Source organism: Puma concolor, chromosome B3, assembly GCF_028749965.1.
Source record: "Puma concolor isolate L17-30 chromosome B3, mPumCon1.1.hap2, whole genome shotgun sequence".
Taxonomy (NCBI): domain Eukaryota; kingdom Metazoa; phylum Chordata; class Mammalia; order Carnivora; family Felidae; genus Puma; species Puma concolor.
In genome coordinates, this window is record NC_141672.1 from 49,655,534 (window position 1) to 49,727,622 (window position 72,089).

Genomic DNA, 72,089 nt, shown 5'->3' on the forward strand with positions numbered 1-72,089 from the left:
AGATTCTGTGTCTCCTTCTCTCTCTGCCCCTCTCCCGCTTGTGCTCTGTCTCTCTGTCTCTCAACGATGAATAAACGTTAAAAAACTTAAAAAAAAAATTAGAACTACTACCCAGCAATTGCACTACTAGGTATTTATCCAAGGGATACAGGTATGCTGTTTTGAAGGGACACATGCACCCAATGCTTACGGCAGCACTATCAACAATAGCCAAAGTATGGAAAGAGCCCAAATGCCCATTGATGGATGAATGGATAAATAAGATGTGGTATATATATATACAATGGAGTATTATTTGGCAATCAGAAAGAATGAAATCTTGCCATCTGCAACTACGTGGATGGAACTAGAGGGTATTATGCTAAGTGAAATTAGTCAGAGAAAGACAAATATCATATGACTTCACTCATATGAGGACTTTAAGACACAGGACAGATGAACATAAGGGAAGGGAAACAAAAATAATATAAAAACAGGGAGGGGGACAAAACATCATAGACTCTTAAATATGGAGAACAGAGGGTTACTAGAGGAGTTGTGGGAGGAGGGATGGGCTAAATGGGTAAGGGGCATTATGGAATCTACTCCTGAAATCATTGTTGTACTATATGCTAACTAATTCAGATGTAAATTAAAAAAATAAAATTAAAAAAAAATTTCAGACTGGAACACAATCTAAATAATCTACAATAAACTATCACTATTCCAGTTAAAAAACAAAACAAAACAAAATAAAACAAAACAATGGTACATGATTTTTCAAACTATGTAATATATTTTGGAGAAAGCAGACAAGTACTCTGCTAATATTAGAAACCACAAGTTTCAGTTGAAAGGGAAAAAAGTTACCAAAATAAAATACAAGACATTAATAAAAATATTGTCAACTTATAGGTGAAAATAGTAATATATGCTCATAATTTTATTTGTACTTTTTACTACTTTCTGTACCCAGAAGTTCTAGAACCTATGAAGCCCATGTGCCACAGCCATACCTTCCATCTACATCTTGATTTCTAAAACTAGCCCAGTAAACAGAACCAGGGCCTCTTGAAGAACTGGATAATTTTAGGTGTAAGGCAGGCAATTTACAAAACAACTTTACATATCTTGTTGCTCCAGAAAGACCAATGCCAGCACATCATCTACTGAAGCAAGACGAAGGGGATGACCAGCCACCAAATGAGAATGATTTTGGCACCAAGAGGCCTAATAAATGCAAATGAATATTTTTAAAAAATCTTTGGAACCACAGTATATGAGGAGAGTAAAAGGAAGAGAGAAGGGGAGCTCATTTGTCCACGGAGGGGTTTACCATTACACTAAAACCCTGCTATGAAAATTGATAATCAAAGGTAAAGTACTAACCATGGATCCTGACACATTTGTTGTCTATACCCCAGTGGAGGCAGGAAAACTCTTTATGAAAGAATGCTATCTAAGAAATAAAAAAGAACGGAGGTATTAAAAAATCACTATGCTGTAAACCCCCCAAAAGCAAACTGTTGTAGACAAAACTGGTCAATGGATACCACAACCATTACTAGTGAGTGGCTAATGGAAAAAAAAAAAAATGCATTTGCAGTGGAGAGGTCAGTCCGTTACACCATTCAAGACTGGCATCACTAGCAATGGCTGCTCACAAGGATTACATGCCCAGTGTGGTACAACGTGAAGCACGTGGCTGGAAAGTAGCTTCCAGCTTATCATGGAGAATATAGGGGATAGAGTCACAAGTTAAATGGCACCTTGTGGAAACACACAAGACAGGACACAGGTGTTCCATAGCTTGTTTGTGACATTGGAAAGTCAGGGTCAGGGGAGGAAATAGGTAACAGTTCTAGACCAAGTGAGGTTAAAGGCATAAGGAGGCACACATCGTGATTGCATTTTTGTTGGAAAAATATACTCTCAGCAGATTGCATATTGGTTAAAGAAATCTGGTCTTTGCCTGCAAGCAGATAATCAGGAGCTCTTGTTAATTGACTCAAGGGTAATGATTGAGCCTGGTGTAACAAAGGCAATAGCTAACAAAGAAAAGTAATAATTGTGACAAGGTATATTTTACTCAGACATGTTTATATGTACAGACATGGTTATCATTTTGCCATATTTGCTGTAATAATTAAATAAAGAAAGTGTATGGCGGCTGAAAGAGGTGATTGTAGTATGTTTTTCAGTATATTGGACTATTTTAATTAAATCTTAAAATGTTTCAGAAAAAAAATACATTCGGCCCTACTGATACTAAAAACAAATTTTTACAAAGCAGCTGCCTAACAATTTATGCCAATTGTATCATTTTATATTTGGCACACTGAACTTTAGTTGCTGTCTTCTCCTGTTTTCTTTCTTTTGGTAATGTTCATGTGTTTTCTTTAAAAGATCTATTAGCCACTTTCCTTAAAAAGAAAAATTAGGAATTGTGAAACAAAATTATAGTGAACCAGTACCCAAGTTCCTTGCCAGTCTGAAAAGTCAGCTGAAAAAACAGTCAACAACCAAGCATGATGTATTTTAAGCCCAGTCTTCAAGAGATCCAGCAAGGTTTTGGGGTGCCTCAGTTAAGCATCCGACTTTGGCTCAGGTCATGATCTGATGGCTTGTGAGTTCGAGCCCCACGTTGGGCTCTGTGCTGACAGCTCAGAGCCTGGAGCCTGCTTCGGATTCTGTGTCTCCCTCTCTCTCTGTCCCACCCCTGCTTGTGCTCTGTCTTTCAAAAATGAATAAATGTCTAAAAAATTTTTTTTAAAAGACAAAAGAAATCGAGCAAGGTTTTGAAGATCTGCAAGACAGCCACTTCTCTTGGAATGAATAGCCCCTACCAGGTGTGGTAAACACATATACAAAGGATTTAGGTATAAATGAAAAAGAAATGTTAACATGAAAAATAAAGTCTGAGAGAGTTTACTCTTAATACCTCCACATTTAACATACCTGAGGAGGATGACTTTTAAGTTTTTAAATCCCAACACCATAAGATAAGTGTTGCTCAATATGTGAAATCAGGTTTCATTTATCCTTTTCAATCTCTCAAACTATGGGATACAAGCCTTTGGGAAATCTAACCACCATATACAGTTATAGAATTTGTGTACTGCACAAATGTACCTTGCCAAAGGGGATGTGAAAGCCAAGTAGGGCTGGGCCCAGGAAAAGTCACAAATCTAAATATATATATGTAAGACTGTACACAATTTAAGGAGATCTCAAACCCTATGAAGCCCAGGACACAAGTTCAGAACCTTTTCTTCTATTCATTTCTACCCAAATAAATGAGGTTTGCATTTTACCGTATTGAAACTTTGTTGTTGAGTCAATCGTACCTCAGGCATAAAACTGATTACAAATGTGCCCTTTCCAAGGTAAAAGAAAATTTATCTTTACCAAGTTCATTATTTTGTCCTTTGTTACAAAACTGATTTTTATCTAAATAAGATCTTAAGACAGTAACTCTCAAGTATTTTCTCTTGACTTCTCTTCCACTACATGAAAGGGTCACTCTCTGGCCTTTATAAATTTAATAAAAAGCTAACACTATGGAAAGCATACCTAGGAGTAAAAGTTTCAACATTTATAACTCCATGATATCTACTTTCTTTCATTTTAAAGTTTCATTCATCCATTCTGATACCCTATGTCTTTTGGTTGGCGCATTTAATCCATTTTCATTCAGTGTTATTATAGAAAGATACGGGTTTAGAGTCATTGTGATGTCTGTAAGTTTTATGCTTGTAGTGATGTCTCTGGTACTTTGTCTCACAGGATCCCCCTTAGGATCTCTTGTAGGGCTGGTTTAGTGGTGACAAATTCCTTCAGTTTTTGTTTGTTTGGGAAGATCTTTATCTCTCCTTCTATTCTAAATGACAGACTTGCTGGATAAAGGATTCTCGGCTGCATATTTTTTCTGTTTAGCACACTGAAGATCTCATGCCAATCCTTTCTGGCCTGCCAAGTTTCAAAAGAGAGATCAGTCATGAGTCTTATAGGTCTCCCTTTATATGTGAGGGCACGTTTACCCCTTGCTGCTTTCAGAATTTTCTCTTTATCCTTGTATTTTGCCAGTTTCACTATATGTCGTGCAGAAGATCGATTCAAGTTACATCTGAAGGGAGTTCTCTGTGCCTCTTGGATTTCAATGCCTTTTTCCTTCCCCAGTTCAGGGAAGTTCTCAGCTATGATTTCTTCAAGTACCCCTTCAGCACCTTTCCCTCTCTCTTCCTCTTCTGGGATACCAATTATGCATATATTATTTCTTTTTAGTGTATCACTTAGTTCTCTAATTCTCCCCTCATACTCCTGGATTTTTTTATCTCTCTTTTTCTCAGCTTCCTCTTTTTCCATAACTTTATCTTCTAGTTCACCTATTCTCTCCTCTGCCTCTTCAATCCGAGCCATCATCGTTTCGATTTTGTTTTGCATTTCATTTAAAGTGTTTTTCAGCTCCTCGTGACTGTTCCTTAGTCCCTTGATCTCTGTAGCAAGAGATTCTCAGCTGTCCTCTATACTGTTTTCAAGCCCAGCAATTAATTTTATGACTATTATTCTAAATTCACTTTCTGTTATATTATTTAAATCCTTTTTGATCAGTTCATTAGCTGTTGTTATTTCTTGGAGATTCTTCTGAGGGGAATTCTTCCGTTTGGTCATTTTGGATAGTCCCTGGAGTAGTGAGGACCTGCAGGGCACTTCCCCTGTGCTGTGGTGTATAACTGGAGTTGGTGGGCGGGGCCGCAGTCCGACCTGATGTCTGCCCCCAGCCCACCGCTGGGGCCACAGTCAGACTGGTGTGTGCCTTCTCTTCCCCTCTCCTAGGGGCGGGATTCACTGTGGGGTGGGGTGGCCCGTCTGGGCTACTTGCACACTGCCAGGCTTGTGCTGCTGGGGATCTGGCGTCTTAGCTGGGGTGGGTAGGCAAGGTGCACAGGGGCAGGAGGGGCAGGCTTAGCTCGCTTCTCCTTAGGTGATCCACTTCAGGAGGGGCCCTGTGGCAGCAGGAGGGAGTCAGATCCGCTGCCGGAGGTTTGGCTCCGCAGAAGCACAGAGTTGGGTGTTTGCGCGGAGCGAGCAAGTTCCCTGGCAGGAACTGGTTCCCTTTGGGATTTTGGCTGGGGGATGGGCGAGGGAGATGGCGCTGGGAAGCGCCTTTGTTCCCCACCAAACTGAGCTCTGTCGTCAGGGGGCTCAGCAGCTCTCCTTCCCTTTGTCCTCCAGCCTTCCCGCTTTCCAAGCAGAGCTGTTAACATATGACCTCCCAGACGCTAAGTCGCGCTTGCTGTTGGAACACACTCCGTCCGTCTGGCCCCTCCGCTTTTGCAAGCCAGACTCGGGGGCTCTGCTTGGCCGGGGAGCCGCCCCTCCACCCTGGCTCCCTCCAGCCAGTCCGTGGAGCGCGCACCGCCTCGCCGCCCTTCCTACCCTCTTCCATAGGCCTCTCGTCTGCACTTGGCTCCAGCGACACCGTTCTGCTAATCCTCTGGCGGTTTTCTGGGTTATTTAGGCAGGTGTAGGTGGAATCTAAGTGATCACCAGGACGCACGGTGAGCCCAGCGTCCTCCTATACCGCCATCTTCCCTAATTTCTCCTAAAGTTTCATTCAAATAAGCAAAATTTATCAATTGAAGCTATCAGTTATAACAGCTTAACTGAATGAAATGACACAGGCACATACTCTGAGATACATACACTCATCTGTCAAAGTCAACTGATTTAATAAAAATATTTGACAAGAAAAGGAACAAAAGCATCACACTTAATTTCAGGATGCAGCTATAAATTTAAACTCAATTCTATGTGACATCACCACCCCATTCTTCAGTACAAAGAAGTCCCCAATGTCATAGCTAAAAGATCTTCCACAATAAAAAGTTTTTGTTAATATCTGATTTTCTCAAAACACTATTAAAGTAATGGTAAAGAGATCTTTTTAAGTGTATTGTAAAAATACAAAAAAGAACAGGAGAGTACTTCTGTTTCAGGCAAAATAACTTAGTAGGCTGGATAACTTAAGAAAAACTCCTGGGACAGATGCTGAAAAGTTCTGGATAAAATGTTTGTTTTGTTTTTTTAATCTCTTTACAATCATGGTTGGGCACTATGAAGAAACACTACACAAGCAAAAATGAAGCAAGAACTTAAATTAAGTGAGATAGCTAAGGGTAAGAGATAACAGTTACCACTGATGCTTCTGCTGATCGATGTTAGTGGATTCCAGCTTTTTGGTCTTTATGCAAATAAGAACACTGGAAAAAAGAAAAGAAAACGTGGGACCTAACATGACAGGTGAGATGAGATGAGATGAAACCCAACAACTCCCTCGAAAATAAGATGAACACAGAAGCAGATAGGAAGGAAATATGTCTATTTTACCTTAGCTCTGGAAGAAGGAAAGATTCTTCTGGGAGTTTCTCCAAAAGCTGGCCCTGCATGCACAAACAAAATCTGTAGCGTCCTTGGGTGTGAAAAACTCCAAGGTGCGAATTTAATTTAAAACATTCCTGGATTCTAGAAGATGGCGGTGAAGGAGGACGGTGGTCTCACCACATCCTGCTGATCGCTTAGATTCCACCCACATCTGCCTAATTTACCCCAATAACCACCAGAAGACTAGCAGAACGGACTCTCCGGAGCCAAGCATAGACGAGAGGCCCACGGAAGAGGGTAGGAAAGGCGGAGAGGCGATGCACACTACACAGACTGGCGGGAGGGAGCCGGGGCGGAGGGGCGGCCTGCCTGCCAAGCAGAGCCCCCGAGTCTGGCTTGCAAAAGTGAAGGGGCTGGACGGAGTGTGTTCTGACAGCCAGTGGGACTTAACATCTGGATTGTTATACGTCAACAGCTCTGCTCGGAGAGCGGGAGAGAGAGTTGTTGAGCCCCAGAGGACAGAGCTCAGCTTGGCAGGGGAACAAAGGAGGTGGGAAGCGCTGGCTCCCTCGCCCATCCTCCAGCCAAAATCCCAAAGGGAGCCAGTTCCCGCCAGAGAACTTGTTTGCACCGCGCAAACACCCAACACTGTGCTTCTGTGGATCCATTCCTCCAGCGAGTCTGCCTCCCTCCTGGTGCTGCAGGGCCCCTCCCAAGGCGGACCACCGAAGGCAAAGCGAGCTGAGCCTACCCCTCCTGCCCCTGTGCACCTTTCAGATCCACCCCAGCTAATATGCCAGATCCCACTGAAGCAGCACTACAAGCCTGGCAGTGTGCAAGTAGCCCAGACAGAGGCCACACCACTCCAAAGTGAGTCCTGCCCCTGGGAGAGGGGAAGATAAGGTACACATCAGTCTGACTGTGGCCCCCAGCAGCAGGCTGGGGGCAGACATCAGATCTGACTGCGGCCTCGTGCACCAACTCAAGTTACTCCAGACAGCACAGAGGAAGAGCCTTGTAGTTCCATGCCACTCCACAGACTATCCAAAATGATGAAACGTAGGAATTCTCCTCAAAAGAAACTCCAGGAAGTAGTGACAGCTAACGAACTGATCAAAAACGATTTAAGCAATATAGAAGAAAATGAATTTAAAATAATAGTCATAAAATTAATCACTGGGCTTGAAAAAAGTACAGAGGACAGCAGAGAATCTATTACTACAGAGATCAAGGGACTAAGAAACAGTCAGGAGGAGCTAAAAAATGCTACAAATGAGCTGCAAAATAAAATGGAGGCGACCACAGCTCAGGTTGAAGAGGCAGAGGAGAGAATAGGTGAACTAGAAGATAAAATTATGGAAAAAGAAGAAGCTGAGAAAAAGAGAGATAAAAAAAATCCAGGAGTATGAGGGGAGAATTAGAGAACTAAGTGACATAATTAAGGGAAATAATGTATGCATAATTGGGATTCCAGAGGAGGAAGAGAGAGAGAAAGGGGCTGAAGGTGTACTTGAAGAAATCATAGCTGAGAACTTCCCTGAACTGGGGAAGGAAAAAGGCACTGAAATCCAAGAGGCACAGAGAACTCCCTTCAGACGTAACTTGAATCGATCTTCTGCATGACATATCATAGTAAAACTGGCAAAATACGATAAAGAGAGAATTCTGAAAGCAGCTAGGGATAAACATGCTCTAACATATAAAGGGAGACCGATAAGACTCATGACAGATCTGTCTACTGAAACTTGGCAGGCCAGAAAGGAATGGCAGGAAATCTTCAATGTGATGAACAGAAAAAATATGCAGCCTAGAATCCTTTATCCAGCAAGTCTGTCATTCAGAATAGGAGAGATAAAGGTCTTCCCAAACAAACAAAAACTGAAGGAATTCATCACCACTAAACCAGTCCTACAAGAGATCCTAAGGGGGATCCTGTAAGACAAAGTACCAGAGACATCACTGCAAGCATGAAACCTACAGACATCACAATGACTCTAAACCCATATCGTTCAATAATAACACTGAAGGTAAATGGACTAAATGTTCCAACCAAAAGACATAGGGTATCAGAATGGATAAAAAAAACAAGACCCATCTACTTGCTGTCTACAAGAGACTCATTTTAGACCTGAGGACACCTTCAGATTGAAAGTGAGGGGATGGAGAACTATCTATCATGCTACTGGAAGTCAAAAGAGCTGGAGTAGCCATACTTATATCAGACAAACTAGACTTCAAATTAAAGGCTGTAACAAGAGATGAAGAAGGACATTATATAATAATTACAGGGTCTATCCATCAGGAAGAGCTAGCAATTATAAATGTCTACCTGCCGAATACAGGAGCCCCCAAATATATAAAACAATTAATCACAAACATAAACAACCTTATTGATAAGAATGTGGTAATTGCAGGGGACTTTAATACTCCACTTACAATATTGGATAGATCCTCTAGTCACAGGATCAATAAATAAACAAGGGCCCTGAATGATACACTGGATCAGATGGACTTGATAGATATATTTAGAACTCTGCATGCCAAAGCAACAGAACATACTTTCTTCTCGAGTGCACATGGAACCTTCTCCAAGATAGATCACATACTGGGTCACAAAAGAGCCCTTCATAAGTATACAAGAATTGAGATCATACCATGCATACTTTCAGACCACAATGCGATGAAGCTTGAAATCAACCACAAGAAAAAGTCCGGAAAACCTCCAAAAGCATGGAGGTTAAAGAACACCCTACTAAAGAATTAATGAGTCAACCAGGCAATTAGAGAAGAAATTTAAAAATATATGGAAACAAATGAAAATGAAAATACAACAATCCAAACACTTTGGGTGCAGTGAAGGCAGTCCTGAGAGGAAAATACATTGCAATCCAGGCCTATCTCAAGAAACAAGAAAAATACCAAACAAAAAATCTAACAGCACACCTAAAGGAAATAGAAACAGAACAGCAAAGACACCCAAATCTGGCAGAAGAAGAGAAATAATAAAGATCAGAGCAGAAATAAACAATATAGAATCTAAAAAAACTGTAGAGCAGATCAATGAAACCAAGAGTTGGTTTTTTGAAAAAATAAACAAAATGGATAAACCTCTAGCCAGGCTTCTCAAAAAGAAAAGGGAGATGACCCAAATAGATAAAATCAGGAATGAAAATGGAATTATTACAACCAATCCCTCAGAAACACAAGAAATTATCAGGGAATACTATGCAAAATTATATGCCAACAAACTGGACAGCCTGGAAGAAATGGACAAATTCCTAAACAACCACACACTTCCAAAACTCAAACAGGAAGAAATAGAAAGCTTGAACAGACCCATAACCAGCGAAGAAATTGAATCAGTTATCAAAAATCTCCCAACAAATAAGAGTCCAGGATCAGATGGCTTCCCAGGGGAATTCTACCAGACATTTAAAGCAGAGATAATACCTATCCTTCTCAAGCTATTTGAAAAAATAGAAAGGGAAGGAAAACTTCCAGACTCATTCTATGAAGCCAGCATTACTTTGATTCCTAAACCAGAGACCCAGTAAAAAAAGAGAACTACGGCCAATATCCCTGATGAATATGGATGCAAAAATTCTCAATAAGATACTAGCAAATCGAATTTCAACAGCATATAAAAAGAATTATTCACCATGATCAAGTGGGATTCATTCCTGGGATGCAGGGCTGGTTCAACATTCACAAATCAATCAACGTGATACATCACATTAATAAAAGAAAAGATAAGAACCATATGATCCTGTCAATTGATGCAGAAAAAGCATTTGACAAAATTCAGCATCGTTTCTTAATGAAAACCCTCGAGAAAGTCGGGATAGAAGGAACACACTTAAACATCATAAAAGCCATTTATGAAAAGCCCACAGCTGATATCATCCTCAATGGGGAAAAACTGAGAGCTTTCCCCCTGAGATCGGGAACATGACAGGGATGTCCACTCTCACCGCTGTTGTTTAACATAGTGTTGAAGGTTCTAGCATCAGCAATCAGACAATAAAAGGAAATCAAAGGTAACAAAATTGGCAAAGATGAACTCAAGCTTTCACTTTTTGCAGATGACATGATACTATACATGCAAAACCTGATAGACTCTACCAGAAGTCTGCTAGAACTGATACATGAATTCAGCAAAGTCGCAGGATACAAAATCAATGTACAGAAATCAGTTGCATTCTTATACACTAATAATGAAGCAACAGAAAGACAAATAAAGAAACTGATCCCATTCACAATTGCACCAAGAATCATAAAATACCTAGGAATAAACCTGACCAAAGATGTAAAAGATCTGTATGCTGAAAACTATAGAAAGCTTATGAAGGAAATTGAAGAAGATATAAAGAAATGGAAAAACATTCTGTGCTCATGGATTGGAAGAATAAATATTGCTAAAATGTCAATACTACCCAAAGCTATGTACACATTCAATGCAATCCCAATCAAAATTGCACCAGCATTCTTCTCAAAGCTAGAACAAGCAATCCTAAAATTTGTATGGAACCACAAAAGGCCCCGAATAGCCAAAGTAATTTTGAAGAAGAAGACCAAAACAGGAGGCATCAAAATCGCAGACTTTAGCCTCTACTACAAAGCTGTAATCATCAAGACAGCATGGTACTGGCACAAAAACAGACACATAGACCAATGGAATAGAATAGAAACCCCAGAACTAGACCCACAAAAGTATGGCCAACTAATCTTTGACAAAGCGGGAAAGAATATCCAATGGAAAAAAGACAGTCTCTTTAACAAATGGTGTTGGGAGAACTGGACAGCAACATGCAGAAGGATGAAACTAGACCACTTTCTTACATTATTTACAAAAATAAACTCAAAATGGATAAAGGACCTAAATGTCAGACAGGAAACCATCAAAACCCTAGAGGAAAAAGCAGGGAAAAACCTCTCTGACCTCAGCCGCAGCAATTTCTTACTTGACACATCCCCAAAGGCAAGGGAAACAAAAGCAAAAATGAACTATTGGGACCTCATGAAGATAAAAAGCTTCTGCACAGCGAAGGAAACAATCAATAAAACTAAAAGGCAACCGACAGAATGGGAAAAGATATTTGCAAATGACATATCAGACAAAGGGCTAGTATCCAAAATTTATAAAGAGCTCACCAAACTGCACACCCAAAAAACAAATAATCCAGTGAAGAAATGGGCAGAAAACATGAATACATACTTCTCTAAAGAAGACATCCGGAGTACTCGCTTCGGCAGCACATATACTAAAATTGGAATGATACACAGATTAGCATGGACCCTGCGCAAGGATGACATGCAAAGAAGACATCCGGATGGCCAATAGGCACATTAAAAGATGCTCAACGTCGCTCCTCATCAGGGAAATACAAATCAAAACCACACTCAGGTATCACCTTATGCCAGTCAGAGTGGCTAAAATGAACAAAACAGGAGACTATAGATGCTGGAGAGGATGTGGGAAATGGGAATCCTCTTGCACTGTTGGTGGGAATGCAAACTGGTGCAGCCGCTCTGGAAAACAGTGTGGAGGTTCCCCAAAAAATTAAAAATAGACCTACCCTATGACCCAGCAGTAGCACTGCTAGGAATTTACCCAAGGGATACAGGAGTACTGATGCATAGGGGCACTTGTACCCCAATGTTTATAGCAGCACTCTCAACAATAGCTAAATTATGGAAAGAGCCTAAATGTCCATCAACTGATGAATGGATAAAGAAATTGTGGTTTATATACACAATGGAATACTACGTGGCAATGAGAAAGAATGAAATATGGCCTTTTGTAGCAACGTGGATGGAACTGGAGAGTGTTATGCTAAGTGAAATAAGTCATACAGAGAAGGACAGATACCATATGTTTTCACTCCTATGTGGATCCTGAGAAACTTAACAGAAGACCATGGGGGAGGAGAAGAAGAAAAAAATGGCTAGAGAGGGAGGGATCCAAAACATAAGAGACTCCTCAAAACGGAGAACTGAGGGTTTATGGGTGGTGGGAGGCAGGGGTGGGTGAGTGATGGGTATTGAGGGCACCTGTTGGGATGAGCACTGGGTGTTGTATGGAAACCAATTTGACAATAAATTTCATAAAAAAAAAAAAAAAAAAAAAAAAAAAAAAAACATTCCCAATGAGGCACCTGGGTGGCTCAGTTGGTTAAGCGTCCAACTTTGGCTCAGGTCATGAGTTTGAGCCCGGGCATTGGGCTCTGTGCTGACAGTTCAGAGCCTGGGGCCTACTTCAGACTGTGTGTCTCCCTCTCTCTCTGCCCCTCCCCATCTTGCTCTCTCTCTCTCTCTCTCTCTCAAAAATAAATAAACATTTAAAAAAAAAAAAAAACACTCCCAAGTGACTGGCAGAAATAAATGCAAATCCTAGTCTACCCTGAAGTCTGGCTCCCAAGAATTCACAGATAAAGCAAATATGAAATTAAGACAAAAAATCCCTTAGGTACAAGAGAAAAAAAAATCAGCGTACGTGACTAACACTCAAACAGAACACAACCATTTCAGACTCACAATGACTGGAAATAATTATATTGACTACATTTAAATATAAAAAGATAGTACTTAAAGTATGAATAGGCATATTTCATAAGTAGAGTGTCTAGAAATTTAAAACATATCATTGGATTTGGAAACTCAATGATGAGATAAAAGAGAAGATTAGACGTGGCTGAAGAAAGAATTATTATTAAAGATAATTTTGAAGAAATTACTCAGGATGAAGGAAAGAATAATAGACGAAAAATATAAAAAGAAATGTAATAGATATTGAGAACAGAGGGAGAATGTTTAACACATCTCTACTAAGACTACCAGAAGAAACAAATAAATAATATAGGAATGAGGCAATGTTCAAAAACATAATAGCTGAAAATTTTCCAACACTGATAAAAGGCACAAATTCTCAGATTCAAGGATCTCGATGAGTCCTAAAAAAGCTTAAAGAGATTCACAACTAAACATTACAGAACAATGAAGGCAAGATTTTAAATACAGCTAGAGGCAAAGATTACCCTAAAGAAATTAGTCTAACTGACTTCTAAAACTCACAAGACCTACTCCAGTAAGAAGTAAAATGGACTCCCCCCAAAAATGATTTCTGATGCAAAAATCAATGGTGACCAAAATAAGTAGAAAGTGCATAAGAAAATCTAAGCTACTATTGACTGTATAATGCAGCAACAACTGTACTGAAATGTGGGGTTAAATATAGACAAGTAAAATAAAAAATAATAGTATATAATTTGGGTGATGAGCAAAAATAGTGATTAAATTTTGAATTTGTTCAATTAAACATACTTGTTAGAATTTTTAGAACCACAAAAAATTAAAATAGGGACCATCACTTTCAATGGAGATGAAATTTAAAACAAAATTTTAAAAAATCTCTATCAATCCAAGAAAAGGGAAAAAATATGTATGTAAAAAGAATGCTTACAAAACACAAAATCAGATGGTAAAAAGAACTCCAAAAATATTAATAAACATAATAAATATTAAAGACTAAATTCTTTAGTAAAAGAAAAGGTCCATATCCAGTACCTGTTTTATAAATAAAGTATTATTGGAACATGGCTACACTCATTCATTTACAGATTACCCAAGGCTGTCTTTGTGTTGCTACAACAGCAAAGTTGAACTCTTCAATAGTGTCTCACCATGGCTTTTCCTAATTATCATAAACCTTTCTATTTGTACAAGAGGAGTTTGGGCAAGCTTTTAATGTTCTGACTCAATTTCAAGAGAATCACTAGAGGCCAAAGGCTTACTACAATCTTCTTCTTAACCTGGTAGCAAGACCTACTGACCTGGTAAGGGCGGCAGCTACAGCCGCCAACCTAGGAGAGGCTTCTGCAGACTTGGTTTTAGGGTCTCCTTTAAACTTGATGGTGTCCCATGCTGTACAATCTTTGCTGCTTACTAGTAATATACAGTTCTCACCAGGTGGGCTTATCTTCTATGAGATGCTATTTTTTTTCCCACACATTTATATTCATTATTATATTTGAAATACTGCTGCTCTACTTCTATTACCTGGAGAAGAGGACACTCACGACTGTTTAACCTCTGTACATGAATGATCTATGCTCCAAATTGATTTATTAGAGAAGCCAGACTTAAACTTCTTTGTTGATGGACTTACATAGAAAATTATCAGGAGAGATACACTATAACAGGTCTCACACTTCCCCTCTAGGATATGACCCCCTGCAAGAAGGCGAAATTTGCCTCAGTATATTCACCAGAGCCTGTTGGTTACTTAAAGAGAATTGATATATAAACTGATAGCACGTATGATTCTTGATCTCAGCAGAAAATCTAATTAAGATCAATAAGAAAATTAAAGAACTTTGAAGTACTCTAATACATCCTAAAGTACTGGTCATTATAATGGTTGGAACTTATCACAAAAGGGATAACATGACACTGAACAAAATGCCACGGCTGATCACGATGCGAGACAGGCATCCTTTACTAAAATCCTAGTGTTCATGAAATCCCAAAGACCAAATCTTTGGAGAGGTGAGGCTATTACAAGATGCCAGCAATTAGATCCAGAATGAGAAGAGAAATACTGGAAGAAATCTGGATGCAAACTGCATAGGGATAATGTCTTGACACTCTCATCATGGAATATGGTAAAAAGTTTACACGAAACTACTTACCACAGCAAGGAAAAATTGGCCACTGTACTGAACCAACATTGGTATATTAGCCAGGGCTATCCAGAGAAATGGACACAACAGAATAAACACAGACAGACAGATACACACACACACACACACACACACACACACACACACACACAGAGATATTACAGAAATTGGATCACATAGTTATGAAGACCAAGAAGTCCTGTAATCTGCTATCTTCTCTGCAAGCTGGAGAAATAGGAAAGCCAGTGATATAATTCAGTCCACTTCCAAAGGCCCCCAAACCAGGAATCCTGATGTCCATAGGGAAAAGTAAAGAAAAGTCAGCCTCCCTCAGCCTTTTGATTCTATTCGGGCCCTCAACTGACTTGATGTTGCCCATCCAAACTGATAGTGCAAATCTTTAGTTTAATGATTCAAATGCTAATCTCTTCCAGAAACAACCTCACAGACACTCCTAGAAATAATGTTTTACCAGCTACCTGTGCACCCCTTAATTCAGTCATAAATGTGACATAAATTTAAGCATCCCAGTGTGGAAACTTTACTAAGATTGCTGCTGGTGTCTCTGATTGCTGCTGGTTATGCACCAGCATAACTTTAGTAAAACTTTAAAGGTTGGCCTTGGACAAAAGCCCCAAATTCAGGTCCTCTTTGAACATCTCCAAATGGATTTCATCCAAGTATACCCTATTATGGGTTTTAAATATGCCCTGGTCATTGTTCTATCCTTATTCTCAGGATAGACTGAAATCCTTTCTTACTAGATCTTTAGCCCTATAGTATAAAAAATACTACCTAATTTCATGCTCCAACCTGAGGAATTCCAGCCTCTCTCTCTTTAGTAAACAAAGCACCAGTTTCCCTGGGACTATTTATTAAAGAGTTTTGTAAAGCCCTACCACTTACTCAGAAAGTCTGCTATGCATATTGCCCCCAATTTCTAGGAAAAGTAGGGGAAAATAAACAAATGGAGTTCTGAAACTTAGTTTAGCAAAGTTCTCAGAGACTCTCCAAGTTCTACAGTTGAAGATATTCTCATTGGCTTTAATGACTCCACTGGGGTTCAACAACTTTTGCCTTACGAGTAGTTGACTTATCTGGGCATCTAGGAATATTACATCTGATTCTAGACTCCACACGCTACTAGCAAGCAGGCATAACCAAATATGGCAAGGGACTCATGTAATACCTCCGACTTTACCATCAACAGGTATGAGCAGACTTGCCTTGGAATCCTCCTAAAGTATGCATAACCTTAAAACCCAAAGATTTGGCCTTCTGGAAGAGACAAATGACTCATGAACAAGTAGAGCATACAATCAAACTAACCATTGGAATTGTACACATTTCCCTTTGGGAGGAGCCACTTGGTTTCCCTTGGTTCCATTTCCTTGAATGAAATCTGGTAACTTCTGCATAAACTCAATCATTTTATTAGGCATTTTTTTTTTACCTTTTTTTCTTTTATTTGCATTTATTTTATGCAGGATTTGTTCCTGGGCCCTAAGTTTTTGTTTCTTCAGTTTCTTCTGCGAGATCTTTTTCTTCTGTGCAACCTCCTCTTTTGGTTTAGGAACAATCTGCTCTTTTTCGGTCAGGATCATCTTAGTGTGGCAGGGAGAGCTCATGTACCGGTTAATCCGACCATGAACTCTCTAAGTTCTGCATCGCATCTTGGGGGCTTTGTTCACCTGGATGTGCTCAATGTCCAGAGAATCTATATCTAAACGCTTAAGTTCAGCACTACACCCTGAATTTTTAAGCATGTGCAGCAAAAATTCAGCACGCTTTTTGGGCCACCGACTGTGTGTCAAGCCCCACTGTTTAGCCTGGGCACACCTACCAACTCCACCATTTTAGCGAAGGAATGGCATACATAGCTCCTGCAAAGTGACATCTTTCAGATACTTGGTGGTTTTTTGGACATGCATACCCTTGATGGCCTGGCAGTTTCACATGTGTTCTTAAAGTAAACAAGAAGATTTGAACCTCTTGATTTGCATGATTTACTTTAGTTTTCTGGATCCAGTGAATAGGGAACGATTTTCAGAGATCACTTCAGGCCACTTAGGGCAAGAGTATCAGGCAAATTTTTAGATGGCAAACAATACACAGATAGACAGCCAGAAATCTAAAATCCTCTATCATGTCATATGTAGAAAAAAAAGACTCTTGTCTCCACCAACACTATTATTTGGACCTTTTGTGGGATCAACTTTGGTACCTGAACTCTCAGATATGGAGCTTCGAAAAGAACTAGGGAACACATGGTAGATATTTGGAAGCTGTCTCACTTTATCCACTGCTACAGGTAAAACACACTATTTCTTTTACTTTAGATGTGCCTAATTAATGGTCTTGACACTAAATTTTAACACCTGGAACCAGACTACTCAAGTGGCCCCAAATCATAAAAAAAACTAATTGACAACCCCATTAGGGGTACTTTAACCAAAAACAGATGACTAAGTGGCCACCAATGACTACATATGTAACACAAAACTGACTTTGTAATACAATTAGATCTGTAACACAAAAGTCTATTGGCTTCAAACTGCAAAATGCCCAGGGGTTGTTACCATGGTAAATGGACAACCTGCCCTCAGGATAGTCTGATATTACCCACTCTGACTCATCAATTTGCCTCTCAGAAAAGGAAATTAGGTAAATTAATGAAAGGAGAAAAATTGGACCTTAGGTTAAAAACTGAGCCGTAACGATTCACAGAGAATTCTGGATTGCTGTCTATTCTCTGCTAGACTATTTCACTTTGCAAGAAGCCTTGAAATAGGGAGACAGCTTACATGCTATGGTTCAGAGAAAAGGAGAGCTAGACAAATCCACTAAGGCTATAAAGTTCCACCAAGGAAATCTTTATCCAAGAGATTCAGGAAATTGAACTGAAATAAAAGCCCATTAGATATAATATTGGTGTCTTGAGAGGAAACATGTACTGTTTTAGGGGAAAATGATGTGATTATATCACTGCAGACCTCTCTGGCATCTTTAATACTACTAAATAGATCTGGTAAGCTAACAAAAAAAAAAAAAATCACAAAATACGGTAACTTGGCTAATAATCCCCTATCTGGTACTACAGACTCTAAATGGAAATGAAATCTGTCCTTCTATTTTAATTTGGGCACTCTTGGCTCAGGGTTTAAAAGAATTCTACAAACTCTGATCATAGTCCTTCTCTTAGAATTTGTTATACAGGGGCTCAGATGGGTGATGGCAATTTTTAAATGTTGCTATGCAACTGGTGTCTCATCACAAAATTAAAGAAATGATCAAGAAAAAGAGCAGAAAAAACTAACACTGTGCATGCTGAAACAGTCATCTGGGAACCGTGATACATGATCATGATGCCACAAATAGCAGTGACCATCTGCAGTAAAGACTGGGATCACATCCCTTGTTATGAATCTTTCAGCTCAGGCCAAAGAATGGCAATACTGAGAACCGAAACTATTTGCACTTACACAGCTTACTGTCAACATTAACAACTTTTACTATTTGACTGTCTTCATTCAATGGCATTAATATTCTAGGACACTTGCCCAGAAAGCTAAAGCTACAAAGAACTTTATTGTTCATTTTAAGAACTTCCTTTAAGTCATTTATCTGTACACTAAACTATTCAACGTCCCCCCTCAGCAAAGTATATACTCTTTTCTCAGAACAGGTAGCATTTAGTGACTATTTACTTTTCAAGATTTACTTTAAAATCCTAGTACCAAATTTGTCCAGCCACAAACAAGACCTCAAATCAAGAAACCCACCTTAAATCAGACCGCAAAAAGAACTCACATAACTTGATTTTGCTCTCCCTTATTTCAAAACCCTAATAAGACTGTCAATGAAGTGATTGTCCTTACCACAGTAAAGAATAAACTCAGCTTTGCTTAAATCAGTAGGATTATTTTGGTATATTTTCAGAAAGCTAGCATTCGACAATTGAGTAGGAAGCTTAGATTATGAGGTGCCATAAAAAAAAAGCCCCATATAAAATGAGGGTAGCATGGTATAGAAGTTACTACACTGGGGCTCCTGGGTGATTTAGTCGATTAAGCGTCTGTCTTTGGCCTAGGTCATGATCTCACTGTTCCCAGGTTCGAGCCCTGAGTCAGGCTCTGTGCTGACAGCTCAGAGCCTGGAAACTGTTTTGGACTATGTGTCTCCCTCTCTCTCCCTGCCCCTCCCACACTCACACTGTCTTTCTCTCTCAAAAATAAACATTAAGGAAGGAAGGAAGGAAGGAAGGAAGGAAGGAAGGAAGGAAGGAAGGAAGGAAGAAAGAAAGAAAGAAAGAAAGAAATCACTATACTAACATTCCCCCAAAGTACCCAAAGTATACTTGAAGGAATACTAATGTCTTGGGATATTTAAAGAATGTTAATTTAAAAAGAGGTTCTATGTTCAAATACAGTAAAACCTTGGATTGCGAGTAACTTGTTCTGTGAATGTTCTGAAAGATGAGCAAACATTTCTAATAAATTTTAACTTGATAAACAGGCGATATCTTGCAATACTAGTACCTGATGCCAGATGTCACATGATCGTAACTGAGCCATGGTTCCTCTCTGTCTGTCTCTCTGTCTCTCTCTCTCACTGTGGGATTGTGGGTGATCGTCTCTCCCATGCTCAGATGCTCAGTCTCAGGCCAAGGTGTTTGGCAGAAATGAGTGATTTTTCAGAACGCTGGAAAGTGCCCACAACTAGCACTAGTGTGTTTTTGTCACTTCAAAGCACCTATGGACGGTCCTTTGCTTTTCCATACAAGAGTAAGCTCAGGAATGCTTGGCTTCATTCTAGGTCAGGCTGCCTTTAGATACAGACCTTTTCCTTTTCTGCCTTATTGCCAGCTATACTAAATACAGTATATGACAAGAGTTTATTAATACTGTACTACAGTCAACATCTGAGCAAACATATACAATGGCCCCCATGCAGAAAAGATTCCATTGAGCCAATAGATAGCAGTGATTCCATTAGTGATAGTGAAAGTTGTCCTATATAATAACCTTCCCCTCTGTCTCCCTTACACTAGCCATGAAGGTTTTCAAAGGTAAGTGCAGATTAATTTATTTTTCTTTATATTTTGTATTTTATTATTTTGTACTGCATTACAATATTGTAATCGTTTTTATATGAATATTTTGGGGTTGTGGAATGAAGCACCCGAGTTTCCATGATTTCTCACAGGGAAATTCGCTTTGATACACAAGTGCTTTGGATTACAAGCATATTTCTGGAACAAATTATCCTCGCAAACAAAGGTTTTATTATAAAGGGAAATATCACAATGAACAAAGGTAAACTGGTCTTGTTGGTACAGGGACTTAGTCTGTGCTACGAGCATCCATAGGAACAGCATATACAAACCCATTTTACCACGAGACTCCATGAAACCTCTTGTGGGACTAGTGATCTAAAGAGAATCTAGAAACACTGAACTCTACTAAAGTAAGTCAACCTAGGTTCAAGCCTTAAATCCACTACTTAATGGTTGTGCAAACCTGAATCAGATCTATTGGCTGGACTTTCCATTTCTTTATTGTTAAAATAATAATAATACTTGCCCTACCTACTTCTTAAGGTGGTTGTGAGTCAAATGAGACATTTGTGAAAGCCCTTTGGAAGCTCTACCGCAGGACACATGTGACTAAAATGTTCTTCACAATACCTCTCAGGAGAGATAAGGTAAATCCATGGGAATCAGGGGACAATGTATTAGTGAAATAAAACAGAAAACATTCTAATAAAAATTATTCTGCACAAAGTTGGATAACTTGCACCACCAGAGTTTTCTTTGATTGTCTACTGCAGGTCAAGGGTAAACAGCTAAATAAATACACTGAGCAAACATTTAGTGAGCTACTGTAGTGCCAAGACATGAATACAACTGACATGAACTTAACCTCAATACTTCTCCTTGATACTATATTTTATAATGATGCTTCAACAAGAAAAAAACAAGTTGTCAAAACCTCAGTGTACCCAACTGGTCTTTCTATTCCTTAGCACCAGTATAGATTTAATCTTATGCATCTATATTAACAAGTGGAAATGTTATTGATAAAGCTAAAATTCAGAGACAATTATTCTCCTCCATGATTCCAATTTAAAAGAGACACAGAAAAATGAGACTGCTGCAGGCATAAGTTGCACAGTAATATAAACTGTCACCTGACAGATCTATGAGCCAACAGCCCTGTTTGATCAGACTTGGATTCTTTCTTTCTTTCTTTCTTCTTCTTTTTTTTTTTTTTTCTTAACACAGGAGGCTAAATTCATTTTGAGAGACTAAGAGTGAGTGTGCATGTGCACACAGGGGAGGGGCAGAGAGAGAGAGAGAGAGAGAGAGAGAATTCCAAGCAGGCTCCATGCTATCAGCACAGAGCCCAACATGGGCCTCAAACTCACAAACCATGAGATCATAACATGAACAAAAATCAAGAATCAGATACTTAACTGACTGAGCCACCTAGGTGCCCAGGTCAGACCTGGGTTCAATGTAACAATATGAACAGAACATTTAAGCTTACACTTGTATAACATGGCATGGCTTCCAATAACCCCACTCAGGGAAAAATTTGTGAAGAAAGAAGAAATCACTTGTGAGGAGACCTGAATTTTTATTTTCTATTTGCCTTTCATGAGCCGTCTAGGGAAGAAACTTCAGTTTACTCATCTTGGACAAGATAAGTGGTTCCCAGACTTCAAAACTTTATGGTCCAGTAAAACTCTCCAAATTTGGGATACTCACAAGAGACTGTCAACTCTTAACTTTAGTAAGGTAAGGCCATTTTTTAAAATCTAGCACTTTTAATTTTAAAACATTAAGAAGGAGGATATAACCTCAGAATAAAAAATAGCTCTTTAAAAAACTCATCATATTATCCTGTCTCTGTATACTATAATTTCTCTGTAAGCTCATATCCAAAGGTAAGAGTAAGTAACATCACTTTATGAAATTTACATATCTCCAGATTAAAAACCAGCCTGAAGGCTGGAGCCATTTAATAACTTGAACTCACACATAAACACTGAACACAACTAAAAATGTTTACATGCAGCATGCATATAACTCAAAGTTAGCAAGGCATCTGGTTCCTTCAACAATGAGGTACTTCAAAGCATGCATTGACAGCTCAAACATCAAAAAAAGTAATTGCATTCTCGACGGTTTTGCGAAATAAACACTTCAAGCTACAATGCAAGTTATAGTCTCGTAAGCAGTAGGGTTATTTGACTGGAATCCCCTTTCATAAACATGAAGAAATATCCCATATCAAGCTGTTTGCATGTGCTAGGTTATGACTGGCATTTGCACATACATTGTCATTTAATCTTGACAAAACACAAACAAGAAACTTAGAAAAGAGAGAAACATTCCAGAAGACATAAACAAACGTTACCCTTTACTCACCCATCCTTTTCTTCCTCCTCTTCAAAGGGGACAGAATGGCAAAATGATTCCTTCTTACCATCTTCAAACTTATATTATTCCCATTCTCAGTAGAAAATTCAAGTTACTATCAAAAATGATACATAGGAATTTGCTCACTAAACAAAATCCAAAGAGGATCTTACAAGCTAAACAAGGCTATTTTAGGCTCAAAGCCTGAGTTAACACAAAATGGTTAGCTATACTTACACTCAACACACACACTATTTTTAGCTTCTAGGATTTCATCTCTAATGCTTACAAGATTCTAATATTAATGTAATAAAATATGAGGAATAAAAAAATAGCCCCCCAAAACAGAAAACTATACTCACTTAACTTCTCACTACCAAGCCTGTTTGGAGTACATGTCTGACTTAACGCATCAATTGCTTTCAACCACATATATGAAGATTAACTCTTTTTCCTGAACTTGGGCTGTCACAGTGAGAAAAGTAAACCACGGCTTGAGGTTAGCAATCTGATGATGACATGGAATTGAGCTAAGTTAACCCAAATCAAGACACCATTGTTCACAGAGTCCAGAAAGGTGACAGCCATGTTGATACTTTAGTTATAAGTAACTGAAAACGGCTAGGGAATAAGGAAAATTATCTCAAATAACAAGATGTTCAGAGATAGGGAGTGTTCTGTCAAAGCTCAAGCTTTGCTTTTCTGATTCTCTTGGCTCTGTCCTCCTTTTTGCTCACTTCATCCTCAGGATGTGAGATGGTCACAACATTCTAGGCATCACATCCAGAAAATGGCAAACTCCAGAAAAAAGAGACATGCCTTTGAGTCCTCATTTTTAAGGAAAGAGACCTTACGGGAAGCCCCCACATCCTCACTGGCTCAAGTTGGACATGTTCATTGACCACGTCAATCACTGGTTTGGATTATCATGTGTCTTAAGAACCAAAACTCACCCCTAGTAAGTGAGAAGAGTCTCAGCTTGTCCTGAAGCACATGGCTGTCAAGAAAAAGAAGGAGAACATAAAATCTGGGTTCTGCTGTGAAGGGTGTGAATGTCAGAAAGTAGAATAGACATTAGTGTGTACTAGGATAGCAAAGGCAGAACAGCCTTTTCCTTTTCCTGCTTCTCCATCTCGGCAGATTGAGGACCCAAGCTGGTGCCTAATGACACCCACGATTTACTGTCAACATGACTAACTTCACAATTGTCTCCATTCACATGGCATTTATGATCTAGAAAACCTGCCCAAGAAGCTAAAGTTACAAATAACTTCATTGTTCACTTCAAGAACTTCCTCAAAGTAACTTATCTAACAACTAGACTACTCAACTTGCACTCATTTCGCAAAAACGAAAATCAATGTACAGACAGGCAGTAGTCACATTCTGAGTCATGGGCAGAGACAAGACTTGAAGCCAGGTCTCTCGACTTCTGTCAAATCTCGCCGAAACAGCATGCTTTGTCTCTAACAAGTATTTTCAGGCCTCAAAGTGATGACAATCAGGTTTTAGAGACAACTTATGAATGCAGTGACTATCTTCTTCAAGGTAGAGAACCCCAGAAATCACTTAACTCATAACTTGAGACCAAAGGATGTATTATGATTTGCTCAGTGCCAGTTAACTGGTATAATAAATGCAAGAGAAGAAATATAACAAGACAGAATGTGATTTAACTGCCAGGGAATGGTGAAAATCCACATTTTAGGTTTTTTGGAAAAAAACAAAACAAAAGATTGTGGGCCAGAAAGGACTTAAGGGATTTGAGCTGACTCTTAAACCAACAGATGGAACGTGAGACATGTTGACAGACAAGAGGATTTGTTAAAATAGTTTCAGGAATATTAGTTGGGTTGGGTGGGGGAGATGAAGTTAATAGCATTTAACATTCTTAACCAAGTGTATACTTGATTCTGTGGAAGCAGAGACATCTAAACTTTAGAGAGCTTCTGTGGAATGCCCAGGTAGCAGTAAGTTGAATCTTAAATACTTGAGTTGATATATGCTAACCTACTAATAACCTTATTTCTGTAACATGTTTTATTAAAAACACTGAAAACTAAGGATGTTTTTTAAAAATACTTAATTACTTAAGTTATTCTTCAAAGTATATGTACACTCAGTTTAAAATGGATTTAATAGGGGCACCTGAGTGGCTCAGTCGGTTAAGTGTCCGACTTGGGCTCAGGTCATGATCTCAGTTTGTGAGTTTGAGCCCTGCATCGGGCTCTGCACTGACAGCTCAGAGCCTAGAGCCAGCTTCAGATTCTGTCTCTCTCTCTCTCTCTGCCCCTCCCCCGCTCGTGCTCTGTCTCTCAAAAATAAAAATTTTTTAAAATAATAAATAAAATAAAAGACTTACTTCTATTTAGATTTAAAAGAAATTTCAGATGGGCACCTGGATGGCTCAGGTGGTTGAGCATCTGATTTTGTGCTGACAGCACAGAGCCTGGAGCCTGCTTTGGATTCTGTGTCTCCCTCTGTCTCTGCTCCCCACTCCCTGCCACCCTGCTCGTGCTCTGTCTCTTAAAAATAAATAAATGTTAAAAAAAAAAAAAAAAGAAATTTCAGAGAAGCACACCTCTATTTGGTCAATTACTTGTTATATTTTCATTTTTCATGTTTTCATTTTCAGGATACAACCAGTCTGAGTTGTGATAACAACAAAAATAGGCTTAAAAATGTTACACACAGCCAAATGGATAGAAAGGAGACAGTTGATTTCATTAATGGCCACAATACTGATATTATCATAATCATCTGTAATTAATGAGTCAAAAGAAACAATCATTAAAGGAAAGGATATATTGGGGTGCCTGGGTGGCTCAGTCAATTAAGTGTCTGACTCTTGATTTTGGTTCAGGTCATGATCCCATGGTTCATGAAATTAAGCCCCTGGGTTGGGCTGTGCACTGATTGCAGCATGCCCACTTGAAATTCCCTCTCTCTCTCTCTCTCTCTCTGCCCCTCCCTGGCTCATGCTCTTTCTCTCAAAATAAACATTTTTGCTAAAAAGGATATATTTTAGGGGCACCTGGGTGGCTCAGTAGTTTAAGGGTCTGAGCTCAGCTCAGGTCATGATCTTGCAGTCCATGAGTTCAAGCCCCACATCAGGCTCTGTGCTGACAGCTCAGAGCCTGTAGCCTGCTTCAGTTCTGTGACCGTCTCTGCCCCTCCCATGCTTGTGCTCTCTCTCTCAAAATAAATAAATAAACATTAAAAAAATATTTTTTAGTAAATAAAATTTAAAAGGATATATTTTAGATCTGTTCACATAATGACTTTACTACTTATATATTATCAAACTTCAAATTTAAATTTGTTGTTCTAGCTTTAATGGTTTTAGAACAAATGCAGAAGTTGCTAGATATGCAATATATACCCAAATCTGTAAGTGATATATTTAAAATTTTACTTTTAGGGGCGCCTGGGTGGCTCAGTCAGTTGAGCGACCAACCAACTTTGGCTCAGGTCATGATCTCACGGTTTTTGAGTTTGAGCCCCATGTCAGGCTCTGTGCTGACAGCTCAGAGCCTGGAGCCTGCTTCTGATTCTGTGTCTCCCTCTCTCTCTGCCCCTCCCCCACTCATGCTCTGTCTCTCTTTGTCTCTGAAATAAATAAACATTAAAATTTTTAATTTTACTTTTAGAATTATACAATTATTCAGTAGGACCACTCACTTAAATTCCATCTCAAATTAATTATCTTATTAATAAAAGATCCCTATCAAAAGTAATTTGTTTTGGCAATCATACCTCAGTAAAACTGGAAAGAAATAATTTATTGAAAGAATTATACCTTAAACTAGTGTTATGCATCATAATATCCTAGGTAATCCTAAAATGAGTTAAAATGTTTATTCAAAAATGTTAATCTCATAATATAATTAAGTCCAGACCTATGCCTTTGATGCACTGGGTTGAATAAGGACACAACTGACTTGACAGAAAATTGCTTTCAAAAGCATCATTTACAAATGAAACTGGACCACTTCTCACACTATACACAAAAATAAACTCAAAATGGATTAAAGATCTAAATGTGAGACCTGAAACCATAAAACTTCTAGAAGAAAACATAGGCAATAATTTCTCTGACTTCAGCCTTAGTAACATTGTCTAGGTATGTCTCCTTAGGCAAGGGAAATACAAGTAAAAATAAACCATTGGGACCACATCAAAAGAAGCTTTTGCACAGCGAAGGAAACTATCCAAAAGATAAAAAGGCAACCTACTGGGGCGCCTGGGTGGCGCAGTCAGTTAAGCGTCCGACTTCAGCCAGGTCACGATCTCGCGGTCCGTGAGTTCGAGCCCCACGTCAGGCTCTGGGCTGATGGCTCAGAGCCTGGAGCCTGTTTCCGATTCTGTGTCTCCCTCTCTCTCTGCCCCTCCCCCATTCATGCTCTGTCTCTCTCTGTCCCAAAAAAATAAATAAATGTTGAAAAAAAAATTAAAAAAAAAAAAAGGCAACCTACTGAATGAGAGAAGATAGATTTGTAAACGATCTATTCAATAAGGGGCTAATATCCAAAATATATGAGAATTTGTACAAGGCAACACCAAAAACACCCAAGTAATCCTATTAAAAATGGTCAGAGGACCTGACTACACAATTTCCCAGACACACAGATGGCCAACAGACACATGAAAAGAGGCCCAACATCACTAATCCTCAGGGAAATGCAAATCAAAACCACAATGAGGTATCACTTTACACCTGTCAGAATGGCTAACTCAAAAAGACAAGAGATAACAAATGTTGGCAAGAATGTGGAGAAAAAAAGAACCGTCGTGAATGGAAGCTAATTATATACACAGGAATCTTCATTACAACTTCTGTCATTCTTGCTGACCTAGGCAGTATGTGGTAGACCTGCATTTGTTTTTAAGGGTTTATTTATTTTTGAGAGTGCACCAGCGGGGGAGGGACAGTGAGAGGGAGTGTGGCTGATCTGAAGTGGGCTCTGTGCTAACAGCAGCAAGCCTGATACAGGGCTTGAACTCACGAATCACAAGATTATAACCTGAAGTCAGATGCTCAACAAACTGAGCCCCCCAGGCGTCCCTAGAACTGCCTTTTCTATTGGAGTGATCAGTTTTACACTTCCACGTTAGCACTGAATAATTATTGCGGGGTGGGGGGCAGAGTTCTCCAGGATGCTGATATTGCACCTTAATCTCTCCTAAGATTTATAACTAACTGCTATGTTGAGCCCCCTTAACCCAATAAGGGAAACAAAAGGAGTCTGTTAGAGGTAAATGATCCTGTAGTTTCTATATGCCTTTCATATGACAGAAAATTGATTATCCAGGTGTCTAGAGTGACAATCTTGAAGAAATGCAAAACCATCTGTTTTCTGAAATATCATGTCTCTACCTATTCAGGCTACTTTCAATTTTCTGTATATACAGTATTTTCTAATTAAGAACTTAAAGTCTATGTCTTGTATACTAGAATACTAGAAAGTGGAACACCTGATTAATGAGTACTATTTTCCTCTATCATCTCAAATAACAAAAAAAATGTGTAGAACTCTAGCCTTTTGATTATACAAATCAAGAACAGAGTGACACAACTATTCATCTGAACATTGTTAAATACAAAGTAATGAAGTACTTCTAAAGATGCAACTAGAAATCACACTTGTCTCCAGCCTTTAGTGAAGTGCTTAGAAAAGTTTATTCTGTGCTTAGTCTATTTTTCTAAAGCATCACAAAATTACTATACATCCAAAACTCTTCAATGGTAGAATATTTAATATTCTAAAGGCAAGGTCTTTGAAGAAAACTGTTGTACATTACGATACTGTATAAGTCTAATGGATTCACACAGCAGAATCTAGACAAAACAGGACATTACAGAAATTGTCTATTAAATAATGGGCAAGTGATTCATTCTGAGTTATGGCTTTTCCCCTTCTTGTAGATAATACAGTTCTTACTGCCACCCAACACCCCCCACCTTTTGCTGTAAAGTGAAAGCTCTGTACTCTTTGAGGTGTAAAATTATATTAAATGTCCCATCCTGCTGATGCCCACCTGTGAAACACTACACAATAAAAAGTACAGCAGAATACAGACTTTGTGTTCAAAAACATAAGAATGCTATGATTTTTAAACATCAAGCATACACAGACTTTGTAAAATCAATTAAGAATTTTCTGTGTGATGATGAATATACAGTGAAAACATACACTATAAGATGCTTTTTCCTGAGTAGAATGGTAACTTTATTTTATATCAAATTAAGCTTCTATGAATTTTCAAAATGTAAAATATCAAGGCTTTTCTACAAGATCAAATAAAAATCAGGAATGTTCACCTTCATGTGCAAAACAAACAAACAAACAAAAACCTCAGAAGTTCAACAGAATGACATAAAATCTGAAATGAGTGGCCAAAATTTTAAATGATCAGTAAATAGCTTTTCAATTTTAAGGAATCCTCAGTAAGCTTCAGTTGAAACAAAAAGGGCTATTTATTAAAGCATGAAAAATGTTTCCAGAAAATTATCCAATTTAGAAAAAGAAAAATGTAACCCATGGTAAGAAAAACATAAACCATACAGTGAACAGAGGGGAACAAAAAAAGGCAACCGACCTTTACATGAATCAAGACACCACCATGGACTTATATAAAAACTTCCTAAATCAGGAGAATATCCTATATTACCATGTGTAGAAAACTAATTAAAGCAAGGTAGTCTTTATTAGTTGCATAATCTAAAAATATGAAGAAATTTTGGACTATATTTGTGAAATGACCAGAGTTGTCACTGAACCACACATTTCTCGAGTCAATGGGCAAAGTTCCCATTTATGGGAAATATGTTCTTTTTTTCACACAGTGAAACTGAGAAAAATTATATCAAATGAGAAATCTTCTCCAAAGTAATCTCCAAAAATACCTCAATAATGCAATACTCGGGAAATGTAATTTTTCAACTCAGAAGATCTGAAACATTATTAAATAAAAATACTCAAACCTTATTGCTTGGCACCAGATTTTTCAAAACCTAAAGAATTGTTTAAACCATCATACTGTTGTTTTTAAATCCTATTTCAAACTTTTTTATGTAGTGCTACTTTTATTTTCTGATGATAGTCTGTCCAATCTAATGACAATCTAGACTGAACCCTGCAATGTACAAGCATGTCACAGTTTACTTCAAACCAGAATGATCCATCTTCTGTTTCTGCCAAAATCATATTATGATATCTATAAAAATCAACTAGGATTGATCTGTGGCCAATGAAGGACCCACAGAACGTTGCCTAATGGTGTTCCGTGGAAAGTCTTTGTTTGTTCCTTCTTTACTTCCTGCTTCCTCTTCTGAAACATCTTCTTCATCAGCCTCTTGTTCCTCCTCCACTTTTTTCAAAGGTTGAGAAGATTCTGGTAATAATTTTTCTTAAAGATAAAGACCAGAGGGGATTAAGAGGTACACACTTCCAGTTATAAAATAAGTTACAAAGATGAAAAGTACAGCATAGGGAATATAGTCAGTAATACTATAATCACATTGTATGCACACAGACAACATTCATGGTGGGCATTACAACAGAAAAAGATAAAGACCCAGAAATGGTTTTTTTCATTGATGTATTAGAGTTCCACTACAGTAAAATCAAGACACGATTCATAGGCCCATAAACTGCTTCGGATTTTATTTATCAATCGTAAGTTTAGATTTCTAAAAGGAAAAAGTTATCTTTAAAAATAAGTGACACCATAAAAATGAAAATTGGTTTGAAAGATCCATGTTATTTACCAAATTCACTGTAATCACCTGCCTGTTTATAAACTGAACCGAAATTAATAAACCAGAATTAATGCTGTGCGTGCATGTGGATGTTGTAAGAAAATATACTACATTAAATAGAACCATATTTATTTGCTCTTAAATCTTCTAGTTAATAAGTGCAATGAAACAAACTTCAACACTACCCGTTTCAGTTTCTAGGTGAGCAGCAATCAGACATTTACAACGTTATATTCCTATCCATTGTGTTTTTCTTCTCCAAGGAGTTTCACAAGTGTGCTTCCTCTTCCTCACATATATAATTTTGTTAAGGCATAATTACAAACAATAAAATGTATAAAGCTTAAGCGCACAGCTCAATGAATTTTTAACTATGTATGTGTACATACACACACACACACACACACACACACACACACACACCTTTTCCATTTTTTTTTACAGGACCTGTTGCTAGTTAACCTAAACTTCGAACACACCATGTTACTGAGATACAGAACACAGAACTGGGCCAAGAGGCTTTAGTCTATTCCGCGATCCTAGACTGCCTTAATCTTAGGCAATCCTGAGCAGAGTAGGGAGGCCTGAGAGCATAAGGCAGAAAAAAACATGAGAAGAAATGACCACATGGTGGGCACTCTGTGGTTTGGTCTGACATTGCTCTTTCAGCTGGGTTAATGGCCCCTTCCCAGTACCACACCCCATGTAGCTGTGGTAGGCACTATAGCCTACAACAATGGTTCTCCACGGGGGGTGGTCTTGCTCCCCGGACCCCACCACTGCCAAGGAACACTAAGCACTGTCTGGAGATATTTCTGGTTGTCACCACTAAGAGGAGCGGTGCTGCTGCCAACGTGTGGGATGATGCTGAACACCCAACAATATACAAATGACAGTCTGTCACAATTAAGAATTATCCTTCTCAAAAGGTAAAAAGTGTCCATGTTGAGAAACCCTGGTTTACACGGACTGTTCCAAAAAGTGAGCTCTTTACACAAGTAGAGTGCACCAAAATTTTTCCAAAAGATAGCTGGGTGTAGGGAAAAAGCATACTTCCTACTCTGGATTGTGAGCCACTGCTTTCTTACTCATTTTATGCTAAGGACTGGAAAGAGCAAAAATGAAGCAGGCAAAGACATGGAAAACAAAGCGGTTCAGAAACACAACATCTTTAACATTTGAGCCCAAGGATCCAGCCAACTCTGCCCTCAGACTTCTTTGCTACATGAAGCAGTAAATCCCTATTTTGCTTAAAGCTAGACTGAGTTGGGTCTCTCCCTGGCAACTCAACATCAAAGCTAAACACAGACATTGAAAAACAACTCAAATCACGTGGCCTGCTATATATAGAAGGGGTGGTATCATATTAAAGTCCAGGTTAAAATCTATCAGTTGTGCCACAGATTACTTGAAACTAATTTGCTGTTAGATTTAAGGTTTTTCAATGATGTAAGTATTAAATGTACACCCACCAACTTTTAAATTGTCTTTTAAGTAATCTGTGTTCACATTTCTTTCCCTACAGGTCAGTGGCTATTGCTGGATAGAATGAATTCTTCCCCTGTACGTGTCCTTTTCAGTATTGATGCAACCATCTAAGAAATGAAAAGATAACCTGTCAGCTATCCAACGAACAAGGTAGACTGTAAATGCAATCTTGACTGATTTCACTTCAGGAGTTCTGACCTCGATAATTCCTAAAGTCACAAAAAGTGGCACAATGAAAATGTCATGCCCCCAGTCTACTTTAGGCTCTACTCTCTACTCTGTCACTTCTTTGTGACCCTAGAAAAATAGTTCACCTCTCTGAGCCTTACTTTCCCCAACCACAAAATGAAGAGTATCACTCATACAATCTAGAGAGCTGCTGAAAAGTGAATGGGAGGGCACAAAGTGAGAGTTCTTTATAAACAGCAAACAGGAGGGCTTCCCTAACAGTGTAATTTTCAAGATTAAACCAAATGCTGAGAGCAATTATATTAAGACAGATAGCAGTGAATACTTCTATCAACTCATCTTGTAGTACAGTGTTAATGCAAATCCTCAATCAGCTACAGGAACCGCTTTCCCGAATATCCTACCAGAAAAACTTAGACTTGGCTACGATTCAAAGAAAAATCTTCAAATGTGGCCACTATAATAATGAACGACTACCAGAGTAGAACATATTCAACTCTTTCTGACTCCAGTATACTCAAATGGATCCATGAATATCATGAAATTTTCAAATAAAATGACACCAGATCAGGGTTATTAAGTATCTGCAAGTTATACGCAATGCTAAAAATCTCCACATTACAAAAGCCAAGAAAACAACTATGTTCTAAAATCCAGGCTGGAATTCTTACATGAAATCTATATCCTCTTTCCGTTTCTGACGTAAACTATTATTCCACATTTAGAAACCTAAGCTAAACAAGCAACTTGCTATATGTGTGACTGTGTTCACAGAAATGAACAGAATTATGGTGAATAAAAAATAAACGTTAAAAACATACTTACTGGAAGGGTATGGCTGTGGTCTACGCCTTTTTGAAGGAAAAAGGCAATCTGCCACAAATATCATACACTGCGAAAATAAACACAAGTAATCTGAATGTATATGATAGAGCTTCGTGTACCTACATTCAATCATCAGATTTTAAAATATTTTTCTTCCATGTACTCTGAAAATGAAGTACTTACAAGTCCCAATAATAGTCCTGAAAGCAGAGTTGCTAAAGCAAAAACTGTGTATGATCCCCAAACTGGTAATCCAAGGTCTTCAATAAAATAGTGATGGCAAGTCTAAAATCAAAAGGAAAGAATAAACTTAAAAACCCTGGTTGTTTAAAAAACTTGGGTAGTGTCAAAAATGTTTCAAATAGAAATAAAACTCTAGCCCATACCCTGATCCACATGGATAGCTGAAAGAGTGCTGACATACTACTCATCCTGAAAGAAAAAAGGATTAAAAAACTGAATAGGACACATACCTTTGAAAGACAATGTGTGCATATCTAGATCTTCTATTTTTCAGGCTATAATTTCCCTAACGTAACAGATTTTATTGCTGGTGTTAATCAAGACTAGCGGCACATCACTGATTTCAAGCTTGTATTAGGAATTCCTGTTAATAAAAATGAACAGTTCTTGAACTGCTGTCACTATGTGATGTCCTCATAAATAAAACACTTGGTAACTTTTTCCCTTTCCCTACTGCTTTGACTTTAGCCTTTCACCTTTCATCTGATGATGTCTCCAATATACTCTGCATAACGGGTTACAAGTTCTAAGGAACCAGTTGCCTAAAGTCAAGTGTACTGTAAGCAAATGACAACTCTTATTAACCCTTTAAATCCCTCCAAAGAATGAGGAGAGAAGGGAGCCTGAAGGAAGAACTGGGAATACTTGTTGAACTGATCCTTCCCACCTAAGAATTATTCCCCTTTTGTATTAAAATTAAATAATTTTAATTTGTATTAGTTTGATATCATTTAAGGATATACAAAGAAATTTCATACGAAATAAATGCTAAGACATCATATAAACATAAATAATTATTATTTTCACATAAACCCAAGTAGTTTAGACAGTTAGAAAAAAGGCAAAACTAAGAAGGGTTTGCTTCCTCTCTAGCACAAGGATTGCCACCAACATATAGATCAATTCACACCTAAGCCAAAGTTCCCGCATGCAGGATGACCTACTCCGACTGCCCACACTGGGTGGGTGAGCCTGCCGACACTACAAGTGTCTCTCACTTGGTCCACCAATAAAAAAGGCATGCACTGCTGAATCCCTGAGGATTCAACAAAGACGTACAAGGAATACCTTCTTCCACTAGAGAGGGTAAGATTCGTCTAGGAGATTTCAAATTAACAAAAATCAGGAGTAATTTCAGTTTGACACAAAAATGTGGTTCAATCATGTTGCTTCTGTCACTTAAATTGCAAATGGGCATAGGAACAGGGAACTGAAACATAAAGTAATGTGTAGCCTCACTATAATCAGCACTAATTAGATTCTATCAGGAATACTAGGGCATGGTGGTTCAGTAAGGGGAATTCTGACAGCTACAGGACCATTCAATTTAGAGATTTTCACAGGAAAACAGGTGAAAAGGAAAGGAGCTAAAGACAAAATTCGATTTCAAAATATCACTTAGGGCTGATCTTTCCTCCACTCCCAGAATCCAGAGCATTTTTATACCTTACACCGTTGGTGTAACAACTCCCCAACCTCTAAGGGCAAATGTGGTGAGGGGACAGGAAGAGATAACTTAGCCAAACCAGGATGAGTCCATGGAGACCTCAGCAAAACTCAATTATTTCCAGATGTCTCTCATATGACCTGAGAGGCCTTATACTCCAAAGGCTAGCTGAAAATACTCTTGCTATTTCCAATCCTTACTGCTCCATGTATCCAGCTATAGATTAAGCCCAGTGGTTACCCATACCATTAAGTTCATTGTTCATTCATCCTATTCAACCAAAAAATTATCAGATGGGTAGAATAATGCAATCACATTAAGAACTAAAATATAACGGTATAAAATATAACGGTAACAAGAGTAGGCACATGTTTGAGGCTTATTCAAATATTAAGCTGAAATGATAGCTTTACCAATTACACTGCTCAGGGAGATCGATTCGTTTTTCAGGATACAAATGACCATTATCTGGAGAGCTAAAATATTCCTGAAAAGGCTTTCAACTTAATTTTAGCGTATGCCTCCTTCTAGCTTACCAAAGATCAAAGTATCTGACTTAGAAGAAAAAGTCAAACTACAAATATCGCAGTAAGTATGAATGTACCTTAAGAGTCCAAGAACTAAAACTGGGTATGAATGTTTTATTTCCACAAAATATAATTATCTGGTCCAATTAATTCTGAAATAGATAAAAGAAAATCCCTCATACTTACAGAACAGAACCTGGACCAAACCACGATGAAACGGGTTCAATACTCTTCCACTCTTTCTCACTTACAAAGTTTATGAAGTCCTTCTTAGTCCTTGGGCCCTGATAGCGCCTGAATTCACCATCTTTACAACTAAAGGGGATCAGAATTAAATATTAAACAGCACCAAATAAATAAACTTAGCATTGTTTTGCTTTTTCTTTAACCTCATTTTATAATCAATCCTTATATTCAAAATCATTAGTAATGCACAAGTAACAAATTGCACAAGTAACAACACTAATTACCAACTCATAACATCTTGGTTCCAAATTTATTTAAGCAGTGGCATTATAAGAAATCATAAGCCTTACAATTATTATTACTTTTCCAAATTATAAAATTATGAAACCATAGTTCTATGTAAATTATACCTCAATAAAGGTGCAATGCACATCTTAAAAGGATGGCTACATGAAAAGTTGTTGGACAGTATCTGGCACTTACTAATTATTAGCTATTTTAAGCTACAGGTTAAAAATTGAAGGCATTTTTCTGGTATTGTCAGCCATAATCACATCATCTTAACCATGCTACTTTAAATTGCTGGAGGTATCTGGTAGTGTTTCCTTTCCTATTTCAGTGATTCTATTTTACAGTATGCTTTGCATTATTCCTGACATCTGCCTCCTCCTTCCCCTTCCCAATGTAGGGAGTTCTCATAGGCTCAAAAATGCTCTCCCTGCTCCCACAACTTCACTATTTCCAAACTACCCTAAATAATACTGCCAGTCTAGGGGCATCTGGGTGGTTCAGTCATTTAAGCGTCCAACTTCAGCTTAGGCCATGATCTCACGGGCCCAGGGTTCAAGCCCCGTGTCAGGCTCTGTGCTGACAGCTCAGAGCCTGGAGCCTGGTTCAGATTCTGTGTCTCCCTCTCTCTCTGCCCCTCCTGCACCTGTGCTATCTCTAGCTCTCAAAAATAAATAAATGTTAAAAAAAAAATGATAATACTGCCAGTCTAATCCTACATAATACTTTATCACTTAAGTACAAAAATTTTCAAGAGCTCCCTACCACCTACAGTAGGGTTAAAGAATCCTTTAGCCTTCCAGTGCCAAAGACTACAAGGAAGCTTCCACTCAAAAACACAAAGTTTTTGTAAAGGCAATGGCATTTGAGCTGTTTTTGAAAAATATGTAGGATTTCAAAAGGCAAAAATTAGGGGAATGGGCATGGTAAACAATGTGACTTAAAAAAAGGACAGGAGGGGCGTATGGGTGGCTCAGTCAGTCATCCGACTTTGGCTCAGGTCGTGATCTCGCAGTTTGTGGGTTCGAGCCCCGGAACCCCGTGTTGAGCTCTCTGCTGACAGCTCAGAGCCTGGAGCCTGCTGCCTGCTTCAGATTCTGTGTCTCGCTCACTCTCTGCCCCTCCCCCCGCTCACACTCTGTCTCTCTCTCTCTCTCTCAAAAGTAAATAAAACATTAAAATAAAATTATAAAAGAAGGACAGGAAATTCTGGAAGTTCAGGGGATCTTAAGAAGGGAGAAGGAAAATGGGAGACACTGATTAGAACCAGTAAAGGGGGAAGTGGAGAAAAGGACGGAGTAAAAAGGAACAGTAGCACTTCCAGAGAGGAAGAATATACATATGAATAGATACAAAAGGAGCAGGGGTGAATACAAAGGCACAGAGAAACAGATACACACATGAAAAAAAAGATGCCAAAGGAAAGTGAGCTAGAGACACAAAAAACTGCCAACTTGCTTTCAGAAATTTAAATGAGGAAAGTACCTCCTGCCACACAAGCCACCAGCTGAATGAACTTTATGTCTAAAACATTATGCATATCTTCATCTAAAAATACTTTCTTGCTAAAAAATGCTAAACATCATCTGAGCTTTCACAAGCTATAATCACTTATTACAGACCACCAGAAGACATAATAATGAAAAAGTCTGAAATATTTCAAGAATTACCAAAATGGGACACAGAGACACAAAGTGAGCAAATGCTATTGGAAAAATGGTGCAGACAGACCCACTTGATCCAACGTTGCTACAAACCTTCAATTTGTGAAAATCCAACATCTGTGAAGCACAGTAAAACAAGGTACGCCTGTACAGATTTGAGATTTCCTATCCCCAGTTTAGAAGATAAATTCAAACTAAAAGACCTGACACAGAAAACTACATAATCTTGTTCATTCGGACTTAACACTCAACCATTTCACAGATTACCGTCTGAAGACTGAGCTACAGCCCTTTCCTAGCTAATTTTTGAACACACCGTGTTCCTATTTATAACTGTTGGTGAGAGTATCCAAAGGATGGAATGCTTACTTCTACACTCTTTTGAAAATTCTACCTGAGGTTGCGTTTATATTCCCATGTTCTCCAGGAACCACCCTGCCCAGTGATTTTTTTTTCCTTACCAAACTTTCTACAGGACTTAACACAAACCTGGGCTCATAATCTTTACTATGCTACATGGTATCACACCATGTCATGTGAACCTCTGAGTTCAGAAGGTTACAAAATAGCTACAAACCTCTGTGACCAGAAGTATTTCATACGTCATCCATCTATCTAACGCACCTACAATAGCATGAAGGACAAACTGAGCATTACTGAATATAATGCTTTTTAAACATGATTCAGGCCAGAGGTCTTTTATTCTGATTATACTATGCTGCATCCTTCTCCGTAACGATAGAATCTTCAAATACTTACTGATAAATAGTAGGAAGAGCAGTTATAATAAATCGTCCACTCAGTCCTAAAAATGATAAGGAAACATTAGAAACAAATACAAGAAACAACAGGTTTTATATGAGCCAACAATCACTTACTACTTAAAAGTTGATTCTGAATTATTTAAATACTAATAGGGAATGAATATGAAATTATACCTAAAAAGAGTTGAGCTTTGTAACAATGAAAAAAATCCCAATTATGTACTAGAAGCAACTTTAAAATCAACACTACTGGACATTATCTCAATTAAAAGTATGTAAGGCTTGGGGCGCCTGGGTGGCGCAGTCGGTTAAGCGTCCGACTTCAGCCAGGTCACGATCTCGCGCTCCGTGAGTTCGAGCCCCGCGTCAGGCTCTGGGCTGATGGCTCAGAGCCTGGAGCCTGTTTCCGATTCTGTGTCTCCCTCTCTCTCTGCCCCTCCCCCGTTCATGCTCTGTCTCTCTCTGTCCCAAAAATAAATAAACGTTGAAAAAAAATATTAAAAAATAAAATACAATAAAATAAAAGTATGTAAGGCTTGAATACTGAAGATGTCTGTGAATATATATATTAACATTTGATCAACTATACCACTATGTGATAAGACTACCAGCAATGAGTCACAGGGTGGCACAATATAACAGTAGTCTTAGAAAGATCTAAAATCAAATGAAATACCACTTGCCATTCAAAAAACCAAAGAGTTTAAGATGTTAAAAACGAAAAATATTTTCAATCTTTCCTAAGATGAGCAGTAACAATAACATTATTAACCATGTGTTAAGCTCTAATATAACTGAGAGTTCATCTCTCTATGCCTCAGTTTTCTCATATTACCTAACTCACAAGGTTGTATAAGGATTATATAACAAATGCAAAACACTTGGAGCAATACTTGTACTAAGTGCTCAATAAATATTAGCTCTTATTACCATCTGGGGTGGGAACAGAATCAACAACCCAGGTTTACTGTGACCAAGATCAGGTAAGATGACGTTGGTCTAAGAAAGGAGCATCCTTAAGCAGGGCCTGCCACTTGTTCAGGGGGCCAAGTCGGGAGTGTATTTGACCCCACAGACATGAGAGCTTTGTATTAAGAGCATGCCCTCAAACCACAGGTTATTAAATTTGAAACCCAATTAAGCGATTGGGTTCACTTGTCAGAGAATGTACCCTTGGCTCTACAAAAAACCTCAACCACATGCTCTTTATTCTGAAGCTTGGTATATGGATGCAAATGATGGCTTGGACAATGTCCACTTAAACCACAGTATTCTAGGACTTCTCAAAGGCATCTTACATGCTAGTCTGGGGTCTGGGATACAAAGGAAAAAAAGATCAAAGGCAGTTACATGGGCCAGAACAGGGAGAGGGCACGGCCCCCAACGTCCCTTACAGCAACACCTAAAAGGAATGAGCTGCATATACAACCACAGAATCTGCTTTTTGTAGCCACAAGGATCCCTCACCAGGGAGGCGGGTGAGTCAGCGTAAGTACTGCAGACAGTTATGCAGTTATGTTTTTTTTTTTTTTTTTTTTTTAATGTTTACTTATTTTTTGACAGAGAGAGAAACAGAGAGAGAGACTGCGAGCAGGGGAGGGGCAGAGACAGTGGGAGAGACAGAATCCGAAGCAGGCTCCAGGCTCCCACAGAGCCTGACGTGGGGCTCGAATCTACAAACTGAACCTTGAGATCATGACCTGAGCTGGAGTTGGACGCTCTACGGACTGAGCCACCCAGGCGCCCCCAGACAGTTATGTTTTCAAAACCTAATGAAAGGCAGTTAAGACCAAGTGATATGGCAAACAGGATGAACATATCAACCGAATTTGCAGACTAACCACAGACTTACAGTACCTGGCTGCTCTGTGACATCTACTTTTGCAACATTAACCTCAAGATCTTCTCCCCATTCAGCAAAACTTTCCCATTCTGGTTGAAGATTCTGACAAGCAGGACACCATGGAGCATAACTATAAAATACAGTTTAAAAAAAAAAGTTAAGCATTCTAATATGACCATATAGATATAACAATTCTAAACGTATAATTTGTGAAGACTGTTTTATACTAAAAACAAGATAGCAAAGTGATTAATTCTGTGAAGATGAAAGAGTTTTAACTGTGGAGCTAACATTCTGAAAATCAAAACTGTAACTGATGATGCTCATTACGTAAAATTCTGAGAATAAGTTCTTCAGACACAAAAATAAGTTCATAAGTTTACATGCCAAACAGTCTTTGTTTTTTAATCAGTTTATATATTTTGAGTCAGAGAGCACGCACCCATTTGAGCAGGGAAGAGGCAGAGAGACAGAGAGGGAGAGCCCCACGCTCAGCTTGGAGCCGGAAACTGGGCTTGATTTCACGTCTGTGAGATCATGAACTGAGCCAAAATCAAGAGTCAGATGCTCAACCGAAGATCAACAGACTGAGCCACCCAGGAGCCCCCCAAAACAGCTCTTTGAAAACCTTTGAATCTATGAATACGTGGCCACCAGAAAACTCAAAACCGAATTTGGAGTTCACCCGTTTGAATAATTTGCACTACAGGAGTCACAAAGGCAAAGGGCTAGTAAGGAGAAAAATAGGAAGTGCCCAGGGCTGTGGCGAAAAAGGAAATGCATGCTCCTTATGAGGGGAACCTCCACTCAGCATGATTGCCACAAGGGGATTTCTGGCTAGGTAGCAGGCTCTATCTTATTTAAAAGAAGCTGAAAATCTGCATATTTATGTAAAAATGTTACCTCAAAACTTAACCTGGACACAAACACTGGACAGACCATACAAAATTCCTTTGGCCAGTCCTTGGTTAGCCAGTTTCTAAAACCTCAGGTTTACAAATCTATGGCCAAGCTTATTAGCATTTTAATTACTCCTCTGGTATTCAGCATCTTTCAAGGCCCTGATTTTTCTCCAGGATTTTATTCTTCACTTTATTGTGTATTATCTTTCAATTTGACTCAGTTTTTTTTTTTTTAATGGAAGAATAAAGCCTGTACTTGCTGAACACAAGAGTTCAGTTTCTGCATTTCATTATATTTTAACTTATGTTATGAAAATAAAACTCCTAAAAGTAACAGACACTGGGAAACAAGACTAGTACCATACATGAAAGCAAAAGTCCTTAACAGATTGTATTTCAATAAAAATATCTCTGCAACAAAACTGATCAGGATGGGTTTAATGCAGATAACAGACTTGTAATAAGAGCAGACTATCATTCATTAGTAATACTCGATCCCCCTTACAAGTTCCTTTTGTGCTTTTTAAAGTCTTAACGTGTAAATCAGTAAGCTAAGGGGGAAAAAAATAAGAAAAAGTTCTACAGTATAGTCTAATTTCACAGAGAAGTTCTAATTCAAATCCCCAAATACTTAATTTTTGACCAATGTATTTACATAGATTGGTCAAATCAGTTAAATAAAAAAAAAAAAAAAAAAAAAACCTCAAGGGGTGCTTGAGTGGCTCAGTCTGTTGTCTGACTTTGGCTCAGGTCATGATCTCACAGTTTGTGGGTTCGAGCCCCGTGTCAGGCTCTGTGCTGTCAGCATGGAGCCTGGAGCCTGCTTCAGATTCTGTGTCTCCCTCTCTCTCTGCCCCTCCCCAACTCGTGCTCTCTCTCTCCCTCTCTCAAAAATAAGCATTAAAAAAAAATTTTTTTTTAAACCCTCAAGTATTACTTGACTATATTTTATATATAAATTCATAATCACTATTGTTTAATTACTATTTATGAAACCGTAAATGGGCACAAGCCAACTTATTCATGACAATAAAAATCAAATGTTGTCTCTGGTTATATTTCCTCTTGGCTGCAGCTTCAATGTTGCCTAAAAATTCATTTCACTAAGTTACAGATTAAATGTATAGTGCATAAACAATTTCCCCTATCTTTTACTCCATATAAATGTTCTATGCCTTTTTTGATTTTATGACTCAAGAGTTATCGATTTGGTCTTCTGCACTCTCCCTTGGGGACGTCCACCTTCATCCATTAACTGGCAACCCAAGCATACAGGAAAACACTCATCTGAACCCTGTTAAAGAAGGGGACCGTTCTAACAATTACTGCATACCTACGCTTAGGCTCTGGAAAGGAAAGCCAGTATAGCAATACCAGGACAGATTAATTAAAACCCTTAGGTATTTCTCTCACCTGTAAAATAATGCCGATCTTAAAGGATTTGTAGAAAATTAAATAGTATAATGTATATAAAGTGTTTAGCAGTGTCTGGTAACAGTTAACACTCAAAAGTGGTGTTTTTTACTAATATCACTAATACCACTAATACCACTATGATCAATAGCACTACCACCATCACCAATTTAGCAACTAAAGCAAAAGCTGACAATTTATTTTCTACAGATGCAAAGGGGACCTTAGTAGAACAGAATCACCACAGACACGTGGTTTCCTCTAAACAGTAAATGATGACCTGATGGTCCTAAGAGTTTATAATCACTCTCATACATTAACTTTATTTTTTATTGCAATAACACTTAGATCTGAGAGTAAGAATCCAAGACATTGAGCAATAAGTACTTTGCAGAAACACGAATCCAAAAGAAAAATGAGACGTGCAGAGAGAAAAAAACAAAAACAAGATAAAGCAAAAAAAAAAAAAAAAATTAACAATAATCCAAGTTGAATTTACTCAGCATTTAAAATTAAAATATACTTAGTCCATAAAATAAAATGTGAAAAGTCTCAAATTCCAACACTACGAATGGACTTTTAAAGGATAAAAGACAAAAGGAGAGGAGAAGTTCTGCTCAATCTCCTCTTTTGTAAAGTTTGGTGAAGAGTAAGTCTAGAAGTTTGCGAAGGATGATTCTAAAATAAATAACTGTATAGGAATTAGTCAAACCAACCACTTCCACCCCCAAAGTCATGAAAAGTAGAAAAAATGCGAAGTTGAACTCTTCTCTCTTAGGCGCACCACAGTACTAGAAACGAAACCATTTAGAAGAAACTTAATATTCCCTGGTTAGAAACGAGGGGGTGGGACCAAGCCAGCGGCCGATCCGAAGAGGACTTTATGGATCTGGAGGAGTCTGAGGGGCTGGGTCGTCGGCTCCGAGTGGCAGTTCTGGGTAAGCTGGGACCCGCCTGAGCTGAATGGAAGTGAAGCGGGTGTCCAGATTTAGATCCAGCAGCCGGGACCTCCCGGCCCACCGAGGGGACCCGAGACGACCGCCCCACACTCACAATTCTATCATCCACTCTCCTTCCAGCAACTCTTTCCAGTTCTCGTCTGTGATGATGCGCACGTCGCTCCGCCGCCCGTGGGTCCAGGGAGCCCCGCAAGCCAACAGCAGCAACACTGCCACAGGAACCACGGGACTCCTGGAGGCCGTCATTTCTGCAGCTCGCCCACCCCACAGCAAGCGCAGCGCCCCCCACCTTTGCGCAGCCGCTCCTCACTTCCGCCCTCAGAGAGCTAATCTGCTCATGCGCATGACCGCGCAGTTGCGCGCGCGCGCGCGCGTTCCTGGGAAACTCTCAATGCGCAGGACGATGCCCGGTCCTACTGGTTTGTAGAGAGAGAGGGAAAAGCGCCAATCCCTAGTGCGCATGACAGAAAAGCGGTTTCTTCCCTACGCCTGGCGAGCCCTAGAATTGTTCGGAAGGAAAAGAGCAAGCAGGGGGCGTGGTGTAGGGAGTGGGGCGGGGCTACGGAGCGGCCTGGCTTAAATATTGTTTCACCTTTTGGCGCCAAATGATTGGTATTCATACTTACTCAAGCCAGTTGGTAAGTTTACACTAAAGAAGTGTCCAATTAAGCGCCCTTTAGAGTTTTCATTTGTTTCTTTTGGAAATTTTTGTAGTAAAGCTAATGGATGTTTATGTAAGTCAGAATTTTGATTTTCTTCTAGGGGATTACAGGCTGGAAAGGTGCACAAGGGAATCTCCTGGGATACTTTCACATACTTTCAGATCATGTCCTTATCTTTGAACAGTTGGTTACAAGGGCGTACACATAAAAAACCATCAAGCTGTACCCGTTGAGATTAGTGCAGTTTATGCACTTTAGAATGTATGTTATACCTCAATTTGTTTTTAAATGCAGTAGTTACAGAGATGCCAAATCTGATATTCAACATGGGAACAAAACACATAGGCTTGTAACAAATATTTGAGATTTTTTTCCCCAGGCATTTGTAAATGCAAATACAAATCAAAATGTGCACTGTCTTTAGAAAGTATTAGTCAAATGATAATAGTTGCAATTACATCTCACCTCAATTTCTCTCCTAAACTCACTCTAGTTGGCTGACTCCCTCACCCTGACACTGAAGGCTTTTTCTAGGACACTAGTGATCTGCATGTTAACAAAGCCAATTGTTTCTGCTCAGTATTCATCTTACTTCACTGACAGCGGTATTCTACAGTCACCACGCCCTCCTTGAAGCTGCTTTACTATCTTGCCTTCAGTTGAGCCTCACCTGATTGCTTTTTCTCCTTCCTCACTAGCTGCTTCTTCTGAAACTTCTTGGTTGGTCCTCTCTGTGATTTCTAGGCATTGTTTTGCCCTAGAAATCCTAGTAGGATGCTGTACTGGCCCCTTTTTCTCTCTGTATCTGCACACGCCTCCAGATAAACCTCAATCTGGACGTAAAAGAACTCAGTCTTACCTGTCATTGCCACTCTGGGAACTTTGGACATATGTATTCAACTCTTTGCAGGACATCTCTTGGATATAGAATAGGCAGCCTCAAACATTATGTGGCCAAAAAATAAAATTCTTGATTCTCCCTCTCTTAGTCTTCCATCTCAGTAAAAAGCCCCAAGGTCCATCAGGTTGCTCAAGACAAAAATTTCCATTCTAATTCTTTATTGTTTCTCTCTTCACCCCTTCCTCATGTACTCCATCAACAAGTCCCATAAACTCAACCTCCAAAACATATCCTGCATTTGATCACTAATTTCCATCTGCATAGCAACACCCTAGTCCAAGGTTCTATCATCTCTTGCCTCTACTAAGATAAAAGATTCCCAACTGATCTCCCTGTGTCCTCTCTTTGCTTCCTTAAATAAGATCAAGCTGTTTCTCTTGAAAACCCTCCAAGTGCTTCCCACTTTACTTAAATCCAAACTTCTTAAACTCATTACTAGCACTTAAAAAGTCCTACTTGATCTTCTACCTACCTAACTGCTCCCTCACTTAGTATTTGCTCTCTTCCTCCTTAGCCTGCTACCCTCCAGTGGTTCCCTGAATGTGTCACATGCATTCTCACACTAGAGAATTGGCATTGTCTGTTCCCTTTACATACTACTTATCCACCAGTCTTCATATGACTCCATTTTGTCATTGATCTCAGCTTGAATGTTACCTCTTAAAAGTCATATTAGAGCCATCATATTAGTCCACTCTAAATATTAGTCCACTCTAAATATTATACTGATGTCCTTGTTTATTAACTGATATCTTTCCTCACTCAGTAAGTATGTAAGTTTCACGACAGTGGAAAACTTCTTTATTTTGTTCACTACTATAATCCCTAAGGTATAGTGCCTAGCCACTATTAGAAACTAATATATAATAAATGCTCAATAAATATTTGTTGAATGAATGAATGAGGAAAATGATAATTATAGATATGCCATGCTTTTATTATAATGTATGGGCTGTACATAAAAAGAATATGGGCACCTGGGTGGCTCAGTCAGTTAAGCCTCTGACTTCATGTCAGGTCATGATCTTGCATTTCGTGAGTTCAAGCCCCACGTCAGGCTCTGTGCCGACAGCTCAGAGCCCAGAGCCTGCTTCAAGTTCTGTCTCCCACTCTCTCTGCCCCTCCCCTGCTCACACTCTGTCTCTCAAAAATGAATACACATTAAAAAAAATTTTTTTAAAGAATATAAACATATTCTTATGTAATATGGAAATAAGAGCTGCATTTATTTTTTTATTTTTTTAATACTGCCTTTTATACTCACAGGGTTGATAAAAAGATAAAATGAGCTTATATTCATAAATAATTCTTTTTAACAGTACATCATTCATGATAATTTATTAAAATTTCATTTTAAGTGCATTTTTACACTACAAAAAAATGCAGTCTTATGACTTATATGTGCAAGTATCGAAGGCTATAAAGTGAATAGAGATACCCTCTAAAATCTTTTTCCATCTTCGGTGACAATTTGCACCCCATAGGCAATGGCTAATAACATTTTCTTTTGTATGCTTTCAGAATTTTTCTATGTACATAAACTGTTCTTAAAAAAAATACACAAATGAGCTCATACCTCAATTACTACTCAGTTTTTTTTCACTTAACAATACATACATATCAACTTAAAAGAATTCTAATATGATCTCTGAAATATTTGTCTAAAAGTATAAGTATCAGGAAATATGTGAAAATATCTATATAATATAGTATTGATAACTTAATATATTAATAATTAACCATCAATTTAAACTTCATGTAATGTTATTATAAATTAAATAATATCAGATAGTATTCTTTATATAATATTGAATAAGTTATTGATATTATTAATATCATTTTTCTCATAGTGTGAATGCTACGCTATCCTCTCAGTTAAAGCTTGTATGCAGAATAGGCCATATACACTCTTGACCACTGAGTTCTGTGTGGCACATCCTACTTTTCTGTATCAACCAAAATACATTTTACTCTGTATCATGAGTGTGTTCTGAGATTAGTGCCACCCCACGAAAGATGGAAAGGTAGCTTAGTGTAGTGATTAAGTGAATGGAGTCAAGCCAGGCTGTATTCAAATTTTGCCTTTACCACTTAAGTTCTTCAGGATATTTGGCGAGTTGCTTAACCTCTTGTTATCTTGGTTTTTGTGTTTGTAAAAAGGGGTAATGGTTATCCTACCTCACTGTTGTTCTGTCAGAGCTGTTATGAGGATTAAATGAACTAACATTTATAAAGTGCTTAAAACAGAGTGAGTCAGTTTAAATCTTCCAAGAAACAGATGCTAAAATGGGATTAGACACAGAAGGGATTTATTAGGGAGAAGTTCTGGGAGGAACGAGGGGAAGAGGAGCAGGAGTAGGCAGGGAGCTTGCAGACTGCAGTATTTTTCTGACACCTGTAAAAGGACAAAGGGAAGGCTGGGCAGAGCCTCAGAACACAGTACCGTTCTAAGAAAGGCTCAGCCGGATCCATGGAGAGGCCTGAACCAAAGCTCGCTGGTAGAGGAATATATCAGGCAGGAAAAGCTGGCACAAGTATATCTGCCACTCAGTCATCAGCTGGCAGCGGTGGTTAGTTGGGCGGGAAAGGGAACATGGCCTCAGCATTCAGTGGCAGCAGCTGGGGACCATCAATCAGTAATGCTCCCCACAGCAGGCTCTCTTGTAGGCAGGCATCTGAATAGTGCTTCTCTATGATTGCCACACAGAGCGTGGCAAACAGTAAATACTAATAAGTGTTTGATAAATAATGATTTAATACATAAGAGTATAGAGCAATGTTCTCCAATAAAAATAGAATGAGAATCACATATATAATTATAAATTTTCTCATAGCCAAATTTATAATGAAAAATTAAAATTAGGGGTGCCTGGGTGGCTCAGTCAGTTAAGCATCCGATTTGGCTCAGGTCATGATCTCACAGTTCCTGAGTTCAAGCTCCATATCGGGCTCCGTGCTGACAGCTCAGAGCCTGGAGCCTGCTTCAGATTCTGTGTCTCCCTCTCTCTGCCCCTCCCCTGTTCATGCTCTCTGTCTCTGTCTCTCTCTCTCTCAAAAATAAATAAATGTTAAAATAAATAAAATAAATAAATAAAAATAAGTTTCTAAAAAAATTAAAGTTAGCACTCATTTTCATATTTCTTGAATATGATTACATAATTCATTATGTAATTAAATAATATCAATTTAATAACCCTGTATCAAACCCTAAATTTTGGTAACAGAGAATATTTTTTTTTCATTTACTCAGAGACCTTTTACTAAAATTAACTTACATAAGGCCATAGAGAAAAGCTCAAAAAATTCTAGAAAGTAGGATAGTGTAGCAGTTAGCCTATCTCGGGGTAAACCCTACCTCCACCCTTGGCTATTAACCATGGGCAGTTTTCTCTTGAGCATCCTCAGTTAGATATCACCAATTAGGAAAAGTATGGACCATAATGCTTCAGCAATGTCCTGGTGGCCCCCCTGTGCAGGAGAAACTAAAGATTAATATTTTAGTTGCTGAAGATCTCAAGAGGGAGGGTGGAAGGCAGGGGGAGCAGCCAAGATGACTCTAGTAGCTGGAAGCTGTGTAGAGGCAGGAGTCTTGGGGGAGGTAGGTGGCTCCAGGTAGCAGCTAGCTGCCAACCATCATGGAAGTATTTCAATATTTTAACAAGTGGCACAGCTTTACTGTCACAGTGTGACTCACTAATTCTCCCAGGCTAAGGCTGTTCCTCTTCCTCTGAGAGCTAGTTTTTCATTGTTTTGGTTTATTTCATTAGGCTTAGGGGGAGGAGCCACTGATGATCTAGCTTCACTGCTAGATCTTACCACCAAAGATCTGAAGGAGACACTATTTGACTTATTAAAACCAGATTAGCCCTCCTAACTAATCAACCAAATCACCAAGTTCTGTTGCTTTTAACTCCTAAACTCATCTGAAATCTCTTTTCATCCCACTGTCACAGCCCTGATATATGCCGTGGTCCTTTTTCCTCTGGAGTCTTGAAGGTTTTCCTTCTTTTTTTTTTTTTAAAAAAAACAATAAACATTACTGATATATCATTATTGATATATAATACATTGATATATAAATCATGTACCATACACTATAGCCATTTAAAACGTACAATTTAATGGTTGTTAGTATATTTACAGAGTTGTGCAACCATCACCACAATCAAATTTAAAACATATTTATCACCCCAGACAGAAGCCCTGTATTCTTTAGCAGTCATTCCCCATTTCCACCCAACTACCCCTTTCCCCAGCTCTAAGCAAACACCAATCTACTTTCTGCCACTATGGTTTTTTTTTGTACTCTAGATATTTCACAGAAATTGAATAATATAATATGTGGTCATTTGTGACTACCTTCTTTCATTTAGCATAATGCATTCAAAGTTCATCCATGTTGTAGCATGTATCAGTACTTCATTTATTGCTGAATCACACTCCATTGTATGAACAGAACATATTTGATTATCCATTCATCACTTGATACTCTTTGGCTATTGTTAATAATGCTGTTATGAACATTCATGTACAAGTTTTTGTGTGAACATAATGTTTCCATTTCTCATGGACATGTACCTTGAAATGAAAGTGTTTATGATACAGTATCTAAAAAAACGATTGCCTAATTCAGGGGTACCTATGTTTTCATATGAGATTTTTATAGTTTTGGCTCATACAGATATTTGGTAGATATTTGGTTCATTTTGAGTTAATTTTTATATATGGTGTGGGATAAGAGGTCCAACTTCATTCTGTAGCATGTGGATATCCAGTTGTTCCAACACCTTTGTTGAAAAGACTATTCTTTCAACATTGAATGGTCGTGGCAACTTTATCAGAAATCAGTTGATCATATATGTATGAGATTTTGTTTTTCCCTGAATTTCCAGTTCTGTTTTATTGATCTATATGTCTCCCTTGATGCTATTACCATATGTCTTCCTTACTATAGTTTTGAAATGAGGAAATGTGAGTCTTCCAACTATGTTCTTTTTTAAAATTGTTTTAGCTATTCTGGGATCCTTAAATTTCCATATAAAATTTTAAATCAGCTTATTGATTTTTATAAAAAAGCAAGCTAGAATTTCAAGAAACTACATGGAATCTGTAGATCAGTTTGGGGAGTTGCCCTTTTTTTTTTAATTTTTTTTTTTAACGTTTATTTATTTTTTTGAGACAGAGAGAGACAGCGCGTGAACAGGGGAGGGGCAGAAAGAGAGGGAGACACAGGATCTGAAACAGGCTCCAGGCTCTGAGCTGTCAGCACAGAGCCCGACGTGGGGCTCGAACTCACAGACCATGAGATCATGACCTGAGCCGAAGTCTGACGCCCAACCAACCGAGCCACCCAGGCGCCCCCCCCTTTTTTTTTTTTAAAGGAGTTGCCCTTTTAACAATATTAAGCCTTCCAGTCTGTGAACAGGGATGTCTTTCCATTGATTCATGTCTTCTTCATTTTTTTCAGCAATATCTTGTAGTTTTCAGATTACAAATTTTGCAATTCTATTAAATTTATTAAGTATTCTTTTTGATGCTTATATGAATGCAGTTGTTTTTGTTGTTAAGTTCATTTATCTATATTTATAGAGACAGAGCTCCCACATGAGCAGGGAAGGGGCAGAGTGGGAATCCCAAGCCGTCTCTGAGCTATCAGCATGGAGCCCAACTAAGCGGGGCTCAATCTCAATCTCACAAACTATGAGATCATGACCTGAGCCAAAATCAAAAGTCAGATGCTTAACCTACTGAGCCACCCAGTACCCCCCACCTTTTTTTTTTTTTTTTTTTTTTTAAGGTAATGCAGTTGTTTGCTTAATTTCATTTTTGGTTTGTTCATTGCTGCTATACAGAAATGCAATAGAATTTGTATTGTATATTTACCTTGTATCCTGCAATTTTGCTGAATGTGTTTATTAGTTCTAATACTTTTTAGTGGATTTCTTACATTTTTTGTATGTAATAATAAGTGATCTAAAAGTAGAGATAGTTTTACTTCTTTTTATTTGCTAATATAGATGCCTTTTATTTAATTATTTAATTTTCCTACCTGGTTTCCCTGACTAGACCTCCAGTACAATGCTGAATAGAAGTGGCAAGAGTAGAGAACCATCTCTTGTTCCTGTTCTTGGAAGGAAACCATTCCGTTTCATCATTAAGTATAATGTGAGTTTGGATTTTTCACAGATGCCCTTTATTAGCTTGAAGAGGTTTCCTTCTCTTCCTAGGTGGTTGTATATTTTTATTATGAAGGAATGTTGAATTTTATTACATGGTTTTTCTACATTTTTCGAGATGATCATGTGGTTTCTCTTTTATTCAATTGATATAGTGGATTGTATTAATTGATTTAAATCAACCTTACATTCCTGATATAAATCCCACTTGGTTATGGTGTTTAGTTCTTTTTATATATTGATAAATTCCACTTGCTAGTATTTTATTGAGGATTTTTACACCTATATCCATAAGAGATATTGGTTTCTTTTCTTGTGATGTCTTTGTCTGGTTTTGATATCCAGATAATACTAGCCTGATAGAATGAGGTGAGAATTGTTCCCTCCTTTTCTATTTTTTGAAAGTGTTTGTGAAGAATTCTATTAATTCTTTATTTTAAACATTTTTTAAAATGTCTATTTATTTTCAATAGTGGGGAGCAGGGAGGGGTAGAGAGAGAGGAAGACAGAGGATCTGAAAAGGGCTCTGCGCTGAGAGTGGAGAGCCTGATGTAGGGCTCGAACTCACAACCATTAGACCATGACCTGAGCCAAAGTCAGACCCTTAACTGAATGAGCCACCCAGGTGCCCCAACAATTATATTAATTCTTTAAATTTTTGGTAGAAGTCAATAGTGAAATCTGGGCCTGGGCTTTGTGGGTAGTCTTTAAATTACTAATCCAATCTTTCACTATATATCTATTCAGATTTTCTACTTTTTCTTGTGTCAGTTTTGGTAGTTTGTGTCTTTCTAGTAATATGTCTTTTTCATCTAAGTTATCTAATTTGTTGGCCCATAGTAGTTCATAGTATATCCCTTTATAATTCTTTTTATATCTGTAAGGTCAATGTTAAGTCTCTTCTTTCATTCTTAATTTTACTAATTAGTAATTTAGTAATGTGAGTCTTCTTGTTTTTCTTGGTTGGTTTAGCTAAAGGTTTGTCAATTTTATTGATCTTTTCGAAGAACCAGTGTTTAGTTTCAGTGGTTTTCTCTATTTTTTAAAAATGCTCTCTTTCATTATCTCCTTCCTTTTGCATCTTTGGTTTTAGTTTTCTTCCCCACTCCTTTCAAAGTATTTTAAAGTGGATATTTCTTCTTTTTCTAATTTTGGCATTGAACCCCTAAGTTACCTTCTAAACACTGCTTTAGCTGCATCCCATAACGTTTGTCAGGTTGTGTCATCATTTCATTGTTGTCAAGGTATTTACTAATTTTCCTTTTGATATCCTCTTTGTCCATTGGTTACTTAGAAGTGTGTTATTTATTTCCACAAAGTTCTGAATTTCCCCAATTTCTTTCTGTTATTAATTTCAACTTCACTCTCTTGGAATCAAAGAGCATGCTTTGTGTGATTTCAGTTCTTTCTAATTTATTGGGATTTGGTTTATGGCCTAGCATATAGTCTAATCCAGGGAATGTTCCATTCCTTGAGAAAAATCTGCATTCTTCTGTTAGGTTAAGTGCTCTATAGATGTCCATTAAGCCTAGATGATGTGTAGCGTTGTTCAAGTCTTTTAATTCCTTGTTGATCTTCTGCCTAAATATTCTATCCATTATTGTAAATAGGGTATTGAAGTCTACGACTGTTACTGATGAACTGTCTATTTCTCTCTTCAATTCTGACGGTTTTTGTTTCAGGTATTTTAGGGCATACTTGTATATATCTTTATAATTGTTATATATTTCTGATGTATTGGCTCTTTTACTATTATAAAATTTCCCTCTATATCTAGTAACATTTCTTTTTGTTTTATATTTTCTTTTGTCTGATATTAGTATAGTCATCTCTTGTGGCTTTGTTAAATTAATACTTGTTATCAGATGGCAAGTTGCAGTTTATTAAAAGACCGTAAGAGAAATTGAAATAGAGAAATTTATTACTCACAAGTCCTGGAGGAAGTACACAGTATGCCTTGAGGGTCAGTGAGTAGAGTGCTTGGGGGTTCCCGGGCTAAGGCCAAATTTGTTGATTCAAACCAAAAAATAGCAGGGTTTGGGTAAATTTCACAGGGTTTTTATCTAAGGGATGCACAAGGTGAAGGTCCTAGGAAGAGGGTGGGGACTGTTTATCATGTCATCCATTGAGGGAGTCACAGCAGGAACTTACATTTTCCTATGACTCTATGGACTGTTACAAGGACATACACACACAGGAGGGGCTGGTGTCAGTTCAAGGCCCCTGCAGGCTGCCTCGAAACACCAATTGTATGCCAAGGCAGCACTATTATGCCTTTAGCTTAGCTAAACTCAATGACAACTACACTGTCTATGAGATAACATCCTTAGATGGTCTCACAGCTCTCTAAGCCACCATTAGGAAGATTAATTATTCTCCTTTCCCATCTAGATGCAGAAGGGCAAAAGTAAGGGCCATTCTAAATTTATGAGATTGACTTTAAAATTTAACTTTAAAGAATCTTATTAAATATTTTATAATGTTCTCATTCATGCATAAAATGTTTAAACCAAGCTAGAGAAAATTCTAAATGTTCAAAGGGGTACTATCACATGAAATCCTGTATTACAGTTAAATGAAGATTTGGCCATCTGAAGGGTAACTAATCACTGACGTAATTATTTGGCAGGTTTTAATGTGGGGAATAAGCTTAGGAATCCCCCGGGCTTACACCAGTGAGTTAACAAGGCATAAAGAAGTACAAAGCCATAGGATGCTCACACCGGAGTTTGGGTAAACAAGATTAGGCGAATAAGGATAGAGAAGGGGGACTTAGGCCCCTAGAATAGAGTAAAGGGGGTCTGGAGCCCCCATAATAGAGTAGGGAGGTGCAAAGTCACCCAGAATAGAGTAGGAGCTACAGAGACCCCAGAATAGGGAGGGAGGGGCAAAGGCCCAGAATAGGGAGGTGCAAAGACACCAAAATAGAACATAGGTATATGAAATAAACAAGATTAGGTATTCAGGTGGAAGCACCCCCTGATTTAGTACTATAGCAGAAAGCTGCTTTCACAGGAGGGAAGGACCAAGATAGGTAACAGGTAAATTGGGCTATAGACCGCTGTGCTGCAGGTGAAGCAGCCCAGAGTGGAGATGATTAACAAAAGAAAAGATGCCTTGTTAACTCTGAGGTCACACTTCCTACTGGTCTCATCCCCTAGGCTAGCTAAGACAAACAGAGGTGGTGCCTCATGTCTGCTGTAAACAACCTTCTGCCCACTACCGGGCAGGATTTTCCTTTGTATTAACCCAAACCCCTAACCCTGAATATCTGCAAGAAACCCTTTCCCTCACATCCACAAGTTAATGTTCACAGATTTATTGTCTCTCTGTACATGTCCATGCCGTGTATGTAAGCCTTCTGATCCTAATAAAAACAGGGCAAGGACCCTTATTCGGGGCTCTTGTCTTTTCCCAAACATTAGCCATCTCCCACTTTTATCCTGCATCCCACTCTCTTGCTAGACAAGAGAGAACCTTAGACCCAGAGTCTACACTAGTTTTAATATATGTTCTTGCAGTTGTCCAAAGGCAGAAGGAAAACTGAAACTTAGACACCAGAGTTAAATTTTGAAGTCTGGTCAATTTCAGAAGAAGAAAGAGTGTATTCACTTAGCATTGACATCTCTGACACAAATAGCAGTTCTTCCTACACGGATGGCCCAAGGCAGAGGAAGGATCATAAATGATACAGAGTCAGGACAGCAAAAAGTGCTTGAACTGGACCTGGACAGAAATGCTTATCTGAGCATACCATGGATATCACAGGTTCGCTACCCATGAACACTGGCAGTTAATACAGAGCAACGTTGCATACTAACTCTTATTTCCTCTTTTTTTTTTTTTTTTTGTATTTTTTTAATGTTTCTTGCTGAGAGAGAGAGAGAGAGAGAGTAGGGGAGGGGCAGAGAGAGAGGGAGACAGAAGATCTGAAGCAGGTTCTGTGCTGAAGCAGGTTCTCTGACAGCAGAGAGCCTGACATGGGGCTCGCACCCACAAACCGTGAAATCATGACCTGCCCTGAAGTCAGACACTTAACCGACTGAGTCACCGAGGCGCCCTGCATACGAACTTATATTTACCTATTAGATGAATTATAGTAGGTTAAGTATCAAATTTTGTAAGGGTATTCTGATATACCATACTTATACTGAAGTATCTGTCTAAAATTCAGTCATTCTAGAAAATGGCCACTTAATTGTTGTTCTGGACTGAACGATTCTGTCTCCCCGAAATTCATATGTTGAAGCCCTAACTGCCCCCCATGCCATGGTATTAAGAGGTGGGGCCTCTGGGAGATCATTTGGTTTAGATGAGGCCATGAGAACGGACTCTCATGATGAGAAGAGTGCCCTTTATAGGAAGAGGAAGAGACACCAGAGCTGTTTTTCTCTATCATGTGGGGGTCCAGCAAGAAGGCAGACATCTGCAGATGAGGAAGAGGGCTCTTACCAAGAACCAAAACTGCCTGTACCTTGATCTTAGACTTTCCAGCCTCCAAAACTGTGGGAAGTAAATATCTATTGTTTCAGCCACCAAGGCTATGATATTTTCTTGTAGCAGCCTGAACAGGCTAAGTCCTTTTTAAAAATTAAAGCAAATCAATATGCTTGTGGTTCTGAATATTTCCATTCTAAGTAATATTTGGATCTGACAGTTTAGGGGGCGTTTGCTATCACGGAAGCCTAATGTATTAGTTATCTATTGCTTCCCCAAATTACCTCAAGATTTACTAAATTAAAACAATAGGCATGCTCTCTCACAGTTTTCTGTGTGTCAGGAATTCGGGAATGGCTTAATTCCTGGTGGTTCTGGCTCCAAGTCTTTCATGAGGTTGCTGACAAGGTGTCGATCCAAGGACATTCATCTGAAGGTTTAACTGGTGCTGGAGGATACACTTCCAAAGTGGCTTCCCTGTGGCTGGTGTGTGGGAGGTGCTGGCTGGTGGAAGGCTGTAGCACCTTTCCACGAAGGCCTCTCCATAGGCTGCTTGAGGCCTCCGTGGCTGGCTTCCTCCGGAGTGAGCCATCCAAGAAAGCAAGGCAGACGTAGTGATGTCTTTTATGACCTGGCCTCAGAGGCCACTCACTATCAGTCACTTCCACAACATTTTGTTTCTCTTAAAGGTCAGACTTGTTCATTGTGGGAGAGGAACACACAAGCATATGACACAAGCAGACAAGGATTACTGGGGGACATCTTGGAGGCTGGCTCCCACACCTAACAGCTCTCTTTTAAGGGTCATGATAGCTTAGGTCTGGTGGCTAAGAACCTGGTTCTGGAGTCAGACGGACCAGCATTCCAATTTTAATTGCAGTACCTACTTACACTTTCTAATCCTCTGTTTCCTTATCTGTTGTGTGGAAATGATAGACCCACCTCACAGGTTTGCTATAAGCATTACATGAGTTAATGCACACAGAATAATCCTTTCTGTCAGATCATGTCATAGCCCAACTCAAAATCTTCAGACTTACCAGAACCTGACCCACCTACAACTGACTTAGCTACTACCACTATTGCCACTACTACTCCTGCCACCACCACCAGCTGATCTTGTTTCTTCTCAGTATCACCTTCCCTCACTCCACTCTATCCTTCTTCTTCAGACATGCCAAGTCTTCTCCTACCTCAGGGCCTTTGCACTTGCTGTCCCTCTGCTTGCAACACTTTTCCCTAATGTTTTCATGAATCATTTGCCCACTTCATTCAGGTCTCTACCTAACTGTCACTTCCTCAGAGACCTTCCCTGACCATTCCTCTTATCTTTTAATCCTTCTTGACTTTTCTATGTATAGCATTTACCACTACTTGATATGATATATTTGTTTGTCTATTTTGATTATTGTGGCTCTCCTTCATTAGTATGTCACTTCTATGAGGACTGTGTCTCATTCACCACCTTTCTTTAGTGCTTAAATGTATGCCTACAGTAGGCGTTTCAAAAATATTTGTTTAAAAATTAAGTAATGCATATGAACTACTCAGCACATTGCTCAACCCACAGCATCATAAGAGTTCAATAAATCTTAGCTGACTTCAACTTCATCATCATCAACATCCTTCCCATTATCCCCTGACGATCCTAATATCTCACATGTATATGGTACTTTACAGTGTTCAAATTCCTTTGTTGTTTATAGAGAATATGTTATAATACTTTGAAAACAAAGCTTTAATTGTATAGCTGTAGCTGAAATGATCTGACAACTAATAAAACTGGGAAGCATAAGGGGAGGATTTGTCTCTTGTAGGCCCTGCCTGAGAATTGGTCTTTCCCCCCAAAATACGCAGGCTTTCCTTAGGACAAATGAGTCTATTATGAACAGGTCATTTTAAGTTCATTTATGATTTGACTCTTAAAAGAGTCTTTAGTGACTGAGTAGTGTCCTGGCTCTTTCTTGCCCACACTCTAAAGCAGAGGGTGATGTTTTATGACTCTTCAACCTTGGAGTTGCCCTAGAAGCTTAGTAATTTCTTCCACACCCTCGCTATCCCCCTCGTCTACCCTCACTGTCCCTAAAAATCGGATCCCCTTGCAGGGCTGCTTGCCTATATTGTGCCTTCATGTTAATTAGGAAAAGGCAACCTTTTGTCCTGGCAGAGGAAGCCCTCCAGGGGACCTGATTTGGTGTGGACGATGGCCAGGGCACATGGCTTTGCCAACGAAACAGAGGCTGAATTTGAGCCCCAGTCAGCCCTTGGCTGGAGGCCCTAGAGCACAGTGGCAGGCAGTGGACACCTCTGTTCCCTCCGTGCTGCTCACAGGCTGCATGTATCTCCATTGTCATCCTAGGAGATGAGTACCCTGCTGAATTATACCGAGTAGAGGAATCTTCGCTGAGAGGCAGTCTAGCACGGTGGGGACTGCAGACCAAAGCATGTAAGAGTGAAGGTTCTAAAGTCAGATGTCCTGGCCGTGAATCCTGCATCTCCCAACTAATAACCCGAGACCTCAGGCAAGTGATGCAGTCTCTCTTACCTCGGTCTTGGGTTCTTGTGAGGCTTACATAAGTTAATATATGTAATCCATACTCAATACACGTTATTTGTTAATACAGGGTAGCCCAGAAAATCTAGGAATGTTGTTCAAAATGCTTCCTCATGTGTTAATGAAAATGCAGCTCCACCTAAGAATGTTTCACTTCCATGCCTTCCACCCACCCTTGCTGGACTCAGCATTGAGTCATTCAGCAAGCATCTGAACGCTTACTGTGCACGGTGATAGACAAAAACATTTTTTTTTCAATATATGAAATTTATTGTCAAATTGGTTTCCATACAACACCCAGTGCTCAACCCAAAAGGTGCCCTCCTCAATACCCATCACCCACCCTCCCCTCCCTCCCACGCCCCATCAACCCTCAGTTTGTTCTCAGTTTTTAAGAGTCTCTTATGCTTTGGCTCTCTCCCACTCTAACCTCTTTTTTTTTTCCTTCCCCTCCCCCATGGGTTTCTGTTAAGTTTCTCAGGATCCACATAAGAGTGAAAACATATGGTATCTGTCTTTCTCTGTATGGCTTATTTCACTTAGCATCACACTCTCCAGTTCCATCCACGTTGCTACAAAGGGCCATATTTCGTTCTTTCTCATTGCCATGTAGTACTCCATTGTGTATATAAACCACAATTTCTTTATCCATTCATCAGTTGATGGACATTTAGGCTCTTTCCACAATTTGGCTATTGTTGAGAGTGCTGCTATAAACATTGGGGTACAAGTGCCAAAACATTTAAAGAGGCAGCCCCTAGCCCCAAAGTATGTTCCCTACTTCTCAAAAGGTCAATCAAAATAAGAGAATGCTATTATGTATTATTCTAAAACAAATGTGACCCTATCAGGAAGCATGCAATAGGCCTTCTGGCTTACTGGACTGGAATCATCCTTTAGAGATAGATCACCTTTGAATTCAACCTCCTTTACTTATTGGCTGTGTGACCTCAACTAGGTTACTTAACTTCCATGAGCCTCCAGTTTTGCAATAGGTAAAATGAGTGAGGGAAAGTTTCAAGGGTTATTTGAGATAATTTTGGAACAAAAGGGGTCTGGCACATAGGAAGTGATTATTTAGTGGTAACTTTTGTCCTTATCACTATTTTCTGTTATTATCTAATTTCTGTTGTCAAGTTCTATGATGGCCTTTAATATCCTACAGGTTAAAGTCAAGATATAGCACATTCCAGGCTTTTGGGAATCTGGCCTCGCCCACCTTTTTACCTACACCTTAAACCTTGAACCTTGTAGCCCAAACGATTTGTGGTTTCTGAAACCTGCTATTATAAGTACCCCACCTTTGCATCCAGTCTTCCCTCTGTCTAGATGATCCTTCTTGACTCTTTTTGCCCAGTGAACTACCATTTTTACATAAATTATATGTATTTGGTTAAAAGAATCGTATTTCCTTAACCCCAAGTTAAAAAGCAGAAATAGAAGGCCTCTGAGCACCCCACATTTTTTTTAAATCAACATTTGTGACATTTATGTTTTAAAAGCATGGAAGACAAAATCCTTATGTTTTGTGCCCTGAAAAAACCAAGGAACTTAAATGTGCCATAAAAGCCATAAGGGCTACTAGTCACTCTGCAGAATTGCTGTTAGCAACTGAATATTCAAATGCAATTTGACCAATGCAATATTATGGAGAAAAAAAGAATGTTTAAATATTTTAAATTTAAGCAGTTTTTTCCTACTATGTATTGCTTCTTTTGAAAATCTACAGCATGATTCCTTTGTTTAAATTAAATATGGTATGGGGGGGTTCTTTGCTTGTTGTTTTTTTTTTTTTTTTCTTTTGTTTTTTGTCATTTTTGGCATCTTTTATGTTTTTCTTGACTGGTCATAAAGTGCCACTAGGTGGCAGAGGATGCTTTTTTTGATTACAATAAGAAAACATTTTTTAAAAATTCAGTGGGAAGCAGATTTTGGAAAACAAAGTATCACACTGTAGACCTAACAGGTTAACACGTTGCCCTAGTACCCCATGGCCCTGCAGTTTCGGCTTATTGGCTATATTTTAGTAATAACAACAATAATATCAAAACCACAAAGATATACTGAATGATTACTGTATACCAAGCACCAGACTAAGAGGTGTCCACACATTATGCTGTTTGATCCTCACAGAAGCTAGAGGAGGCAAACGCTGTTAAGCTGCTTTTTGCAGAAGAAGAAGCTGAGTCTTGAAGAGAGAAGAAACAATGGGCCTAGACAGTGATGAGTAGCAGAGGTCAGATTCAAACCAGGTTTGTCGGATTTCAGAGACTGAGGGATTAACCACTTCACAGATTCTCAGAACTGGGAGAATATTTGAATTTTTTTTAACTACTCTATGATATAATTAGTTTCAGACATGTGTTGACTTCAGATATTTTCTAATAGTTTTAGATGTCACATTAATATCTGTGAGCTTAATCCTTAAAGAACTTACAAAATAACAAGTTTATTAAGGGCTTTACAAGTGGGTAGGTCCACCCCCTTATCTCTTTTTCCCATTTAGTGATCATTTGAACCCAATTCCCATTTATCATGTTTAATGTATTCCCTCAAAACCTCCTTTCTATTATACCCGTATGACAGGAAAAGGCAATTTATGAATGAAAGCCAATTTTTTCTCTAACCAAAAAATTTTAAGGTCCCTACAATAGTGTAATGGACAAGAATAATATTATAATGGTGTCAATGACCACATGTAAAAGATAAAGTGAAATCAAATGACACAGTCATTAATAGCTTTTGCAATCCTATGTGTTCATCTTCAAAAAACTACACCATATTCTAAAGCCTCTAGCTGGCATAAGGGATCAAAGAAGCATTTTATTTCCTAAATAACACTTAATAACTGTATTAAAGATATACAGAAAAGGAAGAGACTATAGACACAATATTGGTTAATGTTAAGCTTTGTGACAATATGTGACTGTTATATAAATCTGAAATGGGGCATTGATCATGTAGAAATTTCATACAGCTATGGGTGGTCCTCCTTCTGATTAGTAAAGTTTTATTTAGTGTCTTTATCCTCTTGTTTCCTTTGTATGTTTTCTTCTTTGGAAGAAGAAAAGATCAGGGGCGGGGAAGGAGTAAGGTGATATCCAATACCTTCACAGATGTTATTTTGAATGAAAGAAAGAGCATCCCCAAATCTTCATGTTCCTGGATGTGAAAGTAGGAGTGCAGGCCAAAAGAAAGAAGCTTAAATCTCACATGTCTTTATTACTTGTTAAGTTTTGACATTATCCTCAAGTCATCTAGATTGAGTGATGATATTTTACACTACACTACATTCATACAATGCTTTACAGTTTAGAAGATGCTTTCAAAAACATCAGTGTATCCTTTGAAATAGAGAAGGGAGAGAAGCAGACAGATTAGAATGGTAATTAGCAGTTCATTGGATGTTGGTGGTTTGTTGGATGTTAAATATGATACTTATTTATATTATTATTTAAACTAGATTTTAGTGTTTTTTATTTTTCACTATGAAGATCTTCAAATTGTGGTAGGCAAAATGAAAATTCAAAAATAATACTCCTTTTTTGGTTTCTTTTGAAATTATTTATTTATTTATTTATTTATTTATTTGTTTGTTTATAAATATGAAGTTTATTGTCAAATTGGTTTCCATACAACACCCAGTGCTCATCCCAACAGGTGTCCTCCTCAATACCCGTCACCTACCCTACCCTCCCTCCCACCCCCCATCAACTCTCAGTTTGTTCTCAGTTTTTAAGAGTCTCTTATGTTTTGGCTCTCTCCCTCTCTAACCTTTTTTTTTTCCTTCCCCTCCCCATGGTCTTCTGTTAAGTTTCTCAGGATCCACATAAGAGTTAAAACATATGGTACCTGTCTTTCTCTGTATGACTTATTTCACTTAGCAAACACTCTCCAGTTCCATCCACGTTGCTACAAAAGGCCATATTTCATTCTTTCTCATTGCCCCATAATATTCCATTGTGTATATAACACAATTTCTTTATCCATTCATCAGTTGATGGACATTTGGGCTCTTTCCATAATTTGGCTATTGTTGAAAGTGCTGCCATAAACATTGAGGTACAAGTGCCCCTATGCATCAGCACTCCTGTATCCCTAGGAACCTCCACACTGTTTTCCAGAGTGGCTGCCCCAGTTTGCATTCCCATTAACAGTGCAGGAGGGTTCCCATTTCTCCACATCGTCTCCAGCATCTATAGTCTCCTGATTTGTTCATTTTAGCCACTCTGACTGGCGTGAGGTGATATCTGAGTATGGTTTTGATTTGTATTTCCCTGATGAGGAGTGACGTTGAGCATCTTTTCATGTGCCTGTTGGCCATCTGGATGTCTTCTTTAGAGAAGTGTCTAGAGAAGTGTCTATTCATGTTTTCTGCCCATTTCTTCACTGGATTATTTGTTTTTCAGGTGTGGAGTTTGGTGAGCTCTTTATAGATTTTGGATACTAGCCCTTTGTCCGATACGTCATTTGCAAATATCTTTTCCCATTCCGTCGGTTGCCTTTTAGTTTTGCTAATTGTTTCCTTTGCAGTGCAGAAGCTTTTTATCTTCATGAGGTCCCAATAGTTCATTTTTGCTTTTAACTCCCTGGTCTTTGGGGATATGTCAAGTAAGAAATTGCTGCAGCTGAGGTCAGAGGTTTTTTCCTGCTTTCTCCTCTAGGGTTTTGATGGTTTCCTGTCTCACATTCAGGTCCTTTATCCATTTTGAGTTTATTTTTGTGAATGGTGTAAGAGAGTGGTCTAGTTTCATTCTTCTGCATGTTGCTGTCCAGTTCTCCCAGCACCATTTGTTAAAGAGACTGTCTTTTTTCCATTGGATATTCTTTCCCGCTTTGTCAAAGATTGGTTGGCCATACTTTTGTGGGTCTAATTCTGGGGTTTCTATTCTATTCCATTGGTCTGTGTGTCTGTTTTTGTGCCATGGTTTCTTTTGAAATATTCAGGATTTATGTTGGTCACACTTCAGTGTCTAATATGGCTGTACATTTTAAATGTGCCAGTAAGTTGTGAATGTATATAATGAAGAGCTTTTCTAAAAAACAAAACAAAATAGATAAATAAAATTTTAAGAATCCAGTATCTTAGGAATGGGGGAGGAAAAGTTGCTATCACACTGATTATAAATTTTATTGACAACTTTTTAATATTACTATTTCCTTAAGCTAAAGAAATAAACAGAAGTATGTTAGGGATTACTGTTGCTTAATTGATTTTTCATCAGCAATTTACCTGCTCCTTTTTTCCTTTTCTTTTTTTTCTTAAAGAGGCCATATTTACCTACAGCTTGTTTACCTACAGCAATTAAAAGAGATTTCTCTTCTAATTTTACAATTTAAAATACCATGCATTTAGAATGTCATTACCCTGTATAATATTATTTTAGCCTAGTTCTTTTCTCTAGCTGTTAGGTAGTATTCTACTCTATCCATTAATTGTCTAGGAAGACATTACTGCCTGCATTTTTAAGTTTTGCATGATTTGCGTATGTATGGTTTTGCAATAAATCAGTAAAAGTCAGATGTCTTATATATTCATAACTTTCTCCCTTTCTCCGGACCTCTTTGATGCCTTTTGTTTTCCTACTAAACACACCTATATTTTTAGTTACCCAATAAGCTTCAGGAGCCATCTCTCCACTGAAAATAGTAGGGTAGTTTTAACAGATAGGGGGCAGCCATGGTATAAGCATCAAGGATAAAAAGTTTCATATTGTGGAAGACTGCTTCCCTTTACCCAGTATACTAGAGTAAGGAAAGCTAGCTGCTCTGACAACCAAATCTCAAAATGTCAGTGGCTTAACACAATTGAAGTTTATTTTTTGCTCTCATGTAAAATCTAATGAGGATGTTCTGGATTGAAGGACAGCCTTCAGTGTAGCCACTCAGAGACACTGTCTCTTTCCCATGTATGGCCCCAGCACCTGCTGGCATCGCAGTCTTCTCTGCCTAGATGTCTGCATCCAGCTGGCAAATAGGTACTAAGAAGTTGTGGAGAATCACACAGAAGGTTGTATGACAGGTCTGGAAATGGTCAACATGGTTTTGCCCTTGTTCCATTGGCCATAACTCAGTCATGGGCAGGGCAGGCTGTGAGATGCTGTTTAGCCATGTGTCAGGGGCAAAGGAAAAGATTTTGTTGAACACGTGGCCGTCCTTGCCTAGTCCTTGGTAGGAGTCCTATGAAAGAAATTGCTTTCAGCAACTCTCATGTGTACCTTATACAGAAGCAATTGGAGCTTGGGACTGCAGGATTTTCAAGCCAGATCCCTGCCCTGCTACTACGCCTAATCTTTGAACCTTTAGAGTAAACTACTATGTAGTGAAATCTGTCATTGAGAGGCCTCAATGTTGTATGGCTCTGGAAGGCTTTAGAGCAGATAGCAGTTGGGTACAGGCATGAAAGAGGGAAAATAGACACTCAGGAGCTGAACAGGGGCTCACATTTCCCTGCCTCTGCTAAGAGCAGTGCCCAATGCCATAATGAAAGCTCTATTGCCATTTTTCCAGCCCTCCTCGAATCCATTTTCCAGTGCCTCTGGTGTGACCTGGCCTCCACCTCTGACTGCCAGAGAACTGATGAGCAAAGTGGCCAGTATTCACTGGTGGAATGAAACCTGGAAAACTGGACAAGAAAATTAGCACGGCTATAGGTTCATTAAGCAAATGTATTAATGCATAGTTTACTGATATTTGCGATAGGTTAAAATGTTGTGTTTAGCTTTGTGCTGTGAAGGACACTTGTGCCTAAGCACTGAATTTGGTAATTGAGTTGTTGGTTATTGAAACTTACATCCAAGTGTATTGACCACCTTTTTAATCTTTGACTGAATATAAATTTGATTTGATGGCTTACATTTGCATATGTCATAAAAGGACCTTAACCTCTTTTATGGGGATTAAGAGAAACCTCTTCTGTTAACTTGTTTTATTGTTGTTGCCATGGAGACCACAGGAGGTACATAAATGTATAAATTCATAACCCAAATGAATTAGCCTCCAAGCAATTTGTACTTTATTCGCTTCAAATAACTTTTGAAATGATTTACATTTTTGTCAAAAATGAATATGGATTTTTTATTTTTACTTGCCTGAGTTTCATAAATATGCAGCCCAGGATCATAGGTTATAAATACAAAATTAATTCACTGAATATTCATTTTATGAGCCTAAAGTTATGAATTAGTTCATCACAACATGTCATAACAAAAAAAGCAATTTAATGGTATCAATTGCTTTTATCAGTTGCAGATCATTAAAATGTGCAATTATTATGAAAAATCTTACACATAACATCAAGATTGATGTTAATATTCGGTTCTAAATTACCTAATATTCTATAGGACATACACTATTCTGTTATAAATCTCAGAATAATAATTATTATCCTTTCAAAACATATACATAAAATGAGAACCACGAAAAGACATGCCAGAAAGTAATTGTCTGTTGTCAGTGTAGTGTTAGTAATGGTTATGACCTGCAATATTTAATTCGAGTAACAAACTCTTTGCTTAGATGGTAACAGTTTCTTCCCCTAAATATTATGTCTTTCTCATTTAGAATTATGACCCACTCACACATCTCTATAAGGATTCTGGAGAAAAAAACAGATTTAGCCTAAATGACTGTTAGGATTCTATAAATTCATTCATCTTAACCAGAAATGACTTGTATAAATTTAAGAAGAAAAGTAACTTCACATTGCTGTTCTTCCCAAAGAATATTCCACAAGATTCTGCATATTGGCTTGAGTTCAGATGCAGCCCCCTGCTGGGATGCAGAGGAAGCAGTCTTTTTTAGCTTCTTGGAGTATCTTTCTAACCAGTTTTCTACCCATCTAGGCTGGAGAATCATCCACTCATCCACTCCTCCCTAAAATTATCCTCCCCACTAAAGATCTACAAAATAGTTTTTGTCACAACTAATAATTAGAATGGAAATAGAAGTGAATTCAGAGTCCCTGGGAACTGTTGTAAGTCTATACTTCCCCACCAGAGAAGCAGAAAAACTTTGGAGTCTGAATTTGCTATCCCAGCTCAGCCATTCACCAATCATGGAACCATAGGCAAATCACTAAACTTTACTGAACTTCTCTCTTCCTCACTTTCCTCTTAATGTAAAATGGGGATAATAATAGTACCTACTTCATAAGCAGTGGTGTGAGGGCCTATGTCTGTTTACAAAAGCCAGTTGTTAAATTTTTGGGAATTTTGCATGTCAGTGTTAAACATAGTCCCTGTTAAAAGTTAAATTATACAATTTAATAAGCAAGTCATATTAAATCAAAGGCAATACTCAAAGTCATCACTTCCTAATTATTTTACTATATTTTACCATTATCTATGTTTTCCAAGTTACTTATATCTATTGTATCTGTATGGTCCAAAAGCATATAATGGTGGCTGCTGCGAATTTCTACCCAACTCCCATGTTCAGTGACATCAGATTTGTACCTTGACATTGGCATTGGTGGGGAATATTTATACGTGGAGATTCACAAGTGCTACAAATCAGGCTTTTTAAAGAGTGCTGGTGGTTAAACATTTATCAGTACACTAGGACATCGTTCTTCGTGGTGGCTTTAGGGTTTGGTACCATAAAAATCAAATGTTAAACATATTAAATATGTAATATATTATATAGTAAAATGTAAATATATTAGATGCATGTGTGTATGTATAAAAACAAAATAGCATGATGGGCCCTGTACGTTTTCAAAACGTTTTAGCCATCATTACTTCTGAGTTGTGTTTATTTTTTGTCTCTGTATTCTTTCCTCCCTTCCTCCTTCAGTTCTACTTCTTTTCTCCTTCCCCCTTTCCCTTCCCTCACCCCCAAACCTGAAGCACAGGGTATGGGGAGATAGAACAATGACTGGCAGTCATTCCAATTCTGTTTCCTTACTCCTAATCTCTGCTGACTTGACTTTAACCCCAACCGCACCAGATCAGAGACCACATCTATCTGATTTAGCACTGGATCCTCAGCAGCAAGCAATGAGCCCGCCAAGCAACAGCCCTCAGATAATCCCAGCTCTGCAGATCCACCTGGGGGCTGGCCGGGAGAGTGTTGCAGAAAAGCCCTGCAGGACATATGCTTGCAATGACCCTTCTGTTCACTGGCTCTCTTCCATCCCATAGTTCTAGAAAGTCAAAGCTGTGGTTAGAACTGCTACATTTCAACACTGCTGCCCTCCCTAGACTCCTCCCAAGACTCACTAGAAAGGTTTTAGAAAGTGTCCTAGAGAGTAGGATTGTTTAAATGACCTCAAGCAGCTGTAAACAGCAGTGGACTGTTCTGGGAAGAAGAACGCAAACAAATATAATGACTTACTAAGATTTTCATTTGTCCCTAATTCCAAAAGCCCTTTATCCTCTATTGTATATAGCTAGTCAAGAGCTTTTTGATGGAGTGATTGTTGTCAAGCTGGCTCTGGTTTTAAGAATCAGGTAATTCATCCTGTTTGTCCATCTAATGACCTTCTTTGGCTCGTTTTACAGTTAGAATTCCTTCTGCCCCATGGCCTAATTCACTTTTCATTAATTTGTCTTTTAATGAAGAATTTTGAGATTTAGCTTTTACCATGTCTTGGCTGCGTTCTACTTTAAATTATAGGTTACCGTTTTGTCCTAATTCAAACTAATAGTAAAATCTAAATTTTGAATTGCAGTTGAGCATGTAAAAATACTGATTTCCCACGGTGTATCTACCTGTAATTATACTTTTAGTAAACAGAGTCATTTATAGATTCTAAAACTTAGAACATCCAAGGGATTTTTATGCATGACTTTTGCCACAATCCCCAACGTTTTTTATGATCAAAATAGTTCAGGAATCTGTAACCGGCTCTTTTATTTATGCCACTGGGGCTAGTTTATCTAAATATGTAAGCCTGTATCTTCAAGTAATTGTAGATTAAAAAAATGAAATTCTAAGATAAGAACTTTTTTTTTAATGACCAATCCCTTAAAAGTCTTTTTTTTTTAATCAAATACTTCTTTCTCAATTTTGCTGCTCAAATCATCTTTAATAAGAATATGGATTAGCATTAACCCACCATCTGGGGCTATTTGGTTGCTTTTTAGGTTAAAGGTGGCCCTCTGCAGGGGTAAGTTAATTGTCTAACACAGACCCTGTTATTGTCCCAGCTGTAAAGCAGATGGTGCAGTGAGCAGAGGGCAGCTGCGGGGAGCCTGCCTTCAATTTCATCTGCTTACAAGCCACAGCACACACTTTCTCGGGGGCTCAGAAACATTCCCTTCCCATCAGTATCTCCCCAGCTCCCGAAAGATACATGAAATATTAATTTGTGTATATGTGTAATAAAAGTTATTAGAATGACTTCCAGACAAATTTCAAAAAAAAATTCTCTGAGTTTACAGAGAAGGCCTGGGTTAGAGGCCCCCTAAGGAACAGGTGTTACAACGCGTTTCAATGGTGGACCATCTGCTAGGCTATGGGAACCTGCTGGGTACAGCTGACTGCCCGACACATCAGAATGTCACTAATTAATACATCACATGAAATATGTTAACACCATAGTTGTAGGAAATGGTGCCCAATGTGGTATGAAGCAGAAATTAAAGACAGATCTGTAACTTGTTTGCTCTGTTTGGTGTGGCCTAATAGGAGATATAGTGTGTCATATTTGAGAGTCTAAGTAATACCCTTTCCATTCACTTATTACTGACTAAAGCTATAAAACCTGTTACTTTTTCTTGAATACCATGAAGATCCAATGACATTAGTCTTTTAAAATGTAAAATACTTTCCTCCTTTAAAATATAATGCAATCAAACAATATTCCACCTGAAAGCACATCTCCCAGAGATCAGATTATCTCTTCAGTAAAAGATTCTTCCATCTTAACCCAGATTTTGTTTATAGTAGCACCAGAATTCAAGCTTTTATTTCATGAATGTAGTATATACCCAAATGCATTACTTTGTGTTAGCTTCCTTTGAATGACATTTCTGTCTCATAGAAGGTATTCATATTTTTGAGGAAAGTAGATGTGGAATCATTTGCAGCCATTATATAGCTTTTTGAAATTCTTTATGTGTTATCTGAGCGATCTGTCTACTGCTCTTATATCTTTCAGACAGGCTGGCAAAATACTGGTAGTGTTCTCCATCTTGAAATATGGTTGACAGAAACAAGGAAACACATTACAACTACTGGGGAAAAGGTTATAATTGGAGTGTAATCTCCCTTCCTGAATGGAAAATACTATTTAGACATAGGAAATAGGCCAGGAGACATAAACTGAGCTCAGGAGCAATGGGATCTGTAATACACTGATAGCTCTTGGTAACCTTCAGTGAAATTAGAAAAACTCTTCTCCACGAAGGAAGTCCTATAAAAACAGAGGCGTGCTTTCTGTGTTTTCCTTTGTTGGATCTCTCCAGCTCTCACAGAAATTATACAAGTGAATTGTAATAATGTGCTAATAGTCCTAGAAGCCGGAAGCATCATTGGTAGTGTTTGTTGGTTTATGCACATTTATTGCAAGTTCCATCTCAAAACTCAAGTCATCGTCTGGGGCTTTGCTTCTCCTTCTTGCAAAGAACATGGGAGCTGGGATCAGACCCCTGGGGCTCTGGCAAATTGAAGGGTATTTTGCCCATCTATTTGAATGTTTTGTGGGCTCCTGTCTCATCATTCCAAGCCTCAAGACACAGTTGGTCTGGGCCTTCAGGGAGCAGCAGTTGGGATGGAGAGAGAGCAGGGTAGAAGAGAAGGAGACAGGCAGCATGGGCCCACCAGCCACAGTCCATGGGAAGAGGCCATCCTGATCCTGGCCTGGGAAGGAGGAGAATTCTTACAGTCAGACCAGAGAGGAGGCCCTATTTATATTTACACAAAGAATGCAGAATAGATATTGGCACATTAGCACCTCCCTGCCTAAATTAAAATTCAAACTCCCGAACTAAAGACCTGCTCCTCTTCTGAAAGTGCTACAATTTGCCAGCGAACCAGTGGGCTTCCCCTAGCAGCATCAGCCTGTGATGACAATGAGTGGTCAAAATAATTGTCATTCATAAGCAGTAAAAGAACATTTTAAGGATTTGTTAAATGCTTCTTTGTGAGATGATGTGGTTCTACAGAAATTCTGGTTCATCCTGATGAAATGCAAGGATTATTAAAATTAGATAAACTAAAAATAGTTCTAAACACACAAAAAAAATAAGTTTAAGATGTTGCATGCATCATCCTAAGAACAGAAATCTGAGCTATGTTCATAGGAGGTATTTTTTACAAAAGCAAGGAGCAATATAAAAATAGAAACTTGAGCAGTGGCTCACAGCCAACTTCTATATCATTTGGATTGAGAACAAATTGTGCCACATCTATGGTTAGAAAAGAACGTATCCTGCCCCAATGGGAGAATGGGTAAGAGTGATTGATGAGGTACTCGTGAAGGAAACACACGTTCTGGAAAACAAATGAGGGACAATCAGTGAAACAGCTGTAAAGGGTGACTATTAGAATTCAGGATTGGACCCTGTAAACTAAAACATGAGAATAAGATGAATAGGTGAGATAGATACTCATCTCCAACTCTTTGTAGTCAAATAACCATAAGTAAGTCTCTGCTCTTTCATTTTCCCCAACATATGTAAATTGTAGCTGCCAGTGACCTAAACTTGAAGTTATTTCATCTTGGTATGTGTTCAAGAAACAATAAAAATCTCAAAGAAAAATCACCCACCTAAAAGGAGGTCTCTTAGCCACCTAGAATCTTCAAGTTTAGAAACATTGAGTCGTCTGAGTTGATGTTTAAGGAGATGGTAATTTTTATTAATCTGGAACCTAGTACCATCTACTAGCACTAGTTTCTGGAATAACACAAAAGGTGTGTCTGATATCACATTAGGTATGTAGTATAGGAAATGCAGAGTACATCTCCATTTTTTGAACTGGGCCGCAGAGACACATGCCCTGGGCAAAGTAGATGTGATTCTTCATCACATCTCTCATCTTCTCATGTAACAGCCTTCTCCTCTGCCATTACCAGCCCATGTGGCCACTGGTCCAGCCTATGTTAATATGACATTAAAAGCAGCAAAGAGTAAGAAGGAGCTAAGCTCCATCAGGGAACAGAAACAAGGCTGCTTTTTGGCATGGCTCCTCCTGGAGGAGACTGGCTGGAACAGAGCAGCAGGTGGGTCTGGGCTTCCCAGCCCTCTGCCACATTATGTGCTGGATGCTGGGAGGCAATCATTCCGTGCAGAGTTACACATTGTTCCGCTATGGCTTTAAGACATCTCTGCTCTCCCCCACTTCTATAGAGAGGAGACAGCTGTGCTCAAATCCTGCTGAGACCAGAGAACACACACAGCTAGCTATCAGCTTAATGAGGGAGCATGAGGCAAGCTGCCACCCCACAAACACTCCCCCACCCAGGTGGGATATGTGTGGCATTCCTCCTCAGGCACTTCTGGATGTCCAAGAACAAAGGAAAGGGGAAAACAAATGGCTAAGTGATGGAGATCACAGTCATACAGGACATGAGTTTCCATCTAAGTCTTGGTAAATCACAAGAAAAAGGAAATCTTATCAACAGCCTAATCTCGAGAAACCTATAGACTCTGTTTCCTAGAGCCCCAAACATCACCCTCCCTCCATAGCGCTGTGGGGAACACAGGCAAGAAAGAAATGGTAGATAAAGTTAAATTTATTTATAACCTGCAACCCAGTAACAAATACTTGGGACAAATACAAAGTATAACTTTTCTCCAGGAACCCCTTCTGTCTTAATGTTAATGCCTTCCTAGAGGGCAAACAACCTTAGCTTGGCAATAGCAAGGCCTCCAGTATCTCCAGAGTCCTCTTTAGCATGTGAAAGTCCTTTTGGAGTCCTCCCTTCTGCCTTTACCTCCCCCAACTCCAAGGTGTATAACCAGTCACTCTTCACAACCCCACTGCAGCTCTTTCTGCCCAGGGTCCTGTCCCAGTGCTTTAATAAAATCACCAGAGACATCTTCAAGAATTCTTTCTTGGCCATCAGCTCTGGACTCCCTCCATTCTAAACCCCATCAAGCTGACCACCAATATGCTTGCCATGCCTGAGAGCCATGCATTTCTGTTTTAATAACAATTTTAAAGAAGAATGCTCTATGCAAACTTGTTGCCAAGAAAAATGAGCATTTCTTTCTCATTATGGAGAAGAGTGCTAGACTCTGAATGTGATAAATGCATGAACTGGCCCAATCATTAATTTTTCTTAACTGACAAAGGAAATTTACACAGATTAAATTTAGTTTTCATTGACACTTTGTCCTGGCTCAGTCAGTTAAGCATCTGACTTCGGCTCAGGTCATTATCTCATGGTTTATGAGTTCAAGCCCTGCATCGGGCTCTACTATCAGCGTGGAGCCCACTTTGATCC

The 72,089-nt window shown here is 38.7% G+C and overlaps 1 protein-coding gene, 1 long non-coding RNA gene, 1 other non-coding gene and 1 pseudogene across 4 annotated transcripts; 2 read left to right on the forward strand and 2 right to left on the reverse strand.

Moving 5' to 3' along the window:
- Positions 1 to 11,600: 11,600 nt before the first annotated feature.
- LOC147579962 (U6 spliceosomal RNA) lies at positions 11,601 to 11,704 on the forward strand. Its single transcript, XR_015253036.1, has one exon. It is a non-coding gene; the product is annotated as a U6 spliceosomal RNA (small nuclear RNA).
- A 16,416-nt stretch (positions 11,705 to 28,120) lies between these two features.
- Positions 28,121 to 43,210, reverse strand: TMX1 (thioredoxin related transmembrane protein 1). Its single transcript, XM_025918878.2, has 8 exons — positions 43,059 to 43,210; positions 39,705 to 39,820; positions 37,843 to 37,888; positions 35,132 to 35,260; positions 33,115 to 33,160; positions 32,912 to 33,013; positions 32,729 to 32,795; positions 28,121 to 29,874 (listed from the first exon to the last, which is right to left on the reverse strand). The coding sequence occupies exons 1-8, from the start codon at positions 43,208 to 43,210 to the stop codon at positions 29,696 to 29,698; spliced, it is 837 nt and encodes a 278-aa protein (XP_025774663.1). The 3' UTR covers positions 28,121 to 29,695.
- Positions 39,220 to 39,345, reverse strand: LOC112856647 (small nucleolar RNA SNORA70; annotated as a pseudogene).
- Positions 43,211 to 43,415: 205 nt separating the features above from the next.
- Positions 43,416 to 59,144, forward strand: LOC147579963 (uncharacterized). 2 transcript variants are annotated; one of them, XR_015252377.1, is made up of 3 exons: positions 43,416 to 43,602; positions 57,500 to 57,662; positions 58,860 to 59,144. It is a non-coding gene; the product is annotated as an uncharacterized LOC147579963 (long non-coding RNA). The 2 variants fall into 2 exon arrangements; XR_015252376.1 differs by lacking the exon at positions 43,416 to 43,602 and adding an exon at positions 50,581 to 50,692.
- The last annotated feature ends 12,945 nt before the right edge of the window (positions 59,145 to 72,089 follow it).

Coding starts and splice junctions, on each gene's coding strand:
- TMX1 (XM_025918878.2), bottom strand. CDS start 43,210: ATGACGGCCTCCAGGAGTCCCGTGGTTCCTGTGGCAGTGTTGCTGCTG. Junction 39,821..43,058: donor GGAGAGTGGATGATAGAATT/GTGAGTGTGGGG, acceptor TGTATTTTATAG/TTATGCTCCATGGTGTCCTG. Junction 37,889..39,704: donor AGATGTCACAGAGCAGCCAG/GTACTGTAAGTC, acceptor TATCATTTTTAG/GACTGAGTGGACGATTTATT.